The sequence below is a fragment of the Vigna umbellata genome, chromosome 5, assembly GCF_029865625.1.
Source record: "Vigna umbellata cultivar VRB3 chromosome 5, Vumbellata_1.0, whole genome shotgun sequence".
NCBI classification, from domain to species: domain Eukaryota; kingdom Viridiplantae; phylum Streptophyta; class Magnoliopsida; order Fabales; family Fabaceae; genus Vigna; species Vigna umbellata.
The window spans coordinates 13,669,073-13,741,161 of NC_142169.1; the positions used below are offsets into that span (position 1 = coordinate 13,669,073).

At 37.3% G+C, this 72,089-nt stretch overlaps 4 protein-coding genes across 4 annotated transcripts; all 4 read right to left on the reverse strand.

The window, feature by feature from the left end:
* Positions 1-15,069: 15,069 nt before the first annotated feature.
* LOC124823962 (histone-lysine N-methyltransferase trithorax-like protein) lies at positions 15,070-15,894 on the reverse strand. Its single transcript, XM_047296303.2, has one exon. It carries the CDS (start codon positions 15,857-15,859, stop codon positions 15,365-15,367), a length of 495 nt encoding a protein of 164 aa, XP_047152259.1. The 5' UTR covers positions 15,860-15,894; the 3' UTR covers positions 15,070-15,364.
* A 15,195-nt stretch (positions 15,895-31,089) lies between these two features.
* Positions 31,090-32,442, reverse strand: LOC148197739 (uncharacterized). Its single transcript, XM_088115621.1, has 2 exons — positions 31,816-32,442; positions 31,090-31,656 (listed from the first exon to the last, which is right to left on the reverse strand). The coding sequence occupies exons 1-2, from the start codon at positions 32,440-32,442 to the stop codon at positions 31,090-31,092; spliced, it is 1,194 nt and encodes a 397-aa protein (XP_087971747.1).
* Positions 32,443-32,627: 185 nt separating this feature from the next.
* On the reverse strand, positions 32,628-36,824 carry LOC148197740 (uncharacterized). The gene is made up of 5 exons (XM_088115622.1): positions 34,796-36,824; positions 33,833-34,460; positions 33,481-33,727; positions 33,241-33,381; positions 32,628-32,687 (listed from the first exon to the last, which is right to left on the reverse strand). The coding sequence occupies exons 1-5, from the start codon at positions 36,822-36,824 to the stop codon at positions 32,628-32,630; spliced, it is 3,105 nt and encodes a 1,034-aa protein (XP_087971748.1).
* Positions 36,825-36,953: 129 nt separating this feature from the next.
* LOC148197741 (uncharacterized) lies at positions 36,954-38,240 on the reverse strand. Its single transcript, XM_088115623.1, has one exon. The coding sequence runs from the start codon at positions 38,238-38,240 to the stop codon at positions 36,954-36,956; it is 1,287 nt and encodes a 428-aa protein (XP_087971749.1).
* Positions 38,241-72,089: the final 33,849 nt, after the last annotated feature.

Here is a 72,089-nt window from a genome sequence, read left to right on the forward strand (position 1 = left end):
CTCCAATTTCTTGAAGATTTCCATAAAGCACTTAAATTTCTTTTCCTTCCTATGATTCTTCTTTAGATGAGGATGTGATTTTTCATGTGATTTCTTCTTCTTTCCTCTCATCTTCTTTTTCTTCCTTTTTCTCTCCCTAAATTTTCTCTTTTTCTCTTCTTTTATTTTTTTCTTCCTTTCTCTTTTTCTCCTCAACTTCTTTATCTTCACACAAATTTTCTTTCTCTCTTTTCTCTCAACCAATTCTTTTTCTTTTTCTTCATCTTTATCTTTCTCACTCAACTCTTCTTTCTCTTTTCTCTCTACCCTTTCCTCATCTCCCTCTAATTTTTCCTCATCAAGAATCTTGTCACTTTCAGTGATAATGACTTGCCCTTCCTCCTTAAGGTTAACATCAGTATTAACATCATCATTTAATATCTGACTAATGTGACGAAGTTGCATCTCCATTCTTTTACATGATTCTTCAATGCTTTTCTGAGTAGAGTCGGAATTTTTCAAAAATCGTTGAAGGGTGTCCTCCAACCTATCCAAACTTCCTGATAGAAAGGGTTGTTGCTGCCATTGTTGTTGTGGTTGGTTCTCAAATTGTCCAGCAGCTTGCCAAAATTGGCTTTGATCCATGCTTGAGTGAGGTTCCCACCATTGGTTGAGATTACTTTGGTAGAATTGAGTGCCCCTATAATTAAACTCTTGACCAAATTGCATTCTGCAGACATTAGGCACAAAACCCTAAAAACAATTGTTAGCACAAAAAGATAGAGAAAAGAAAATAAAGATTGAAAAGATATAAGAAGATAAGAGATTTAGAAGATAGAATCAAATAAAATAAAATAAAACCTAATCTAAAAAATAAAATCTAATCTAAAAGATAAAATAAAATAAAATCTAACCTAACCTAAAAGATAGAATAAGAATAAAATAAAATCTAATCTAAAAAAATAAAAATAAAATCTAACCTAAAAAAAAATCTAATCTAATCTAACCTAAAATAAAATCAAATCAAATAAAAACCGAAAAATAAAAAACAGAAAATAAAAATAGAAAACAGAAAAACAGAAAACAGAAAAATAAAATAAAATCAAATAAAATACAAACTGAAAAATATAAACAGAAAAATAAAATAAAATTAAAAAAAATTCGAAATTTAAATTAAAAATAAAAAAATAAGTCAAAGATAATCAATAATCACACAAATTAACCAGTTAAACCACGAGTCCCCGGCAACGGCGCCAAAAACTTGATGGACAAATTTGTAAGCACCAAAATATGATGTCACAAACTTGTTTCACAATCGGCAAGTATGACCGAATCGTTCAAGTAATAAAACTTGGTAAGACCAAGTATCGTTCTTCCCAAAGGACTCACGGCCTAGTTTAGTTATGTGATTTCTTGATTAGCTAAGACTTAAGAAAACAATGATTGAAATTTTAATATGCAAGACGAAAATAAACATGTATGCATGAATTGATCAATGGCAAAGACATAAGATAAACACTTTCAATGGATTAAATGAATGAATATGTTGTTGGGGGTCAATTTCATCTCATCCACTCTCATATATTTTAGGAATTCAACATTCAAATCATCATTGTTAATGCCACTCTCTAATGTACCATTCTAGATGGCTTCTCCCTAATCAAATAGTTCATACAATTCCTAGCATTCCTAATGATTAGTTCATGAGTGCAGGAGCTTAAGGCAACCAATATAATGTTGTCAGTAAAATATTGGGAGAAATTCCCCGGATCTAGATTTCCCCGTACGTGTCCGTATCAACAAAACCAATAATCATGCATTAGAATGAGTTAAACAATGCAAGCATTGAGCAAAGAGGAAAAACCCTAACTAATGATGAAAAGAAAGCATATGTCTTAATTCAAAGATGTATTCAACAAATCCATATATGAGAGCTTCAAGAGATTACATTGATTCCCCAACAAACATACAAGGTTTAGTTCACCATATTCATGGTGAACCTAGATGAATAACAATGAAAGTATGAAAGAATAAACCCAATAAAGGTGAAGAGGTAGCCTGAGCATCCAAGATCCTCCTTCAAAGGGGTGAAAGAGAGAGTGTTTGCCTCGTTTCTGCCAAAGATACCTAACTATAGGACGTGCAAGCCCTTATATACTAATCTAGAGTTACAAAAGATTACAAAAGCCCAAGCCCAAAAAGTGCCGCTCAGCGCCATTTACCGCTCAGCGGTGGTTACGCGTCTTCTTTCTTCCCCTCAGCGGCCATTTGCCCCTCAGCGGTTCCAACGCCACCTCTTGAGTGCCGCTCAGCGGTAGTTTGCCGCTGAGCGGTGCCTTCGACTTCTCTTTTTGCACTCTTTCTTGTCTTTTCTAATGTCCTCTCTCGCATTCTTCACTTCTTTCACCAAATTCACCTCAAAACCTGCACAAAAACACTCAAATCAAGCATAAACCTGTCCAGCTCTCTTATTTCTGAAAATATAAACAAAAGTCATGATTTCAAGCTAGTTTCTAAGTCTAAAGGTTGCTTTTAGTATCACTTTTAAGCATGAAAATAACAGTTTTTCAACTGTTATCAGGAAGATCACAGCTGGTGCTGGATGCACGTCAGGCTTCATATGGTGCAAAATTATGCCTTTTACTCCTTTGCTTCTCTTGGCTAAACAACTCCTTGGCTGGTTGTTTCATGATCTCCTAGCTTTATTAGACCCTACAAAACACATATAAACATATTAAAGAGAATTCTACTAAGACTTAGAGAATGAAAATTAAGAAAGAGTCTTTAACAATCCTTCTTCACTTCCCTTTCTTAGCCTTAGCTTAAGTTGATACTTCTTTGAATGGAATGCCCTAAATGGGTTTCCATCATACCCTCCCTCTTGAAAAACGATTTGTCCTCAAATCGGGAAGATATAAAGAAGCACAACTTTGGTTTGTCACTTTCCTCCTGGATCAAAAAGATATCTGCAATAAGCATCAAATATATCTCCAATTAGTATCAATCTAAGAAAGAATTTTTTTATGGAAGTAACTTTAGAATAAGGACTTTCTATATTTTGTTTTATAGTTTTAAGGAAATTTAAAAGTCCTAATTCACAAGTCACTTTTCTTTTGTCTTGAGTTGCTTGTTTCCTTAAGGGTAACAATAACTCAAGATTTAAATTGCCATATTTTGAAGAGGGTAGTATAATGATAATTTGTGTGGCAATTGGTTTAAAAGAGAAGTTATCATGCAAAGACTTAAAGATAATTGAAGAAGAATTAAAGGATTGGAAACCTTCCCTTTTTGGTTTCCTTTGAATTGTAGGAGTAGAATTTGCCATCAGTAGCAAATGCTCCTTTTCTCTCTTTTCTTTTTCTCTTCTCTCATCTTTTGCTCTCTTCTCTTCTTCTCTCTTTCTCTTTTCTTCTTCTATCTTTTCTCTCAATTCCTCTTCTCTCCTTCTAGTCTCTCTCTTTCTTCTCTTATCCAAGAGTTTCTCAAGTTTTTCTTTAAATTCAATTTCCCTTCTAGAGAAACCATCTAGACCTTTCATAAATGCTTTTCCTTCTTGAATGAGGTGTCCCATTAATTCTAGGTCTCTCTTGGCTGAAGGAGGAACAAAGTTTCTTCTCATGCAAGCTCTTAGCTCATACCAATCATGAATGGAGGATTTTCTACCTTTCTTGACACTATATTGCCTATGATTCCACCACTCACTTGCATGTTCTTCTAATCTAGAAAGATATATGTTAAGAGCAAAGGATTCACTATTTCTAGCAAGAAAAGGATGTATTATATCAATTTTTCTTTCCCAAGCTAAATATGTTAAAGCACTAATGTCCCTACCAAAGAATGGAATATCTTTCCTAGCTTGGTTGTACCTTTCATCCTTCCTTCTTTCTTTTTGTTCACCTTCATTTTGATTTTTCATGTATTGGGCAAACAAGTTCCTAAGCTCACTCATTTCTATTTCTCTCTTGGTGATCATGATTTCCTCATTCATCTTTTTAATTTCAAAAGTGGATTCTTAGTTTGAAAAGGTTTAAGATTTTACCTAGAGACAATTCCCAGGTAAGAGAGGTGAGCCAAAGGCCGCTTAAATACCAAGTCTTACCTAGCCAGAATGTCTAAGGTTACTTACTTGACCATTTTCAAAGTAAAATTCACTATTGAATTTAAAAAATTGGACTCAAACAATCAAAATGAAAGAGTTAAAACACCTTGACTCCTAATGTAGCAAAAGCTTAAAGCGTGGAAATAAGGAAATAAAGCAAAAGAAAATCCTAGGTGAGGCTTGTCGCTTTAGCTAACAAGACACACTCACCGTCTACTATCAATGCAAGCAAATGAAAAATTGCCAAGATTGGATAGAGCACCAAGGACCCTTCCAAGTACTTGGTCTTAATTGGCCTTTTACAATGAAAGTTGAAAGAGATCTAAAATAGGAACATTACAAATCAAATGACTCAAAGTAACTACAAAAAAAAATAAAAGTGTTGCTGCCACTATGCTAATTTAGTCCACTTCTGCAGAAAATGATTAACGTGATCACATTGAGGCTTCTGGACAACTGTATTATGCTACTGGAAGGCACCCAAAGGGAGGCTTGATGACCTGGACATTGCCTAGTTCAATGGTCATATGAAACTGCACTTTAAGCAGACGCTGTTCAACTGTTCCAGGTGCTGAAGGTTCAATCTGTTCTGCTTTCTCCTTTCAGTTCAAAGAAACCTGCACTGTTACACACCATAACCAGCAAATATACTACAGCTTTCCAAAATCAAGTTTACTCAAGCAGCAAAAGACTCAGTTCATTAGTGTCAATCAACTTGAAATGAAAAAAATTGTTTGTTCTAATTGATCACCAATAATGAACCAAGCTGGTCAAAATATATAGCAGCACCAGTAAAACCAAAAAAAACCCAATTGGTCAAGTGTGATGAAATCTGTTTTGAGCAGTTTGGATAGACTGGAATTTGCACCTTCAATTGGAAAAACCAGTTCAAAAGTGTTTCAAAAATCTTTTTGATCATTGGCATTGCCTTTCCAAAACAAAAACTGTGTAGACATATTGAATAGCACAAATCAGATTTAAGAAATTGGACTTTTCAGCATTGGAAGCTAAAACAGGATTTTCCTCTCGGCCAAGTATTTTGGCTTCATATGCATCCACTCAAATCTTACTTTCTAAACTGTTTCAGGGTATTTTCATTCCACTGACAAATTGCTTTTGGATGATATACACTCAATCTCACTATCACTCAACTGTTTGGCTTGTGTCTCAAAATTTGGCTAGTGGAGTTGCCAAATTTTTACTCTTTTTCTCACTGCAGAATGGTGTTTCAGGAAGCTATTTTTTTCTTGCTGTGGAGGCACTTGGATCAAGAGCTATATAAGTTTCCACCCCTCAAAATGCTACCACTAGCATGAGCAATCACCCTAGCACAAAATCTGCACCAATAAGCATCTAAACAGCACCAAAAATCAGAAAGTAAAGCTGGAACAGAACTGACTTATTATGGACAAAACCAGATTTTCAATTTAAAGACAAACAAGAAATTAAGGCTATTAATAAAGGAGGGACTGCAAATAGAACCTAACAAAGCTCTAGAGTAGATCAATAAAGCAAGAAAAGCCAAAATGCAGGTTGAAATCAAGGTGAAACCAAACTGTTTGATATTTTCCGAAACTGTTTGATGAAATGCCCCAAAGAGAATCAGATTTTGTGTTTTTGATTTTTCAGGGCCTGTAATCTGGATTGGTTGGTTCTAACAGCTTTTTAACACTTGATACTTCTTCTTTTGATCATGTATTTTCATTTTTAAACATTGAACCAGCTCTTACTACAATCCAGAAATGAATTTGAACAAGAATGACCAAAACAGTTGCTGGAAAATGATTTCTGCATCAGAAAAAGTGGACTGAAATGGTAGTTTTAAACCCAAAATTGATTGGAAGTGATTCAGCAGTTCAATTGATGCATCAAACAACTTTGTATCATCATTTTAAAGATGTTTAAACATTGAAACAGCTGGAAAACAGATTGCAATGTGAATTCACTGGTGCACTTCCATTTTAAAGTCAATTTTAAGGTTTAAAAAAAAACAAATCTGCATATAGGCTAGAAAATGACCAAATGAACAGTGCAAACAACTTTGGAATGACAATTTAAACTTGCTCAAATGTTGTAAATGCACAGAAATAGCAAAATTCAACAATTCACCCTTGCTATAGCCTATTTATGCAGAAAATTCCCACCAAAACTGCACCAGATTTAAGAAACTTGTGGAGATAAGGCTGGACAGCACACACAATGACTCCAGAGAATGTTATTACACTGAACTAAGCTAGAATTAAAGTGCTTAGTATGAATAAACTCAGACTGGACTAAGCAAAGAATGATAGCACGGTGAAAAGCTAGAATAAAGCTGAAACAGTGACATGCTAGTGTTTATGCACAACCAAGCTATGCAAATTGCATTTCATTGCTTGTAATGGTTTGCTACACTTTTAGCCATGTCCAACAACATCAAACAAAGTTGTACAATGCTTCAGAATCAAATGAAATTAACTGAAAACAGGTTTAAAGATTTAAAACCAGAAACAGAATTCTGCATCAGAATTCAAAACTGAAATGAAACCAGATTTGAATTTCTTGAGCAGATTTGAAATCAGAATTAGTTTCTAGTGCTTTTGCTTCTCTCACCAAGGCTAGAACATGTTCTCATTGCCTTATTTGGTTGATTTAAAGCTTTTCTAGCACTTGAACTCAAGCAAAACGAATTATACCAGCACAAAAAAAAAAAACCAAAGCAGTGATAGAAATTAAAACTGCAATATTCACTTGCACATGACCAAGACAACACTGAAATTGAAAATTAAAGTTGGAAATGACTCAAACAAAGAAAATTCACCGTTTAAAATAAAGGATAAACATGATAACAGAATGGAAGCACACCGAACAATGATTAAACACACCAAATTAAGAAGAATAGAACCAAAACAGAATGGAAACAGTGCTGGAACAAAAACTGGACAGAATCCAAAAAAAACAGGACATAATGCAAAAACAGAAAACAGAATTGGAATAAAAATGGATGAAATAGCTTAGCTCTTGGTGCGTGGACGACCTAAGCTCATGATACCACTTGATGGAAGAGGATCCAGCTGATTCTGGTGCAAGATGGAATCAACAGAAGTTCTCCTAGGAACTTCTGGAATCTGAACTGGAAAGGAGGATGAACATCATTTTGTTGCAGCGGAAGAAGATGAATTAAGATTATTATGACCGGAGGAAGCATAAACTCTGGAACCCACTCTTCAAACAGTGTTCAGTGACTGGATGGAAGGAGAGTGGATGATTCAGTGATGAAGATAAGGTTGAGGCAAAGGAGGATTGAATCAAACAGTGATGCAGTGAAGAAAATAGATGAATCAGTGATGGAGAAAAATGGAATGAGGGAAGTGGTTTAGGTGCTGAAATGTGATGCGGATGGGTGGAGATGTGCTAGTAATGGAGCCTAGCTAGGGAGAGAGGCTAGAGGAAACTCTCAAGCTCTCTCTCTGTGACCTTCAATAAGAAGAAAATTCTGGACAACATCAACAGAAAACTATTCTTCATTCAAATCAAAGGTGGGTTACAACCAATGGAGTAATGTATTTAAAGGAGAAACAAAGCTCCTGGTTCACGCCTTCAACGTTAGCTATGATGCAAGGAAGCAAGTGCTAGCTATGCAAGGGTGAATAAACGTGAAGAGCCACGTGGAGATCTCTTGAATCTGCTGAAACGTTTATGAAGCTGCTGGTTGCACATGAAAGGTGCTGGATGCACGTGGAAGATCACAGCTGGTGCTGGATGCACGTCAGGCTTCATATGGTGCAAAATTATGCCTTTTACTCCTTTGCTTCTCTTGGCTAAACAACTCCTTGGCTGGTTGTTTCATGATCTCCTAGCTTTATTAGACCCTACAAAACACATATAAACATATTAAAGAGAATTCTACTAAGACTTAGAGAATGAAAATTAAGAAAGAGTCTTTAACAATCCTTCTTCACTTCCCTTTCTTAGCCTTAGCTTAAGTTGATACTTCTTTGAATGGAATGCCCTAAATGGGTTTCCATCATCATATCTGATATCTTTGATCTGAGAAATTTTTTTAGATTGCTTAAACGCTCCAAGAATCAAGACTTGAAGAATTTGAAGAAACTTGAAGGATTCTTGAGAGGAACTTTGTGGACGTGACTGATTAATCTTGTATGCACTATTGAGGTGTATCTGCATTGATCAGAAAATTATTCTACAATCGTTGATTGTGCTGTTTCCCGGTTCGAGCGTGAGAGGAATAAGAGTGAGGAGCTCTTGGACTTTGAGAGGTGTTTCTCAAAGGGGTTTTGCAACAAAAACATGTGGTTTTGCGCGTGCAAGTGTTTTCTTTCTATATTTGATTGTGAGTGGGAGATGTGATTTGATAACTCTCCAAATTTACATATTTTTTTGTGTTTAGGAGTCTTTCTTAGCTTCTCTTTGTTCTTAATTGTCTAGAATTAAGATAGTTTTAGGTTTTTCTTTAAATTCTATATTTTTGTATATTTCTAGTTAAAAATAGGTTTTTAGGAGTAATTTTTTAGTTGTTGTTAAATATTAGAGATTTTATATTTATTTTAGAAAATTTTTCTTTTTAATTGTTAGATTTCCTTTTCTTTTCTTTAATTTGGTATTGACATTTTTTCCTTGATGCAGATATGAAATAGAATGGGTTGTTGCACTTAGATTGGGCCTTGACCTTTTTAGGCTGTTTGAAGTAGAAAGTTGTTAGCATGGATATTAGGCTTGGACCTGAACAAAATGGGCTGATCTACAGCTGCCACACTGATAACGATTGAAAATACCATTATCTGTGATTCAATTTTGATATTAAATCAACCCTTTTTGACTTAGAAGCTTGCTTGAACTCATGTTTTTAGTATAGTTTTGTGAATAAGTGAGTAGAAGGTATACTTGATGATTTTATCACTAAATTACCTTGATTTTGTAGGTTATTGGAATGATTTAAAAGAGGAGTTAAAGTACCAAGGAGTTGGAATGCAGAAAAAGAGAAAAAGACGCAGTGCAGAAAAGGCAAGCTAAAGCTGAGCGCCAAAAAGGGGCCCTGAGCGCCAGCCAGCAGGGCTGAGCGCTAGAAAGGGGGGCTGAGCGCCAGTTTTTGTGCTGTTGGGCGCCTAGGTGCCCTACTTAGGGCTCTGAGCGCCAACAACATTGGCCCATGATCCAATTTTGATCTATTTAAGGACTTGCATGACCTAGGGTTGGTATCTCTTGATGGCTTGAGCACAAAAACACACGTTTTGCTCCTTTGGAGGCAGATTTGGGGATGTGGGAGCTCTCCTCTTCAGTTTCAAGGGTTTGTCTATCTCTTCCATTCCATTGTACACCTAGTTTCTCCATGATGATGGGGAACTAAACTCTTTTGTTGTTGGGGAAGATGTAACCTCTAAACTCTAATGTATTTGAATTTGTTCTGAGTTATAATATGCTTCATTCATTAATTGTTAGGGATTTTCTCCTTTGCTCTATGCTTGTTATGTTTCGATCATTCATAGCATGATTTTATGATTTGTTTGAGTATCGAGAGATGATATCTTACGAATCATGATCTAGAGAATTTCTTCCAAAAGCAGTATTGCTCAAGGATGGGGATATGAGTTTTGGTTGTCTTAAGCTCCTAATCGTAATGCAAAATTAATTATTAGGGATGCAAGGGATTGTGGTCTAGTAATTAAGGATAAGCTTTCTTCGTCGAGGGATCGAGTTTTGAGTAATTTAGAGAGTGACGTTAACAGTTTAATGAAGAAGAAGAATTCATATATGCATGAGAGTGATTAGGTGAAATCTAAACCCCAACAATATTATCATCTCATATTATGAACTTCATCCATTCATTCTAGTGTTTAGCCTCAATTGATCAAATTGCATTCATGTTTATTTTTATTGCATTTGCATTCAAAACCCCAAAAAATGTTCTTAAGTCTTAATTAGTTAAGCGGTTACACAACTGTTTAGTGACGTGAGTCATCGGGGATACGATACTTGGTCTTACCATTTTATATTACTTGATACGATTCGGTACACTTGCCGACATCTTAACACACACTTGGGATATGTTGTTGATTGGAAGCAATTTGGGCCAACATTTTTGGCTACAACATTGGATCATTTTGGCCAGCAGAAACTCGTTTTGCTTGGCTTATTCTTCTTTGAAATGGCTCCTGGGTTGAATTGTTCAGAATGTGGTTGATGGGTGTCACACCCGCACCAAATTTGATGTGCAATAAGAATGCAGTATAGACTAGGAAGTGACTCCTAGATCTTCTCTCAAGGACCAAATGTGGTTCAGGAATTAGGTCAAACACGTAGTGGGGGGGGGGGGAGGGGGTTTGAAAGTGTTTTTGCAAGGAAAATTAAACTATATTAAAACTAGAAGTTAAACATAATTAAACAAAACCAAAAGCATTGAATTAAATATGGAAAACATGAAGACTGAACGATTCTTCACAAGGCCGAACGGTTCTACTAACCAGGCTGATCGACTCTAACAACAAGCGTGTTGGAGATCGAACGGTTCTGTTCATAGACCGAACGGTCCTGGAGAGGACACCATCAATATTAAAAAAGTAAAATGGAAATGCAGACTAAAGCCGAACGGTCATAAGGATGGACCAAACGATAAACATAAGCAAGGATGAAGGACTCGTTCGGTCATGACAGACCGAACGGTAACAATGAAAAACCAAACGGTAATTCGGTAAATGCAGAAACAGTAAACGTGCAGAATTCAAAACGCAGCAAAAATGAAAGTAGAAAACACAACAGTACAGCAAAACAAAACTTAAACAGCTGAACGTGAATTTGCAAATGGAAAATGCACCAGAAACAGAAAACACCAGTGAAAAGTAAAATGACAAACTACAACAGTAAAGAGGACGAAATGAACAGTGGAACGCAACAATGCACAGTAAAAGACCAAATGCAAAGAAGAAATGACGAAATGAACAGTAGAAAACCGATTGGCAGCAGCAAATGAATAGTAAAAACATAAAATGAAGATGAAGCTTGAGGGTAGAAACAGATTAAACTATGAAATTGCAAAGAGAATGAGTTCAATACATGAAAATAAAAGAAAGTCAAAACCTAAACCTCCCCCAAGGGGAGGAAGAAGAAGACGCTCCTAACAATGTAAGTGGCGACTGGGAGACTTGTAGAGAAATATGCTTTTAGGGTTTTTATATAACCCTAAAGACCAAAAATACCCTCCTAATGAGCCTGTCCTACAAAGTAACCTACAAAGTAACCTACAATTGGGCCAAAAGTCCTAAGGTTTGACCAAATCACCTTCTAAAATGAAATTAAACTACACCATTGATGTGGCCACCCTCTTGAAGTCAAAGAATGTGCTTCCAAAACTGCAGCTTAGTTTCTCTGGTCACATCAACTGACCGTTCGGTCATGAAGGGCTTAGACAAGTTGTATGTCGTTCGGTTCATCACTACATCAGACCGTTCCGTTAGTAAGCTCTGCATGTTTTTCTGACCATTCGGTGCAACACTGCTCAGACCGTTCGGCCCAGCCTTCAGTGCAGGCTTACAACAGGCCATTCGGTCAAAGCTTCCAAGACCGTTCGGTTGTGAATTTGGAAAACCATTCCGTCCCAACTTCGTCAGACCGCTCGATCAAGACATTTGTCAGACCACTCGATTAAACAGTCTCTAGCCGTTCAGTCCTAACAGTGTTAGATCGTATGGCTCTGTGCAGTACGTTCAAACCTTTTGTCAACCTTTCAAACAGTGACTGTCCTGCAAATAGTAATTGAAATAATTAAGTCCAAATAATTCAAATTAATGAAAATAAGAATTAGTCTTGAAATTAAGCCCAAATAGTGAAAATGCAATAATAATTTAGAATTAAGCACAATTCACTAACAAAGTATGGTGCGAAAAGCTAAGTGTATAGTGAAAAATGGTGACTCATGAATGGTGAATGGGCTGAAGACTTAAGTGGATTGCAGAAAAGCCCAAGTTAAAACGCACAACTTTGACTTAGTGATACGGTGCGTTTTGTTGCTTGGAAATATCTGCCACTTTGAGGGGTCTATCTCTCGAGACTTCATTTAGAGGAGAAAGCACTCTCTCGAGCATAGTTAAAAATGAGAGAAGAAACCCAAAGCTAGGGTTCGCAAGGAGAAAGGGCGAAGTGAGAAGACGAAGTCGTGCCCAAGTGCCACTTACCCAGATGATCGAGGCAACAAAGCATACGTGTCAGAGGCTGACCGGTGAAAATGGAGAACACAATCGGAGAGTCCTTTTGCACTTTTTTATGTCTTTTCTGATTCCATCTCTGTCCTCCTTCACTTCTTTCACCAAATTCACCTTAAAACCTGCACAAAAACACTGAAATCAAGCATAAACCTGTCCAACTCTCTTATTTCTAAAAATATATCCAAAAGCATGATTTCAAGCTAGTTTCTAAGTGTTAAAGGTTGCTTTTAGTATCAATTTTAAGCATGAAAATAACAGTTTTTCAACTGTTATCAGAGATTAAGCAAGTTTCTAAGTCAAAAAGGGTTGATTTAGTGTCAAAATTGCTTCACAGATAATAGTAAATTCAACCGTTATCACTAAGCTCCCTAAAGTGTTTCCAAGGTCTCTTTATATAGAAATTGGATTGGGCTTTGTTTTAGGCTTTTTTATTGTTGTAATCTGTTGATAGGGGGAGCTATCTTAAAGCTAAACCCACATATCCCATATGTGTTTTTGATGATGACAACAACAGAAATGTTTTAATAGTTTCTTGCACACATTAAGAAAAGCTGATGTTTTATATATTTGTTTGTTCTTGAACTATATGTTATGCGTATTCATTGTGTGTATATCTATGATATGTGATTATATCTATGATATGCATATTCATTGGTTAGATTGATAAAACTCTATGCACATTGCATATCTGTATGAATTAATTGATTACAGTCAGTATGTAATCTATTAGATTCATCAGATATCAACATTTGTTTAACAGTGGCAAACTGCAAGTTTTAACCGATTACATTATGTGAATAATCGATTAAAACTCGTGAATTATATTTTCTTTTGGTTTGAAAAAGTTTTCAAATTTATTTAAGTGTTGTACTTAATCGATTACACTTTTTTCTTAATCAGTTAAAATGTTCATTGATTGAAAACGATTTTCTTGATGAGTCATAATTTCCTTACCGGTCATATTTTTGAATGCTATGACTTGCATTAATTGCTTAATCGATTACATGTTGTGCTTAATCTATTAAATACGTTAAATGTACTTCTGTTACACCAGTGTTAATTTCTTAAACAATTACATTAATAACGTAATCGATTAATTTGCATCAGAGTTGTTATTTCTTTAAATTAACGCATAACTCTCTGCATAACTCTCTGCATAACAGAACTTTTGGATATTATCTTTCAAATCTAACAAAGTTTGTTGAGTCTTAAATTGCAGGAACATTCATTCTCCAAGAATTAAGAAGCATTTCATTTGAAAGAAATCAAAGTTGTTGATGAAATTGTTGTGCTTTCATAGTCTGATCAATCTCCACTGAGGTGTTCTACTGGAAGATGAGTTTCGTCTACAATCATCTGTCATTGGTGTTGCCTTGTTGTCGCTGGCCAGGAAGAGAATGTTGGAGTTCTGGTTACTTTGGGAGGGGTCTCAAAGGGGTTTTGCAAAAAGAGGAGTGTTCTTTTTGTGTGTTTGACTATAGCAGATTTGGAGTTAGATAGGAGGATACATTGAGAGGGTGTCTATGTATTGCTTGTTGTAAAACTCGATCTATATAGTGCATTTGCTTTCAATCTCATGTTGATTGAAAGAGACTGGATGTAAGCATTGAGGCCGAACCAGTATAAACCTTAGTGTGCTTCTTTCTATCCTTTATCTCTTTCATTTCATTACATTCTTTATTTTCTTGCATTTCAAGAGAGGCTCAAAGATTTTCAAAAAGGTTTTAAAACGATCAATTTTGATAATACACAACAAATTCACCCCCCTCTTGGTTGGGAAACAAGGTCAATCCTTTTCTACATAATCTTCTTTATGATAATGTAATCTCCTCCAATTATCTTCTAAATAATTCAATATCTTCAAAATATATTTGACAGTTGTGGAGATCTAAAAATATTTGAGAAGATATTTGCTAGACTAAAAACCATTTGACAAATATTACCTTTTGATATTTATTGATATAGTTAAATAAGGTAATTATTTAACAATATCAAATAAAATATCTTAAGATATGTTTTTTCCCAAATTATTTTTAATCATAAACATTTATCAATTATCAAAGATCTTTTAGTAGAAAAAATAGACAAAACCGCAAGATCCAAGTTTTGTTGTCTGTTCCCTCCTCTTAGGTTAACCAACTTCTTCGCTTTTTCATGTTATGCTTGAATTAACATCTTATGGTCTTGATTATTTGCTATTCTTGGATTTATCTTTAAGGTGTCATGAAACTTTATTTCCACACCTCAATGAGCTCAACTTAGCTACAGTTGCACTAACATATGTCAAAATATCCAAAAAAATATTTATGCAACTGAAAAGTTATTTTTAATATGTTTTTGTATCTCATGCTAAATAAACCCAATTATAACAAATTCTAATTCAAATATTCTATTAAAGTACAAAAATCAATTAAAAATTCAATATTAAAGGCTAAATGAGAACATAAATATGCACTCATCAATCATGTAAACAAAACTCATTGATGATATTTATATATACATCATTTCCATAGCTTTATAAAGGTTATAAATATGTATCCCTAAGTACAATCCATCTCATTGTTACCTTTTCTCAAAAATACTTAATAAAAATCTTTTATTATAGTTTAAACAATAAAAAGTCTTTATAAGTAGACTTTCCTCTCTCATTTATTCATAACTCAGTTAAATGTTAGATAGCCTAGTCGTCCAAAGACTATTCAGCTAAACTCGATAAAAGACAAATCAATTTGTTTTAGTATATATTAATTGAAATCAGTTGAATTAAGATTGAATGTTTACAAATCTAATTCATGTCCAACTTCTCTAAATCTTCTATCATTACTAAACTTTGATCTATTATTTTCTAATAACAAACTCGTTCGCATCGAGACACAGCCAAGAACTTACTTAAAAGTAGAACTTGGATCCTTGAGATATTAAACACTTGTCCATAAATGCCACTCATAAACATAAATTGTAAGTGTTCAATAAATTGGATGTTTATTCAATCATTCAATTCAAACTCAATTACCCCCGTCAATGATTCTTTCATTCAAGTAACTGTAAATAAACTAAAGAACAACGTCAACATAAACAACATCATCAATCAAAAACAAGGTTCCACCAAAAGCCAATCTTCATCTTTTTCTTCTTCTTGAACTTGATCCTTCCAAAATGAAACCCCCTTTTCAGAAGAAGTGCATTTGTTATCATCCTTCTTCTTCCAATCACAATCATCTTCGCTGCCTTCATCTTCCGCGTAATCATTAGAAATATGGTCAAGTGTCAGCGTTGCCGACAAACCAAAGAAATCGGAATCGGGTTGTCCTATGACCCGCCAATTTTTGTGCTTTTGAGAACCTTTGGTTTTACCCTTGGACTTGCAAGCTGGGTGAAGGTGGCACCCGGTGCAACGTGATGTGCCACACTTTCCGGTGAATTTGGAGTGATTGGTTGGCTTAGATGACACCTTAACGAATAATCCAGCAGTGGGAGGAGTATCAAACCGGGTGATTATTCGGGTATCGGGTCTCGGGTTAAGTGGACTTGGTAGGATCGGATAAGACCTCACCATTCCATGTTGACGACCCTCTCTCTTCATCTTTATTCGTGCAGGTGTGGGCTAAGCAAATTATGAAAGATGATGAATTCATTTTCATATACCTATATATAGTATATATTTGATTTGGCACGGAGTTGAACTTGGGGCACAAGTACCATTTGGAAAAACTTGTACACCAAGTACTTAAAAGTGTTGAAAGGAATACAACTCATTCGCAATAAATATACTATACAATGCTTTTTGAATCATTTAAAATCATTCTCTTTCTTTGTTTCTTTCACGTTCATTTATTTTATGGACATATTTTATAATGTATTAATTTTTTAAGGTTCTGAATAAGTTGAAGTTAATTCATCACATTAATCACTTATATTTAAGAGTTTGCTTTCTTATATACATTTATTGTTTGATTGTTTTCTTGTTAGACTTTTGTTCTGTTAACCGCAATTTATAGAAATCATTTATGTACACAGAAATCATTTAGACCACCGACGGTGGAACAAAATAGAAATTACCTAAGTGTGTAATTACAATTCAAGTATAGAGTTCTGGAAATAAAAGCAAATAAAATGAAAAATGTCTGTAATATCAACAATGCTACCTATTCATCTTTTTTTTTTGTAATATCACATAAATTTAAGTATTTTATGAAAAGAATTATGCTACTAATAAATCTATTAAAGTCAGTGTTTAATTGTAGGGATCTTACATGTGTATATTACCACGTAATTACCGCACTAGTGTATATAATTATTTAATTAAATATCGACAACTTATTTACGTTGAATAAAAAAGTAAGTATATATATGAACTCAAGAGTCATTATTAAAATTTTGTACTTCATTTATCATTTGTGTCATACAATTTAATTATAAAAGTTCATTTCTGTCAGGTCACTGATATTCATCATATTCCTTACCGAGAATACATTCCTATGACGTCTTCACCGACCTCATTCAAACGGTAGAGAAAAGTTGTAAGAAGCAAAAGGGGCTTCCCTAACACAGTTTTTGTAAAGTTTATAGTTCCCTACTTTTTACATTCTTTAGCTTGGATGCACCCTCATAATTTGTTTATAGCATTAAGACTCAACGGGAGACCTCTTTAGAGAAAGAGTATATGAGCGTCTTACAACTTAATTATCATCTTTTGTTTTAATTATATCTATACGCTAAAATTTTTTTGTAATTATCAATATATTTTTACTGATGAAAATAAATTCATCAATAAAATCAAATTATAAATAGATCTTATTATAATAAATTTTAAAATTTAGATTACAGGTAGAGATGTTTTTGTTAGTAATATATGTAATGTATCTTATGGTCAATTTCGTCAATAACATAATTTCTATTAGCGCCGGATTTTTCATCAATAAATTTATGAAAACAATGAGCGATAAATTTTGAGTTAAGTATGATGACATTTTTTTATATATTAAGGAAAGATGGATAAGAGAAGAAGAGAAATAAAAGAAGAAGGAAGAGGAAGAGGAGTCTCTGAGAGCTTTTTCTTTACATATTTGTTGTTAGTTCATCAACAAATTCATAGTTAGGTTCCATACATGTCATTTTGAGTTCTTGCCAAAATTTTGATTATAGTAGGATTTCTTTACCCTTATGTGTTTGTGACCTTATACATCATTAAAGCCATCTTTAAAATCAGATATAAGGTGTTTGTTTGTGTGATTTATGTTTTAAAAAGTTACAAGAAAAACAAAAGACAAAATAGTAAAAAGAAAAAGTAACAAAGAAGGTACAAAAAGCAAAAGTAAAAAAAAAAACAAAAAGCAAGGTACAGTTCACACTACCCTACTATTTTTAGGTGTGCATTTGTATGATGATTTGGCGGCTGTTTTGCATCTCAAATTCACATCCCAAGCCTCTGTCCCACCAGCTGGTCCATGTCAGTTGATGCTACAAAGTTGGTCTAATGCCACATGTGCTCAAAAATTGGCTAAAGGACAAAAAACACATTTTCTACTATAGTAATTTTTGAGTTTTTGTAATCTTTTCTAAAGCTTTTCCTTAGGAATTTCTTTTTGAGTGTTGAAATTTTATTCTTAACCATTTATTTGCTTTCTTGTCTCCTTGCTAATCTTGGTTTTGTAACATAAAAATTCTATTTGAGATTGTCTTATTCATTTTGAACTTTTCTTGCTTTTCTTCTTGGCTCTTTTTTCGATTTTTGGTGGTGTTTATCTCTTTTGGTGTAGGTTTTTCATCCTAGAGGTGTCCAACATCTTGGAGGTAAGATCTTAGGTGAAGAAGGCTTTCTTGAGAGCTTAAAGTCTTGGTTGAAAACAAGAAGACAAGAGAGTACACACTTAGTGAGGAAGACAAATTTCACTGTATTTTCTTTGCATTGTAAAATTGTCTTTGCTTTCTCTTTGGTTTGTAATATTTGGCTTGTTAGGGGATTGTCCTAAAAGGAACATTGGACAATTATTATTTAAGCGTTATTTGTAGTTGGTGGGTGATAACAGTCGAATTTACCATTATTTGTGATGCTATTTTGATACTAAAATAACCCCTTTTGACTTTAGGGCTTGCTTAAACTCTTGTTTTAGTTGAATTTGGTAAATAAGTGAAGAGAGGTTATACTTTACGAATTTGATCACTAATTCCCTCAATTTTGTAGATTATTGGTATGATTGGAAGTGGAGCAAAAGTGTCAAGCAGCTCGAACCTAGGAGGGACAACATAAGCACTAGGAAAGAAGGATGAAAGAAGGCTGAAGAAGGACCGTAGGGCGCCTGATTGCCCTTTTTAAGGACCGTAGGACCGTAGGTAGGGATGGCAACGGATCGGATCGGGCACGGGTAGTGTCTACCCGCAACCTGACCCACCGGATAAAATTGTACCCGCTACCCACCGGATACCCGTTTAAAAATTACCTGCGGGTATTTTAAAACCCGCGGGTACCCACGGATACCCGCAAAAAATAAAAAAGAAATATTTAATACATATTTAAAATAAAATTTAAATAAAATTACAAAAAACATATATATATATATATATATATATATATATATATATATATATAAAATATAATATAATATAAATTAAATATAAATTAAAATTTAATTTTAATTAAATTTAACCTAATAAAATATAATTTTATTTTATTTTTAATTAATTTAATTAAAAAATATATAAATTATTTTTTTTTAATTTTTCGCGGGTAGGGGGTACCCGCGGGGCGGGTAGTATACTACCTGTACCCGACCCGTTTAGAAGCGGGTATTAAAATACCCGCGGATAGTTACTACCCGCCGCGGATTTTACTTGCGGATACCCGTGCCCGCGTATAAAATTGCCATCCCTAATCATAGGGCCATTAACAACATCATCATTAAGTATAGGCACCCAATTCCAAGACTAGATGACATGTTAGATGAGTTGCATGGATCCACCATGTTTTCTAAGACTGATCTTCAGAGTGGTTATCACCAAATAAGGATAAGAGGAGGTGATGAGTGGAAAACCGCATTTAAGACCAAATTTGGATTATATGAGTGGTTGGTGATGGTTTTTGGCTTAACCAATGCGACTAGCACGTACACAAGGTTTATGAACCATGTCTTAAGGGATTGTATTGGCAAGTTTGTGGTTGTGTATTTTAATGATATCCTATTCTATAACAAAGGTCTTCATGACCATCTAGAATATTTCCATGTAGTATATATGCGATTTTATACATGAATGGATGAAACATGTTTTTGGTTGAGAAAAACCACAAGCACTAATGTAGAATTTTAATTGTGTGGCAAAACAACAGTTTTAAGTCGATTTCATTATGGGATGAGTCGATTAAAACTCGTGTCTTTGCACAAACCTTTTTCAAAGTGTGCTGTGAGATTTTTCAAAGAGAAAGTTTTTCAAAACTTGATTTACACTGTTACATAGCCGATTATATGTGTGTTGCATTCGACTAAGTATGTTACTGTTTTGAAATTCTATTAATTCTTGATATACCTGTCTAACAGTCATACTTTTAAATATGTTGACCAAGCATTAAATGAAATTCGACTGCATCAATTGTGAATTCAATTAATTGCTTTGACTGCTTCTAACTGCTATAACAAAATTGTTATATTCGACTACATTAGTAGTTTAGTCGATTAAAATCCGTCAGACATGTGTTATCCTATAAATTGACGCGAATTTGATTTTTGTAAGAACTTTTGTGAATCTAACAATTTTTGTGATATTCTTTCAGAAAGTGCAATCTTCCAAAAAGAGCAAAAGAGCTCCAAGAATCAAGAAGTGACCGTGGTGATCATCTCCTTGGGATTTCTTGAAAGAGAAAGTTTGCTGTGTATTTAAAGGGTTGATCAATTCTGCACACTTGGGTGTAATTGTGAGTTCAGATTTTACAATCTTGTGAAGATTGGATTAAGGTTCCTTGTTGTGACTACAGGAAGAAGAGCGTGCGACGTTCTTGACTTTGAGAGGTGTCTCAAAGGGTTTAGACAATAGGAGATGAGATTCTTGCTACTAGTCTAGTTGTTGTACTGCCTATATTTGATTAGAGGGTTAAAGAGGTGTTTTATATTTTTGGCCTGAGGTCTCTATAAAAGTTTTGTTGTAAAAACCTTGATCATTATAGTGCATTTGCTGCGTGTGGTTGGAAGGACACTGGATGTAGGCAGGATGGCCGAACCAGTATAAAAAGCTTAGAAAGTCTTTTACCTTGCGTTTCAAGAAAGCTTTAAAGGCATCACCTTTTGCTAAAAAGATTTTAAAATACTTTGTTTTTACGTTTCACCAATTCACCCTCCCTCTTCGTGTGAGAAATTGAGTCATTCTATTTTAACAATTGACACCAGAGTTGGTTTTCATAAAAGATTTGAAAAACTAGTCGATTACTATTTTTGGTTAATCGACTGATCCTGGAAAATGACTTCTTTTTCTCAAACAGGAAGGACAAGTGAATCTACTTTTGAATGTGTATCTATTACTTGCAATACCAAGCAAAATTCTATTACTAACGACTTCTATGAATCTTTTGAAACAGGGTTCTTGCAAAACAAAAATATTTGTGCTGATAAATCGGAATCCAAATCAGAGAGAGTCAATCCGCATGCTGAAAGATTTATGAAATTTCTCAATAAGAAGAAAAGTCATGGGCATCAAAGTGATAACAAAAAGAACGTGTCTGAAAGTGATCTAATCATGATGGAAAAATCTGAAACGGCAGAGGAATGTTTGAAACAAGAAGCAAAACACTCCATGTGGTATCTGGATAGTGGATGTTCAAGACACATGACAGGAGATCCAACAAAATTCACAAGCATCTCTTACAAGACTACTGGCCATGTCACATAGGTTGATAACAACAAGGGAAAGATCATCGGTATTGGCAAAATCCAAACTCCCTCTACTTACGAAATTGAGAATGTGCTTCTTGTTGAAGGATTAAAAGACAATATGCTCAGCATTAGTCAATTGTGTGATAAAGGACTGAAGATAACGTTTGAACCTAAGTATTGTTTGATTAGAAATGGTTCAACTGATGAGTTATTACTAATAGGGAAGAGATATAACAACATCTACATAATCGACTTTAGAAAAACCTCTTTCAAATCTGTTGTTTGGCTGATGACTAGAGAAGATGATGTATGACTTTGGCACAAGAGACTAACTCACATTAACATGTGTCAACTGAACAAGCTAGTGTCTAAGGATCTTGTCATTGGACTTCCGAACATTCGTTATGCCTCTAAGAGACTATGTGATGCATGTCAAAAGAGAAAACAAACAAGACACTCATTCAAGAATAAAAGAGAAATGTCAACCACCAGACCTCTACAACTCTTAAACATGGATTTATTTGGTCCTTCAAGAGTAAAAAGTCTAGGAGGAAATTTATATGGCCTGGTAATTAATGATGACTACTCTCGTTTCACTTGGACTTTCTTCATCTCTGCAAAGAGTGATACATTCAAAGTGTTCGAGAAGTTTGCTGCTGTCATTCAGAATGAAAAGGAACTCATGATTAAATCAATTGGAAGTTACCACGACAAGGAATTCTAGAATGAAGCATTTGATGAATACTGTGCGGAAATGGGGATCTCTCACAAATTTTCTGCACCAAGAACACCTCAGCAAAATGGAGCAGTTGAAAGAAAGAACAGGGCACTAGAAGAATTAGCAAGAACTATGCTAAACGAGAGAGATTTACCGAAGTACTTTTGGGAAGATGCAGTAAGTACAACCTATTATGAGCTGAGCAGAATTGTGATAAGATCAATGTAGAAATTAACTACATATGAGCTATTCAAGGGAAGAAAGCCTAACATCTCTGTCGCAACCGGGATCGCGACGGGACGACGATCCATGGAAAAATAAAAACGGTTTTTGAAAAAAAAAGATTTGGAGTCGCCACCATAGTTTATTCTGGAAAACTACGGAAAAACCATAAAATGATAAAGCATGGTCCGCGAAAATGAGATTCTTGGTTCGGGAGTCGGTTACGTGTAGGGAAGGTATTAGCACCCTACAACGCCTGCCCTAAGGCAGTACCTTTAACTAAATATGCGAATATGATGTGGTTTTCAAAATGTTTAACTATCCCCTAAAATAAGATTCTAAAGAAACAACATGTATTTTTTAGTTTTTTGAGCCCGACAAGGATTCACCTTGCTCCTACGTATTCTCATTAAGAATGAGAAATCAGGGTTCCGTAGTTCTTTTCTGAAATTGTTTGAGGAATTTGTTTGGAAATTGTTTGAGAATTTTGTTTGTAAAATGATTTTGGATTTTTGGGAAAGTGAACCTGACAAGGACTGGCCTTGCTCCTACGTATCTCCACTTTTGATGGAGAATCAAGGATCACGTAGTTCTGGCTAGGAAAACTGTTTGTTGTTTAAAAATGTTGATGTTTTTGGTTTTTTTGAAGATTTTATATTTTTTGGTATTTTTTGATGTAATATTTAGATTTTTTTGCGTAATGAGCACTAGGCTGATGCGTACGATCGCACGAGCACTCACACGGCTTTTTCCTTGTTTTTTATTATTTTGCGTAATGAGCACTAGGCTGATGCGTACGATCGCACGAGTACTCACACGGCTTTTTCCTTATTTTTTACTGTTTTGCGTAACGAGCACTAGGCTGATGCGTACGATCGCACGAGCACTCACACAGCTTTTTGATTATTTTAGATTTTGGGTAATGAATACTAGGCTGATGCGTACGATCGCACGAGTACTCATACCGATATTTATATTATTACATGTTTTTAAAGTTTTATATTTTTTATTAATTTTTTCTTTTAAAATAAAACAAATCACAAATCCACTAAAACAAAGGGGTGGGGTTATCTTGCAGGGGAATTACATGTAATAATAATAAAAAAAACAATGCAAAGAAAAAACATAAAAATAAAACAAAAGAAAAAAACTCAACAAAATTAAGAGTACAAGAGATAAAAACCAGTGTTGCGTGTGGAGAAAAATTGAAATTCCTTGGTTTGGGCCAATACTCTCTTCTTCAACTTGGTGTCTGTCAGGGTGTAATGATGAAATTTGGAGGTGCATGGTGAATGTTGGTCCAATACCGAGGTCCATTGCTTCTTCTCTTTTATTACTCTTTATTTTTTCTTTTTCTTTTTGTTTGCAGAGGCTTAAACCCGAATAAAAGGAGATGCGCGGGTGAAAACCGGGGGTGCGTGAAGGAGGATAAAATCTTGTTTTTTTTTTTTAGTTTGGCCCAATTGTTTTTTTAGAAATCCCTAGGGGTTCAGGATTTCCCCCTTCATTCCAAAATCTCAATTCAACGCAGAGAGCATAATCTTCGAACACGAACCAGGGAGAGGTTAACCCTGCACATGCGTACTGCTTCCTCCACCAAGCCCGCCGCCGCGAGTCGCGATGCAAGGTTCTGCCGCGTGAAGTAGTAATCCTAGAGAAGCATCGGTCTCCTCTCAGACGCGTCGCCGCCTCCGCTTACACGGTCGCGATTTGGAGCAACAGAGATACACAGCAGATGGTTCCTTGGTGTTTTCGGAGAAAGGGCTGTGGCACGGAGAAGATGATGGTGGTTCGGACTGAGAGCGAGGGCGACGGGGAAGAGGCTGAGGCAAAGCCTCGGATGGCAAAAAAAAAAAAAAGTGTTTTGGGTGGAGAGGTTCTCGCGGAATCGACGGAGGTAGAGTCGAGGAGGATGGCGACTACGGAGCAGTGGTAGCGGCGTTCTCCATAACTGATAGTTGCCGACGAAGATGGTAGAGGCGGAGAACGACGGTGACCGGATCTGAAGTGTGCTGGTGATGAGGGTCGCGATAGAGATACGCGGAGGTAGAGGATTGGGGGTTGCGTACTGGATGTCACGGAGATGGGAGGTAAGGAATTGGGAGAAAAAGGGAAGTGTGGTTGGTGGGTGAAGTTAAAATGGATATAGGTTGATGATTGGGTGATGAAGAATGGATGTTTGAGGTTAGGCTGTGGTTGAGAATCTAAGCACGGTGGCTTTTGAAGATGATAGGTGTAGTGAGTGAGTGGGTTTGGAGTGATGAGCCGAAAGGTTATTTATCACGAAGGGATGAAAATGATGGGCTGTTATGAGGTGTTGGTAGTCGTGTTGGGGATGATGATGCTGGAGGTGAGGTGATGCGTGATTGGGTTACGGTGGAGGCAAGATGATGATGGGCGTGTTGGGGATGATGATGCTGGAGGTGAGGTGATGCGTGATTGGGTTACGGTGGAGGCAAGATGATGATGGGGTTTGATGAAAAAAAAAAAAATGGTGTTGGCCGTGAGGTAGAGGGGAGGATGATGGTGTTGGAAATGGTATATGGATAAAGATGATGAATGTAATGGAAGTCTGTCGGGAGTGGTGAGCCGAGGGGTGGAAGATGGTGTGTTGGAGGCCGTGAAGTAAGGTGAAGATGATGGAGTTGGCCGTGTATAAGGTGTTGGCCGTGAGGTGTGTTCCAGAGTAAGGCGAAGATGATGTGATGAAGATTATAGGTGTTGGAGGTAAAAAAAAAAAGGAAATATGGTTGGGATGTTACGGATGAGAGGGAGCTAGTGCCCCTATGCCGTGGTCATGAGTTGTTGGGCTTGATGTTTGGGTGATGGAAGTCAAGTTGGGATAGTTATGGGTGAGTGAAAAAGGGAGCCTCCGTATGCGCTGTGAGAGTTGAAGATTTTGAATTTTAATTTGAAGTTGGATGATGAAAATGGAGGAAATGGATGAAGATTAAGGTGCTGCCATGAAATGGTATAAGGGTGAAGAAAGGTGGCCGTGAGGCGTGTTAGAGATGAAGGTGATGAGGTTGGCTGTGTATGAATATGGAGGGTTTGGGATCAAGTGTTGGGGTTGAAAATGAAGAAGAAAAGGTTGAAGATGATGGAAAATGTTCACGGGTGATGGGAGAATTGGTTTTGGAGGGTGTGATTTTGTTGAGTGAATAGGGAAGAGAGTGAGAGTGAATGGAGAATAGGAAAATGATGGGTTCTGCTTGTCTGATGATGCTTGCTTTTATTCACGTGTTTTCTGGGTATAAATGACTGAACACTCAAATTTTATGTTGATGGAAAACGTCTATATTCTATTGTTACCTTGTGCAGTTTTAATTAACAGGTGAAGTTACAAATGAGGCAAACAATTAGGTAGTGATCAAACATCCTTCATACATATCCAGAGAGCATCATTCATTCATATCCAACATCATTCATTCATATCTAAACACGTAACAGAGGGCATATGTTCACATCAGACAAGGAAGAGCTTAGATAGAAAAACTTACCTTTGCAGCTTCAAACAAAACTTTTCTCTCTTTTTTATTTTCTTGGATTGAATTTCCTTCCTCTGTCTCTTCTGTAAGGTCTCTTCTTTTTTCAGAAAATTGATACCTCCCTTCCCTAAGTTCTATGATGAAACATATTTAAAGAACACCAAACTTGCTGCACTGTTTTTTTTCAGGAGCCCGACACATCCCCTCAGACATCTTCCTTAATCTGGGATTCTTGTTTTGTCTTTTTTGCTTTTTTTTTTTTTTTTTTTTTTTTTTTTTTTTTTTTTTTAGACAACTTTCCAGGAATTCAGAGACACATCCCTGATTCCGGATTTTTGTTGTCTTTTTTTTGCTTTTTATTAGACAACTTTCCAGGAATTCAGAGACACATCCCTGATTCCGGATTTTTGTTTTGGCGCATACCATATGAACATTTATCTTTATTTATTTTTAATTATTTTATCATTTTTTTAACATAGCGAAACAACCACAAAATAAAAAAACGAATGACCCACTGTTTGGCCGAACGCCTGAACAAGACCGGACGCCTATGACGAACGGCTGTTCAAAATGAACGATAAAAAAAAACACACCAAGAGCGAACGTTTAATTGAAAAATAACCCATCAAGACCGAACGCTTAACTAACATAAGAAAAAGACCGAACGCTATTTGTAGAACAGTTGATTTATATTTTTACGAACGCTAGAAGATCATGAACTATTAGGCCGATCGTTCCAAAACGAACGCTAGTCATCACCAGGACACCAAGACCGAACGTTCAAACACATCACGACCGAACGTTCAACAATAAGCACCAGACCGAACGTTCGACAATAAGCACAAGACCGAACGTTCAAACAAATCAAGACCGAAAGTTCAAACAATCAAGACCGAACGTTCAATAATAAGCATTTCAAGAACGAACGTTCAACAATAAACAAAGGACCGAACGTTCAAACACATCAAGACCGAACGTTTAAACAATCAAGAACGAACGTTCAGTAATAACCAAAGGACCGAACGTTCAAACACATCAAGGCCGAACGTTTAAACAATCAAGAACGAACGTTCAATAATAAGCATTTCAAGAACGAACGTTCAGTAATAAGCACCAGACCGAACGTTCAACAAAAAACAAAGGAACGAACGTTCAAACACATCAAGACCGAACGTTCAAACAATAAGCAACAGACCGAACGTTCAAACACATCAAGACCGAACGCTTAAACAATCAAGACCGAACGTGGATGAAAATGACCGAACGTTCAACAATAAAGACAAGACGTTCAAGAGCATTAGGACCGAACGTCCAAGCGTTCAACAGCATTAGGACCGAACGTCCAACAATAAACATATCCAACCGAACGTTCAACTTCAACAAGGACGAACGTTCAATTCTTCAAGGACGAACGTTCAATTCATCAAGGACGAACGTTCAATTAATCAAGGACGAACGTTGAACACGGATCAAACCGAACGTTCAATTAACAATTACACATGACCGACCGTTCACAAATAGTAGAACGAACGTTCAACAACCACTTGAAGACCGAACGATCAACTCATCAAGGACGATCGTTTCAAGACATGACGATCGTTCAACATTAATCAAACCGAACGTTCAATTATCATTTAAACATGACCGAACGTTCAATAACATCACATAAGACCGAGCGTTCAAAACCGAACATTCACTAACGACGTTCAAAATCGAACGTTCATTAACAATTAAAGCTGACCGAACGTTTACTAACAAAAAGATCGAACGTTCAAACAATCATGACCGACGGTTGAGGCTGAGAATTGACGAACGTCCTAGATGTATGGATGGACGAACGGTTGAATAAGGCCAAGGACGAACGGTCGCGAAAGCACAGGACGAACGGTCGCTCAGTGAAAGGACGAATGGTCGCTCAGTGAAAGGACGAACGATCGCGAAGGTCTACGGATGAACGGTGTGGGACGAACGCTCACATCAATGTTCAATACCAAGGTTCATCTCCAAGGACGAGCGCTCTGTTTTTTTTTTTTTTTTTTTTTTTTTTTTTATTTTTATATTTGTTTTTTTTTTCTTTTTACATATATATTATTTTATTTTTATTTTTGTATTTTTATGGGAAAATGCAATAAACTAAATTTATTTGTCAATCCGGACGAAATTGGGTGTTGACAGATGCCCCTCTTTAGTTAGATTTTACTAGATAATATGAAAATTTGACATTTTCGTATTATTAGAGTAACAGCTAAGTAAAGAAAAAGACACTAATTTCGTCTGGATTTCAAAATGAGCGAGAAATAAACAGGGAAATCTAAACAAAATGAAAAAGGCTAGAAGAAATGGGGCACGTAGACATTGTGGAGGGTATACCAACCCTGTGGATGAAGTGGGTGAGGTGTAACAACCTCGTGGAGGGTGTACCAACCCTATGGAAGTAAATGAGGTGTAATAACCTCGTGGAGGGTGCACCAACCCTATGGATGAAGTTGATGAGGTGTAGAAACCTCGTGGAGGGTGTACCAACCCTATGGATGAAGTTGATGAGGTGTAGAAACCTCGTGGAGGGTGTACCAACCCTATGGAAGTGAATGAGGTGTACCAACCTCGTGGAGGGTGTACCAACCCTATGGATGAAGTGAATGAGGTGTACCAACCTCGTGGAGGGCGTACCAACCCTATGGATGAAGTGAATGAGGTGTACCAACCTCGTGGAGGGCGTACCAACCCTATGGATGAAGTGAATGAGGTGTACCAACCTCGTGGAGGGTGTACCAACCCTATGGATGAAGTGAATGAGGTGTACCAACCTCGTGGAGGGTGTACCAACCCTATGGATGAAGTGAATGAGGTGTACCAACCTCGTGGAGGGTGTACCAACCCTATGGATGAAGTGAATGATTTGATTTTGATTATTTGGGTTCGACCATTGCCTTGCAGAGGGTCGTTTGACAATCTGGACTTGACCATTGCCTTGCAGAGGGCTAAGATCGCAGAGCAAAACTTAAATTCGACCATTGCCATGCAGAGGGCCGTTTGACAACCTCGACTTGACCATTTCCTTGTAGAGTGCCAAGATCGCAGAGGACAAAAAGTAAAATTTGTGTGATCGTTTTGAATTGGAAACTTTTGAATTTGTTCATTTGTCTTGAAATTTTGAGATGTTGGATTTTTTTTATTTTTGATTTTTGATTGATCTTGAGATAGGAATGAGTGTCTATTTTTTTTTTAAATGAGAAGCATGGTTGATGTAAATTTGGAAATTACAGGAGAAAGCTTTGATGCATGTTGATTTTTTTTGTCTTTTATGTAATTTTAAAATTGGAAGAGAAAACTTTGATGCATGTTGATTTTTTTTTTTTGCCTTTTTGCAAGGAAGAAGATTTGATAAACATTCATGAAATTTAATTCAAAGTTTATGAAAATATGTACATGATGTTGACTTGTGTTTTTTTTTTTTTTTTTTTTTTTTTTTTTCATAATGCAAAATTATGGCTGAGTCAAATTGTTTTCTTTGAAATCATCAAAATTATGAAGACATTCATCTTTTTTTTATGGACGTCAAATTCCAAAGTCAAATGTTCAAAATGAAGCTTCTGTGCTAGACATTTCTTGACGAAATATTAGTGCGTACACGCTTGATATCAAGGGTTGGGACAAATGTGTGGAAGGATTTGGAGAGTACCATGTTGGCTACTTTGGGCCTCTTACTCCTTAAAACAATTACAAATGCCAATGTGAAGTCGTAGATACTCAGAAGTTGCCCCAGTTTGGGGGCATGGTAAAAAGATAGGTATGTACAAATGTATCTATGAATTGTGAGGGTATAACTTTCACAAAATTGCCCCTAGTTTCGGGTATGAGTCAATTAAACGAGGCTCAAAAAAGAGGTTGCCCCCATTTCGGGTTTACGAATGATAAGATGGACTCAAAGTCATACAAAATGCCTACCCCTGTTTTGAGGGTGGATTCATGAATTTCAGTGCGGACAAATCTGAGAGGTCCAACAAGGGATGCCCTGGTCTTGGTACGAATTTTGAATATACACATGAAACAAATGCGAGATTAACAAAGTTGCCCCAGGTTCTGAATGGGCCAAAACATATGAAACTCACAAGGTTGCCCTAGTTTTAGAGAACGGGCGAAAAGGTTATGTAAAACCTGCAAAGTTGCCCCTATTTTGGGAATCGGGGGAAGAGTTTGAATGGGATATGAATTTGTTCAAAAATTTGTGATGGATACGGAAATGATTGGCTTGAAAGGATTGCCCCAATTGGCTTGATTTTCCTTGAATCATTAGGGAGTTCCCTTCTTCCGAGGACATTTATTTTTTCCATCATCTTCCCTTTTTTATTTTTTTATTTTTTTTTATTTTTTAAAACTGCATTGTTAGTCATTTTGTCTTGTCTCAAAAATTAAGCTTTATGAAAGTTTAAGCAACCATCATTCAATCTGTATGGACTTTTATTGAGTTTGTAATGTGGCTTGGGCTGAAGGGTATTGAAAGAAAAGGTATAAAGGTTCAAATATTTTTTTTTTGTTTTTTTTTGTTTTTGAAACAAGAGTTACCATCTATACCTTGTATCAACTATTCATCAAATTTGTTTTTGACTATTTTGCTCATTCTTTCTTCGTCATCACTTTGTGATCCGTTCTATTTTTGCTTCACTTTTGATGAATTTTCTTCATTTGATCACTAAATGTGTTCTTTTGCAATTTGAGTTGACGTCTTCTGTGATGGTAACCCTTATTTAGGTGAATATTTTTTTTAAAAGAAATTTCTTATTGGCTCAACTTTGGTATCAATGGATATATCTTTTTTGGATGAAGAAAGAGGGCCACACATCATTTCAAATTTTGGTTGTTTCATTTTCATAAGATTAAGTAAGAGACAAAACTAAATGATCCCAACAAGAGTCATTTTTTGTTGTTTTTTTTTGTTTTGTCCTAACGGATTCAAGGATCTCCCAAATGAAAGCCAATGAAGGTAATCTTAACATGGAAAATCCGTTCCAATGTAAAACTTTGTGTATATTTGGACTCAAGAACATGCTTGGGGTCAATTTTTGGTTTAGTGAAGGCTGAAGGATAACGTTTTCACGCAATGCGCACACAAATACTTCTTAAGAATATGTGATTTGATCATTTGACTATAGGAGATTAGGACATCCATTACATTTTTATGAATTGTCATAAAACGGATGACTTGCGTCGAAAATAATTGACTCAACTTTTGATATGCCCTTTTTTATTTTATTTTTTATTTTTTATTTTTATATTTTTTATTTATTTTATTATTTTATTTTTTATTATTTATTTTTTTTACGACATCCTTCAGGACTGAGCTTGTGCCGGCCGAATATACCCGTGATGCTTTCATTTTCCATTATTTTCCTAAAAGCTCAGCGTGATATGCAGTAATTCAACGAGTACAGGATTATAAACGAGGTATTTATTGAATGATACGAAATGCAACAAGTTTTACAGACAACATCAATATCCTTTATTGGCATCTCTTATCACGGAATCATCATGCATAAAACTTTCTGACCGCATCAGAATTAACCGGTAGCGGTAGCTCCTCTCCATCCATTCTTGTGAGAATTAGTGCCCCACCAGAGAATGCCCTTTTGACCACAAATGGTCCTTCATAGTTTGGGGTCCACTTGCCTCTATGATCCTTTTGTGTGGGCAAAATCTTTTTCAACACCAACTCGCCTTCATGAAACTCTCTTGGGCGCACCTTTTTGTCAAACGCCTTTTTCATTCTTCTTTGGTACAATTGCCCATGGCACACTGCCGTTAACCTTTTTTCTTCGATGAGATTGAGCTGATCAAATCGAGCTTGAACCCACTCAGCTTCCTCTAGTTGGGTTTCCATTAACACTCGCAAGGACGGAATTTCCACCTCGAATGGAAGTACTGCTTCCATCCCATACACAAGCGAGAAAGGTGTTGCTCCGGTTGATGTTCGTACCGATGTGCGATATCCATGTAGAGCAAAAGGAAGCATTTCGTGCCAATCTTTATAGGTGACCACCATCTTTTGCACAATTTTCTTGATATTCTTATTGGCAGCCTCTACCGCCCCATTCGTCTTTGGACGATAAGGAGAAGAATTATGATGATGAATCTTAAATTCCTCACATAACTCCGCCATCATCTGGTTGTTTAGATTAGTGGCGTTATCAGTGATGATTCTGTTAGGGAGCCCGTATCTACAGATCAACTCCCTTTTTATGAATCTGGTCACCACCTTTCTAGTCACATTGGCGTAAGAAGCAGCCTCTACCCATTTGGTGAAGTAATCAATTGCGAATAGTATGAAACGATGTCCGTTTGACGCCTTTGGCTCTATAGCTCCAATGACATCTATCCCCCACATCGAAAATGGCCACGGTGCAGACAACACGCTTAGAGTCGTAGGTGGCATATTGATATTATCTGCATACTTTTGACATTTCTCACACTTTCTCACATGTGTGCAACAATCACTTTCCATGGTCAGCCAAAAATAACCAGCTCTCAATATCTTCCTGGCCATCGAGTGCCCATTCATGTGCGTGCCAAAGGTACCCCCATGCACTTCTTTCAAGATCAGCTCGGCCTCCTTTGCATCCACGCATCTGAGGAGGACCATGTCGTGATTTCTCTTGTATAAAATATTCCCACTCAAAATAAAATTACCCGCCAATCTCCTTAGCGACCTTTTATCATTTTCGGATGCTTTCTCAGGGTATTCTCGGGTCTTAAGATAATGCTTGATATCAAAATACCAAGGCTTACCGTCTAATTCTTCCTCGACGAAATGACAATATGCTGGCTCCGCATGACTCTTCATTTTAATCATTGGTAATTTTGCATCTTGGTCAACTTCAAACATTGACGACAAGGTAGCCAGCGCGTCTGCCAATTGATTTTCTTCTCGCGGTATGTGGTTAAATGTGATGGAATCGAAATACTCCATTAATCCCCTGATGTAAGCCTGGTAGGGAATTAATTTTGTATCTCTAGTCTCCCATTCTCCCTTCAACTGGTGGATGACTAAAGCAGAATCTCCATATACATCTAGAACTCTTGCCTTAGATTCGATTGCCGCTCGAATACCCATAACACAAGCCTCATATTCTGCGATGTTATTTGTACAATTAAAACACAACCTTGCTGTCATTGGTATGTACTGCTTCCCTGGAGAAACAAGCACTGCCCCTATTCCATGTCCCATCACATTCGAAGCTCCGTCGAATAATACTGTCCACGCTTTTTTATCTCGGCCTTCTCTATTCTCTTCGAGTAAAGCCATGATGTCTTCATCGGGAAATTCAGGTTGCATTGGTTGATAATCGCTAATGGGTTGATGAGCCAGGTATTCCGCTAGAGCACTACCCATAACGGATTTTTGAGTAACATATACGATGTCATATTCTGACAATAGCATCTGCCACCGAGCTATCCTTCCAGTGAGAGCAGGCTTTTCAAAAATAAACTTGATAGGATCCATCTTTGATATCAACCAGGTAGAGTGACTCAACATGTATTGCCTTAAGCGATGAGCAGCCCATGCCAATGCACAACAGGTTCGCTCTAACGACGAATATCGTTGTTCGCAGTCTGTGAATTTCTTGCTCAAGTAATATATTGCATGCTCTCGTTTCCCAGCTTCATCATGTTGACCCAGTACACATCCCATTGACTTCTCCAATACAGTTAAATACAAAATAAGTGGTCTTCCTGGCTCAGGTGGACGCAATACAGGTGGGTCTTGCAGGTATTGTTTGATTTTTTCAAAAGCGGCTTGACAATCCTCGTTCCAAACCACAACCTGATTTTTTCGTAACAACTTAAACATTGGTTCACAGGTAGCGGTTAATTGGGAGATGAATCTAGCAATGTAGTTCAATCTGCCCAGAAAACCACGAACCTCCTTTTCTGTTCTGGGTGTAGGCATTTCTGATATTGCTCGCACTTTGTCAGGATCCACTTCTATCCCCTTTTGGCTAACCATAAAACCCAACAACTTCCCGGATTTCACTCCAAATGTGCATTTGGCGGGGTTTAACCTGAGTTTATACTTTCTCAATCTCTCAAATAATTTCTTCAAGTTGAGGATGTGTTGTTCTTCCGATTCAGACTTCGCAATCATGTCATCCACATAGACTTCGATCTCCCTGTGCATCATATCATGAAAAAGTGTCACCATCGCCCTTTGATATGTTGCCCCGGCATTTTTGAGCCCAAATGACATTACCTTATAACAAAAGGTTCCCCACAACGTGATAAAGGTTGTCTTTTCCATATCTTCTGGCGCCATCTTGATCTGGTTATATCCTGAGAAACCATCCATGAATGAAAATAGCGAAAACTTGGCCGTGTTATCAACTAAAGTGTCGATGTGTGGTAAAGGGAAATTATCTTTTGGACTTGCACGGTTCAAATCACGATAATCAACACACATTCGAACTTTTCCATCTTTCTTAAGCACTGGTACAATGTTTGCTACCCATTGGGGATATCTTGCCACAGCCAGAAACCCCGCATCGAATTGTTTCCGCACCTCTTCCTTGATTTTCAAGGACATTTCTGGTTTCATTCTTCTTAATTTTTGCTGGACTGGGAGGTATTCCGGCTTAAGCGGGAGCTTGTGTTGCACAATATCAGTATCCAGACCAGGCATATCATTATACGACCAAGCAAATACATCCTTAAACTCCTTCAATAAGACACGCAACTCTTCTCTCACTTCTGCCTTCAGGATAGTACCAATTTTCACTTCTTTTATCTCATCTTCATCTCCCAAGTTGAATATTTCAACCTCCTCTTGATGGGGTTTTATCTCTTTAGATTCTTGCTCCACTAATCTCAAAAATTCTGGAGAGGTTTCCGGTTCATCTTCACAGTCATCTTCCGTATTATCGATAGGGTGCTCAAAATTAGGAATATCGATATTGTTATTTTCAAAACAATCATGGTCATATCTGCATTATTTGAATTTGTGGAATAAGAATAAACAGGAAAAATGATGAAGAACACCAAATAATGATAAAACATAAACAAACACGATTCGATTATCACGCTGAGCACTAGAGGTCAACCCGTAAATTCTGAATCCTAAAGCCCCGGGTAAAGCTATAGGGTTAATTAAAATTATTACATTTTATTCAAATTAAGCATCACGGGTAAATCCAGGGTTTCCCAATTGTTGAGCGGTGCATCCGAGGAGCATGCCCACACGAAACTTGAGCTTTCAGATCTTTCTTCATCTACCACGGCTGCTATTTGGCCAGTATTGAACCATCCAGCACTATGAAAGCTCTCCTTGATGTTACAAATACGAATCTTTTCCATCTTGGGTTCCCGTCTTTCTGCATGAGCTAAACTGCGCTCTCTTCTTTCTCTTATCAGCCTTTTCCTGTCCTCTTTGGTGGGCTTGTACCCTAGGCCATATCTGTTCTTATTCTCCACGACCTCTAGAGGGAAGACTTGCCCCTGCCCATGATTGCCTAAACCTTTACCATGCTTATAGCCTTCTTTCAGCAAGACCTTGGCCATCATAATAGAAGCACGTGACGGATGCGGATTTACTGGGAACAGCTCCACGTAAGCATTTCCTACAATCTCCAATGACTGAAAAGCTGTCTCGAGAGCTTCCTCAGCTGCCTCAATATAGCGTGTGGGTGATGGGCCACTAACAAGGAGATCTTCCTCTCCTAATACTATCACCAATTTATCTCCCATGACGTATTTCAGCTTCTGGTGAAGTGTGGAAGGCACAACTCCTGCAGAATGGATCCATGGGCGACCCAATAGACAACTATAGGCTGGGAGGATGTCCATGACTTGGAATGTCACTTGAAAGACGCACGGACCGACTTGGATCGGCAGTTCCACTTCTCCCATTACTTCTCTCTTACTGCCATCGAACGCCCTCATGATCATAGAGCTTGGCTTCATATGCATTCCATCACAGGGTAGCTTCTCCAATGTTACTTTTGGCATGACGTTTAAAGAGGAGCCATTATCCACCAAAACACGTGCTATAACATGGTCCAAGCATTTCACAGAGACATGAAGAGCCTTGTTATGCCCTCTCCCTTCAGTAGGTATCTCCTCATCGGTAAAGGTGAGGTAATTATTAGCAACGATGTTGCCAACAATGCTTTCAAACTTATTCAGAGAAATACCTTGCTCCACATGGGCCTCACTAAGTATCTTCATTAACAACTTTCTGTGTGATGCAGAATGCATGAGCAACTCTAGCAAGGAGATTCGAGCAGGCATGCGGTTTAGCTGTTCCACCACCTTGTATTCGCTTTGTTGTATGAACTTTAAAAACTCGCAGGCTTCTTCTTCGGAAATTCCTTTCTCCTCCCCTTTGGCAGAGGTCTCCTTTCCTTGTACACCCTTCCCTTTCAAGAACTCCTTAGTTTTACCGGCTATTGTTACTTCCTCATCGTTGGCTCCTTCTCTTGCCAGTCCCGGTGACGTAAAGATTCGACCACTTCTCGTCATTCCCCCAATGCCCGATATATTGTCAATGGCTATGTTTGCACCTTTCCCTTCTTCTAACGCAAATGCCCCATATCTCCAAGGGACAGCTTTCTCATTTTTGTAAGGGAAGGGGGATGGCACACAGATAACAACGGTCGGTTTTTCTTCAGTCACAGGTGCAGGGGTAGTTCTAGTGAAATGGATCACCAACGGCTCCGGCAGAGTTACATCAGATTCCCCACCAGTTTGTGCAAACACTTCCTCCTCTTTATTTTCGCGGCATACTTGCATTAAACTTCTGTCAAGCATGTCTTGCAGAATACCTTCTAATTCAAAACACTCTTCAATAGAGTGCTCAGCATCTGGATGAAGTGCACATGATGTACCCATGTCATAATCACCTTTCACTAGGCCCACTTTTAACAATGCCTCGAAAATAAACCTCCTAGAACTCCGGATTTCACTCACGTCTCTTATCAACTCATGTTTGTCGGCTATGATGGCGTTTGTTGAGGTACTCCCGTGCCCGGATAATGGGTTATCCTCGATGCTAGGCTTATCTTCTTGAAACTTTAACCACCCAGAGTCGATTAGAGCCTGTACCTTATACTTGAAAGCGATACACCGCTCAATTGAGTGACCAATGCCTCCTCCATGGTAAATACACTTAGCATCTGCATCATAATCCCTTGGGTATGGAGGTTGTACAGGCTTCATCGGGCAAATAGCAACCAGACCCTTTTTTATGAGTTGAGGTAATAACTCCGTGTAAGTCATAGGGACTGGAGTGAATCTGACAAATTGATTCCTTCTCGGGTTGGTGTTTTGACCCGCATTTGGATTCAGACCAGCATTTGCTCCAGTCCTCCATGCTTCAGTTGGGATTCGCTGTGGTTGATAATACCCTTATTGTTGTTGGGGTCTAGTTTGATGGTCGAACGATGCATTAGCTGCATAGGGGAGTTGGCCCAAGTATGGTCGATAATTATGGGCGGGAGCTTGACCCCTCCACACAGGCATCATCGAGGTTGCATGCACTTCTCCTTCCTTCTTCTTTCCCGGATTGAAACCGGATTTTTTTAAGTTTGCAGCTGCGGGCGGGCCATGCACGATTTTCCCATTTTTCAACCCAATTTCTATTCTTTCGCCAATTATGATGACATCAGCAAAATTGACGGACACATTCCCCACCATATGTTCATAAAACGGCGGCTGGAGAGTATTTACAAACATTGCCACCATCTCTCTATCAAACAAAGGCGGCTCAACTTGCGCGGCTAATTCTCTCCATCGTTGAGCATACTCCTTGAAAGTTTCATTGTCTTTCTTCCCCATATTTTGCAATTGCAGACGGTCCGGTGCAACATGCGTGTTGTATATGTATTGTTTCACAAAGGCGTCAGCCAGATCTGCCCAACAGCGGATTCGAGATGGCTCTAAATGGGTATACCAGTTTAGGGCTACCCCAGCCAAACTATCTTGGAAGACATGGATAAGTAGCTGGTTATCGTAGGCATGTGCAGCCATCTTTCTGCAATACATGGTCAGATGACTTTTAGGGCATGTACTACCCTTATATTTCTCGAAATCTGGCACCTTGAACTTATACGGTATCTTCACACCAGGAGCTAAGCTTAGTCTTGCAACATCTCCAAACCCATAGCTTTCCACCCCTTCAATAGCCCTTAATCTTTCCTCCAAAGTCTCCAGCCTGCCTTTAGCTCCGTCAACGTCACTGATTACCCCATGCATCGCGGCATGCGAAGTGGGCCTGGCTGAAGAGTCATGATGAACAACCGTATGTGGCACTGTAGTTACTCGTGTTCCTTCAACTGTAATTGCTTCATTCATGTGTGTATTTACCAAGGGGGTCGTCATAGAGACAGGTCCCTGAGTGACGACTAGCGGTACATCAACAGTTGTGGGCATGGGTAACGACGCATGTTCTCCTTCCAAGTACTCTCCTACGGGAGGAGTGTACCCCGGAGGTAACCCATACAACGGGAAAGGAACTGATGGGCCCACAGCATTGAACGACGGAGGATAAAAATGGGCATTCCCCCCAGCCGGTGCAGATGAAGACTCTCCAGTAGTCTTCAGGGATTCAAGGGCCGCCAAGATTTGGCCAACCTGGTCTTTCAACTCACTCACATCAGCTTTGATGGATTCTTGTGACTCTTCCCAGCTTTCCATGACCCTTGAATTGGCTCGAGTCCTGTAGGGATGTCGCGGAGGATTGGCCGTTGTTTTTCTTACTTGTATTCTGTTATTATTTTTTGAATTTAGATAAGAATAAAAGAAAACATGATGCATGCTAGTAATAGGTGGAAATCACAGGATCACGATGACGTTAATGATGGAAATTAACACAAATCGATATCATACAAACATCCCAGGTCCTTCATATAGAGAAGTTCAATGCATTACATTGGAGGAAGAGAACAAACATAAATAACTTATCACTCTCTAGCTTGAGCGATAAAGGCCTTCATTTCGCCTACTAACCATTTACAATGGTTAATAAAAAGTTTTATCTCTTCAGGCGGGTTACAGAAGTGGGTACTGGCTTCGGCGTCCAACACCATCTTGGGGATATCTTCAATTGCTCTGTTTGCCAACATAGCCAATTGGGAAAAACTTCCCCTCCAATGCTTCACAGCCTCTTCTTGCACTGCGATGTGATCTTTCATTTGCTTTATCAAGGCGTGATGTCTCTCTTCAAACTCCATCGACCTCCACCGTTCCTCTTGCTCCTCAATGTATTCCTCCATTTGTTTTATCACGGTTCGATGCTCTTCCTCTGCCTCTGCTAGCTTCCAACGCTCTTGGTTCATATCTGTCTCAAAAGACAAGGCCATTTCCTTCATCTCGTGCCCCGCTTTTTCTACTTGAACCTGCGCCTCTCTTAGTTTTTTCAGGGCCTCTCGCTTATCTCTTTTAGCTTCTTCGTAGAGATCCCTCCACTGTTTTCCCTCTTCTAATGCTGCATTCTTCTCCTTTACTCTCATGGCCAGCTCTTTGTTTGCGGCTGCAAGATCTTGCTTTAATCGGAATGTACGATCTCTTTCGGCCTTTTTCATTTCCTCGTAGGCTCGCGATTTATCCTCTTTATCATTCCTCATATTCACAAAATCGTTGCGCGTTCTTTGTAGTTCAATTTCCAACCCGGCATTTCTCTCTCTTAGTTCTTCCATCTCTGCTCTTAATTGCCTCACCTCTTCATTTTCTATGTCCTGAGGTTGCCCTTCCTTGGCCAGATGATTATTGATTGTCTTGAAAGGGAGTTTGACTTCCTTTACCCTTTCTAAAATCCAAGTTTGGTAACTGACCTTGCTATCTACAACTCCAACTCTAACATCCTTTTCAGCTCGCACCACGCTTTCCCAAGCACCTCTGACCTTCCTTAATATTTCAGCGAAACACCCGTCCTCATAGTAGATGAACAGTGTAGTGAGATAATCCGGTGAAGGCGCCCCTCTCATGGGATGCCCGAATTGCCTTTGGATTAGAACGGGATTGTAATTGACACAATATCGGGCACCTATGAGGGGTACATTGGGAAAGCTGCCACAATGATGGATTGAGGGTTTAAACTCGAGCCAAGGAAGACGCCACTTTACATTTTCCCCATTCAAGCCAGCAAAGAAATGGGCCCACTCATTTCCTCCTCTGTCTTTGAGCTTTTGGTGCGACAGGCCTTTCGACGGACAACTAGCATCAACCACCCCCTTACATACACGTGCAGTCATCCACGCATACAGCACCGGCAAACAACAAAGAATTTTCTTCCCGTTTCTTTCATGACAAAAACTCATGGTCCCATAAACATCTGCAAGAACTGCTGTTACAGGATTCTCTGATCTTGTCTTCTTTGCTACGAAGACGTCTATTGCGGAATAATCCACAAAATCCTCTACTTTGGGAAATAAAACGACGCCATACACAGTAAGGGCTAACACATCCATGAAAGTCTCCCACTCTTCTCTATCAGCTAAATGATGCAAGTACCCCTCTAAATATTTTTGCGTCAGTCCACGCACTTGATTCTTCATTACCAACCTGTCTTCAAGTTCTTTAGGATGTACTTTCATTATGGCGGCAATGGTAGGGATAGAGGCGTGAGACTCCAAGTGCTGATACGGAGTGGTACCCTCTAGTGGCAATCCGAGTATGTACTCGAATTCTTCTATAGTTGGCGCCAGCTGAAAATCCTGAAAGGTGAAGCATCTTAGTGGAGAGTCGTAATATTGTGCAAGGGCTGTGATAGCAGGCAATTGTACTTCCACCTCCATTAGACTCAACAAATTTCCATACTTCTTCTTGAAGGTTTCTCTCTTTATAGACTTTAACCTTTTGCCTAATTTTATCAGACTTGTCAAGTTTCCGCGATGAGCCCTCAGGCGAGATTTATTTCTTAACATGACGGAATTGGTATGTTGTGTAGCACCAGATCTTGTATCGACTTCCATCTTTGTACGATACCAAGTGAACACTAGTGATTTCCCCTAAAACCAACGTATTACCGAAATGATGCATGATGCATAACAACATGACAACAAAAAAATGCATGTATAGTATGAAAAATCATTATTTTCGAAGAAGAATAACAGCGTGAGAGTTACAAGAACATACATTCTCCCTTTTGTGCCTTATCAAAGGTTGAATGACTAAAGTTCTAAGGCCAAATATATGCACTCACAAGGATAGCTTCCTAATGCTTAAATCAAGGCCACCAGAGCTATGGCTCTTTTCACTATAGTGCATTTGCTGCGTGTGGTTGGAAGGACACTGGATGTAGGCAGGATGGCCGAACCAGTATAAAAAGCTTAGAAAGTCTTTTACCTTGCGTTTCAAGAAAGCTTTAAAGGCATCACCTTTTGCTAAAAAGATTTTAAAATACTTTGTTTTTACGTTTCACCAATTCACCCTCCCTCTTCGTGTGAGAAATTGAGTCATTCTATTTTAACAATTGACACCAGAGTTGGTTTTCATAAAAGATTTGAAAAACTAGTCGATTACTATTTTTGGTTAATCGACTGATCCTGGAAAATGACTTCTTTTTCTCAAACAGGAAGGACAAGTGAATCTACTTTTGAATGTGTATCTATTACTTGCAATACCAAGCAAAATTCTATTACTAACGACTTCTATGAATCTTTTGAAACAGGGTTCTTGCAAAACAAAAATATTTGTGCTGATAAATCGGAATCCAAATCAGAGAGAGTCAATCCGCATGCTGAAAGATTTATGAAATTTCTCAATAAGAAGAAAAGTCATGGGCATCAAAGTGATAACAAAAAGAACGTGTCTGAAAGTGATCTAATCATGATGGAAAAATCTGAAACGGCAGAGGAATGTTTGAAACAAGAAGCAAAACACTCCATGTGGTATCTGGATAGTGGATGTTCAAGACACATGACAGGAGATCCAACAAAATTCACAAGCATCTCTTACAAGACTACTGGCCATGTCACATAGGTTGATAACAACAAGGGAAAGATCATCGGTATTGGCAAAATCCAAACTCCCTCTACTTACGAAATTGAGAATGTGCTTCTTGTTGAAGGATTAAAAGACAATATGCTCAGCATTAGTCAATTGTGTGATAAAGGACTGAAGATAACGTTTGAACCTAAGTATTGTTTGATTAGAAATGGTTCAACTGATGAGTTATTACTAATAGGGAAGAGATATAACAACATCTACATAATCGACTTTAGAAAAACCTCTTTCAAATCTGTTGTTTGGCTGATGACTAGAGAAGATGATGTATGACTTTGGCACAAGAGACTAACTCACATTAACATGTGTCAACTGAACAAGCTAGTGTCTAAGGATCTTGTCATTGGACTTCCGAACATTCGTTATGCCTCTAAGAGACTATGTGATGCATGTCAAAAGAGAAAACAAACAAGACACTCATTCAAGAATAAAAGAGAAATGTCAACCACCAGACCTCTACAACTCTTAAACATGGATTTATTTGGTCCTTCAAGAGTAAAAAGTCTAGGAGGAAATTTATATGGCCTGGTAATTAATGATGACTACTCTCGTTTCACTTGGACTTTCTTCATCTCTGCAAAGAGTGATACATTCAAAGTGTTCGAGAAGTTTGCTGCTGTCATTCAGAATGAAAAGGAACTCATGATTAAATCAATTGGAAGTTACCACGACAAGGAATTCTAGAATGAAGCATTTGATGAATACTGTGCGGAAATGGGGATCTCTCACAAATTTTCTGCACCAAGAACACCTCAGCAAAATGGAGCAGTTGAAAGAAAGAACAGGGCACTAGAAGAATTAGCAAGAACTATGCTAAACGAGAGAGATTTACCGAAGTACTTTTGGGAAGATGCAGTAAGTACAACCTATTATGAGCTGAGCAGAATTGTGATAAGATCAATGTAGAAATTAACTACATATGAGCTATTCAAGGGAAGAAAGCCTAACATCTCTGTCGCAACCGGGATCGCGACGGGACGACGATCCATGGAAAAATAAAAACGGTTTTTGAAAAAAAAAGATTTGGAGTCGCCACCATAGTTTATTCTGGAAAACTACGGAAAAACCATAAAATGATAAAGCATGGTCCGCGAAAATGAGATTCTTGGTTCGGGAGTCGGTTACGTGTAGGGAAGGTATTAGCACCCTACAACGCCTGCCCTAAGGCAGTACCTTTAACTAAATATGCGAATATGATGTGGTTTTCAAAATGTTTAACTATCCCCTAAAATAAGATTCTAAAGAAACAACATGTATTTTTTAGTTTTTTGAGCCCGACAAGGATTCACCTTGCTCCTACGTATTCTCATTAAGAATGAGAAATCAGGGTTCCGTAGTTCTTTTCTGAAATTGTTTGAGGAATTTGTTTGGAAATTGTTTGAGAATTTTGTTTGTAAAATGATTTTGGATTTTTGGGAAAGTGAACCTGACAAGGACTGGCCTTGCTCCTACGTATCTCCACTTTTGATGGAGAATCAAGGATCACGTAGTTCTGGCTAGGAAAACTGTTTGTTGTTTAAAAATGTTGATGTTTTTGGTTTTTTTGAAGATTTTATATTTTTTGGTATTTTTTGATGTAATATTTAGATTTTTTTGCGTAATGAGCACTAGGCTGATGCGTACGATCGCACGAGCACTCACACGGCTTTTTCCTTGTTTTTTATTATTTTGCGTAATGAGCACTAGGCTGATGCGTACGATCGCACGAGTACTCACACGGCTTTTTCCTTATTTTTTACTGTTTTGCGTAACGAGCACTAGGCTGATGCGTACGATCGCACGAGCACTCACACGGCTTTTTGATTATTTTAGATTTTGGGTAATGAATACTAGGCTGATGCGTACGATCGCACGAGTACTCATACCGATATTTATATTATTACATGTTTTTAAAGTTTATATTTTTTATTAATTTTTTCTTTTAAAATAAAACAAATCACAAATCCACTAAAACAAAGGGGTGGGGTTATCTTGCAGGGGAATTACATGTAATAATAATAAAAAAAACAATGCAAAGAAAAAACATAAAAATAAAACAAAAGAAAAAAACTCAACAAAATTAAGAGTACAAGAGATAAAAACCAGTGTTGCGTGTGGAGAAAAATTGAAATTCCTTGGTTTGGGCCAATACTCTCTTCTTCAACTTGGTGTCTGTCAGGGTGTAATGATGAAATTTGGAGGTGCATGGTGAATGTTGGTCCAATACCGAGGTCCATTGCTTCTTCTCTTTTATTACTCTTTATTTTTTCTTTTTCTTTTTGTTTGCAGAGGCTTAAACCCGAATAAAAGGAGATGCGCGGGTGAAAACCGGGGGTGCGTGAAGGAGGATAAAATCTTGTTTTTTTTTTTTAGTTTGGCCCAATTGTTTTTTTAGAAATCCCTAGGGGTTCAGGATTTCCCCCTTCATTCCAAAATCTCAATTCAACGCAGAGAGCATAATCTTCGAACACGAACCAGGGAGAGGTTAACCCTGCACATGCGTACTGCTTCCTCCACCAAGCCCGCCGCCGCGGGTCGCGATGCAAGGTCCTGCCGCGTGAAGTAGTAATCCTAGAGAAGCATCGGTCTCCTCTCAGACGCGTCGCCGCCTCCGCTTACACGGTCGCGATTTGGAGCAACAGAGATACACAGCAGATGGTTCCTTGGTGTTTTCGGAGAAAGGGCTGTGGCACGGAGAAGATGATGGTGGTTCGGACTGAGAGCGAGGGCGACGGGGAAGAGGCTGAGGCAAAGCCTCGGATGGCAAAAAAAAAAAAAAGTGTTTTGGGTGGAGAGGTTCTCGCGGAATCGACGGAGGTAGAGTCGAGGAGGATGGCGACTACGGAGCAGTGGTAGCGGCGTTCTCCATAACTGATAGTTGCCGACGAAGATGGTAGAGGCGGAGAACGACGGTGACCGGATCTGAAGTGTGCTGGTGATGAGGGTCGCGATAGAGATACGCGGAGGTAGAGGATTGGGGGTTGCGTACTGGATGTCACGGAGATGGGAGGTAAGGAATTGGGAGAAAAAGGGAAGTGTGGTTGGTGGGTGAAGTTAAAATGGATATAGGTTGATGATTGGGTGATGAAGAATGGATGTTTGAGGTTAGGCTGTGGTTGAGAATCTAAGCACGGTGGCTTTTGAAGATGATAGGTGTAGTGAGTGAGTGGGTTTGGAGTGATGAGCCGAAAGGTTATTTATCACGAAGGGATGAAAATGATGGGCTGTTATGAGGTGTTGGTAGTCGTGTTGGGGATGATGATGCTGGAGGTGAGGTGATGCGTGATTGGGTTACGGTGGAGGCAAGATGATGATGGGCGTGTTGGGGATGATGATGCTGGAGGTGAGGTGATGCGTGATTGGGTTACGGTGGAGGCAAGATGATGATGGGGTTTGATGAAAAAAAAAAAATGGTGTTGGCCGTGAGGTAGAGGGGAGGATGATGGTGTTGGAAATGGTATATGGATAAAGATGATGAATGTAATGGAAGTCTGTCGGGAGTGGTGAGCCGAGGGGTGGAAGATGGTGTGTTGGAGGCCGTGAAGTAAGGTGAAGATGATGGAGTTGGCCGTGTATAAGGTGTTGGCCGTGAGGTGTGTTCCAGAGTAAGGCGAAGATGATGTGATGAAGATTATAGGTGTTGGAGGTAAAAAAAAAAAGGAAATATGGTTGGGATGTTACGGATGAGAGGGAGCTAGTGCCCCTATGCCGTGGTCATGAGTTGTTGGGCTTGATGTTTGGGTGATGGAAGTCAAGTTGGGATAGTTATGGGTGAGTGAAAAAGGGAGCCTCCGTATGCGCTGTGAGAGTTGAAGATTTTGAATTTTAATTTGAAGTTGGATGATGAAAATGGAGGAAATGGATGAAGATTAAGGTGCTGCCATGAAATGGTATAAGGGTGAAGAAAGGTGGCCGTGAGGCGTGTTAGAGATGAAGGTGATGAGGTTGGCTGTGTATGAATATGGAGGGTTTGGGATCAAGTGTTGGGGTTGAAAATGAAGAAGAAAAGGTTGAAGATGATGGAAAATGTTCACGGGTGATGGGAGAATTGGTTTTGGAGGGTGTGATTTTGTTGAGTGAATAGGGAAGAGAGTGAGAGTGAATGGAGAATAGGAAAATGATGGGTTCTGCTTGTCTGATGATGCTTGCTTTTATTCACGTGTTTTCTGGGTATAAATGACTGAACACTCAAATTTTATGTTGATGGAAAACGTCTATATTCTATTGTTACCTTGTGCAGTTTTAATTAACAGGTGAAGTTACAAATGAGGCAAACAATTAGGTAGTGATCAAACATCCTTCATACATATCCAGAGAGCATCATTCATTCATATCCAACATCATTCATTCATATCTAAACACGTAACAGAGGGCATATGTTCACATCAGACAAGGAAGAGCTTAGATAGAAAAACTTACCTTTGCAGCTTCAAACAAAACTTTTCTCTCTTTTTTATTTTCTTGGATTGAATTTCCTTCCTCTGTCTCTTCTGTAAGGTCTCTTCTTTTTTCAGAAAATTGATACCTCCCTTCCCTAAGTTCTATGATGAAACATATTTAAAGAACACCAAACTTGCTGCACTGTTTTTTTTCAGGAGCCCGACACATCCCCTCAGACATCTTCCTTAATCTGGGATTCTTGTTTTGTCTTTTTTGCTTTTTTTTTTTTTTTTTTTTTTTTTTTTAGACAACTTTCCAGGAATTCAGAGACACATCCCTGATTCCGGATTTTTGTTGTCTTTTTTTTGCTTTTTATTAGACAACTTTCCAGGAATTCAGAGACACATCCCTGATTCCGGATTTTTGTTTTGGCGCATACCATATGAACATTTATCTTTATTTATTTTTAATTATTTTATCATTTTTTTAACATAGCGAAACAACCACAAAATAAAAAAACGAATGACCCACTGTTTGGCCGAACGCCTGAACAAGACCGGACGCCTATGACGAACGGCTGTTCAAAATGAACGATAAAAAAAAACACACCAAGAGCGAACGTTTAATTGAAAAATAACCCATCAAGACCGAACGCTTAACTAACATAAGAAAAAGACCGAACGCTATTTGTAGAACAGTTGATTTATATTTTTACGAACGCTAGAAGATCATGAACTATTAGGCCGATCGTTCCAAAACGAACGCTAGTCATCACCAGGACACCAAGACCGAACGTTCAAACACATCACGACCGAACGTTCAACAATAAGCACCAGACCGAACGTTCGACAATAAGCACAAGACCGAACGTTCAAACAAATCAAGACCGAAAGTTCAAACAATCAAGACCGAACGTTCAATAATAAGCATTTCAAGAACGAACGTTCAACAATAAACAAAGGACCGAACGTTCAAACACATCAAGACCGAACGTTTAAACAATCAAGAACGAACGTTCAGTAATAACCAAAGGACCGAACGTTCAAACACATCAAGGCCGAACGTTTAAACAATCAAGAACGAACGTTCAATAATAAGCATTTCAAGAACGAACGTTCAGTAATAAGCACCAGACCGAACGTTCAACAAAAAACAAAGGAACGAACGTTCAAACACATCAAGACCGAACGTTCAAACAATAAGCAACAGACCGAACGTTCAAACACATCAAGACCGAACGCTTAAACAATCAAGACCGAACGTGGATGAAAATGACCGAACGTTCAACAATAAAGACAAGACGTTCAAGAGCATTAGGACCGAACGTCCAAGCGTTCAACAGCATTAGGACCGAACGTCCAACAATAAACATATCCAACCGAACGTTCAACTTCAACAAGGACGAACGTTCAATTCTTCAAGGACGAACGTTCAATTCATCAAGGACGAACGTTCAATTAATCAAGGACGAACGTTGAACACGGATCAAACCGAACGTTCAATTAACAATTACACATGACCGACCGTTCACAAATAGTAGAACGAACGTTCAACAACCACTTGAAGACCGAACGATCAACTCATCAAGGACGATCGTTTCAAGACATGACGATCGTTCAACATTAATCAAACCGAACGTTCAATTATCATTTAAACATGACCGAACGTTCAATAACATCACATAAGACCGAGCGTTCAAAACCGAACATTCACTAACGACGTTCAAAATCGAACGTTCATTAACAATTAAAGCTGACCGAACGTTTACTAACAAAAAGATCGAACGTTCAAACAATCATGACCGACGGTTGAGGCTGAGAATTGACGAACGTCCTAGATGTATGGATGGACGAACGGTTGAATAAGGCCAAGGACGAACGGTCGCGAAAGCACAGGACGAACGGTCGCTCAGTGAAAGGACGAATGGTCGCTCAGTGAAAGGACGAACGATCGCGAAGGTCTACGGACGAACGGTGTGGGACGAACGCTCACATCAATGTTCAATACCAAGGTTCATCTCCAAGGACGAGCGCTCTGTTTTTTTTTTTTTTTTTTTTTTTATTTTTATTTTTATATTTGTTTTTTTTTTCTTTTTACATATATATTATTTTATTTTTATTTTTGTATTTTTATGGGAAAATGCAATAAACTAAATTTATTTGTCAATCCGGACGAAATTGGGTGTTGACAATCTCACATCTAAGAATCTTCGGATGCAAACGTTTTGTGCTAAACAATTGTAAGGAAAGCCTTGGTAAGTTTGATTCCAAGGCTGATGAAGCTATTTTCATTGGCTACTCTCTTACAAGAAAAGCTTATCAGGTATATAACAAGAGAACAATGCATGTTGAAGAATAAGTTCATGTAGCTTTTGATGAGTTTATTGAAACTACCATCAATCCTGGACAAACTAGAAAGTCTACATAAGCTGATGATTCCACTGGAGAGGAAGAAGAAAATGAAGAGAACCCAGAAGAAGGAAACTCTGAAAATGTAATCGATTCTCCCAGAGCTGAACCGAATAAGGAATGGAAAACACCAAGGAATGTCTCGACAAGCAACATTATTGGTGATATCTCGAGAGGAGTTTCCACTACACGTCAACTTAATCAATTATGTATGAATGTGGCTTATGTTTCCAAGATTGAGCCTAAAAATATTGAAGATGCTATTGCGGATTAAAATTGGATGATGGTCATGCACGAAGAATTGAATCAGTTTAAAAGAAACAATGTATGGGAGCTGGTTCCGAGAACGAAAAATTTGCAAGTCATAGGCACTAAATGGGTTTTCAGAAATAAGATGGATGATTCAAGGGAAATCACAAAGAAAAAGGCAAGGTTGGTTGCTAGAGGTTACAGTCAAAAGGAAGGAATCAATTATGATGAAACCTATGCACCAATGGTCAGACTGGAAGCAATATGAATTCTTCTTGCTGTCGCCTCCATGATGAAATTCAAATTGTACCAAATGGATGTCAAGAGTGATTCCTTAAATGGCTACATTAAGGAAGAAGTCCATGTGGAACAACCACCAGGTTTTCAAGATTTTGCACATCCAAATTATGTCTTCAAACTCAAAAAGGCTTTGTATGGGTTGAAACAAGCTCCTCGATCATGGTATGAGCGATTAAGTGAGTTTCTGGAAAAGAAAGGATTCTCTAGGAGTAAAGTTGATTCAACTCTTTTTATTAAGAACTCAAATAAAAATAAACTTTTTATTCAGATTTATGTTGATGATATTATTTTTAGATCAACTAATCCTACTTTGTGCAAAGATTTTTCTAAGACCATGCAGGATGAGTTTGAGATGTCCATGACGAGAGAACTCACTTACTTCCTAGGTCTTCAAGTCAAGCAGGCTAAAAATGGCATCTTCATCAGTCAAAATATTGCACTGATATGTTAAAGAAATATAAAATATTGGACTGCAAGGAGGCTGCAACTCCCATGGCAACAAACTGATATATGGATCTTGATGAAGCAGGCAAAGTAGTTGATAAAAAAATGTATAGAGGTATGATTGGATCTCTATTTTACTTAACTGCCAGTAGACCAAACATCATGCATAGTGTGTGTCTTTGTGCTAGGTTTCAGTCTTTACCAAAAGAATCACATCTAAATGTTGTAAAAAGAATTTTAAAATACCTTAAAGGAACCAAGAATCTTGGACTATGGTATCCCAGTGGTTCAAATATTTTTCTTGAAGGTTATAGTGATTCTGATTTTGTTGACTGCAAGCTAGACAGAAAGAGCACTAGTGGCACATGTCATCTACTTGGATATTCACTAGTCTCTTGGCATTCAAAGAAACAAGCTTATGTGGCATTATCCACCACAAAAGCTGAATACATAGCAGTTGGAAGCTATTGTGCTCAGTCTTTTTGGATCAAGAGTCAACTAGAACATTATGACATATCCTTAGATCATATTCGCTTAAAATGTGATCATACAAGTGCAATTAATTTAACTAAAAATCATGTTCTCCATTCTAAAACTAAGCATATTGAAATAAGGCATCATTTCATACGAGACCACATCCTCAAGGGTGAAATTAAGGTCGAATATGTAGATACCTTACATCAATGGGCATATATTTTTACAAAACTTTTGAACAAAGAAAGATTTTATACTATTCGAAATGAACTAGGAATTTTGGATGACAATAGTATAAAATAAATTAATTCTTGTTGATTAATGTTACATTCATACATTTGCATACTTATATTATACCTGTGTTAATTCCTGTATCATATTGATTGTAAAATGCTTGATCTAGAAAGATCTTGAAAGGTTTTGCAGGAACATTGCTTACCGGATGGATAAAACTGGGAAATCAACTCACGGGAAAGCAATGAAGTCAATTATGACTGTGGGCAAATCGACTGTATACCAACAGGGGTTCAAGATTCCAATATTTGGATATATGATATCTTTAACTATTGACATATGAGCAATTAACTGTTTACTTTCAATATATCTCTTTTCTATAGTTGACTTGAGATGATTAAGAGATTATATTGCTTTTGATGAATGATATTGTATCATTTGTTGCATTGATATTTTTGTAATGTTTCTTATTTGATACAATTTTGACATATGCTGATATATGCTCTAATATATACTGTGAATACTATATTGTGCATTTGTGTTTTGAGATTAAAACATGCATAATGACAGGGCGAGCATTTCATGTACATTGAGATGTTTCACATGCCTACATTCAAGGGGGAGAGTATATATTAAATCACGTGAATATATTTGACAGGAGGAGCATCATTACTTGTTTTTTGATGATTATTTGGTGCATCTCTGTATGCTTGATTATCTGTATATCAATACCATTGTGCTTATCTTTTTTGCTAATGCCCAAAGGGGGAAAATTATGTTGATTGGTAATTGATTGATAATCTATATTGAGTTGTGCATCATAAAAAAAGGGGGAGATTGTTGAGATTGTTGATAGGGGGAACATGTTTAGTTGAACCCACAATCTCAGTAATATCTGAGTTTTTGATGATGAACGCATAATTAATAACACATGTGTATTATGTGTTACATGTTCTATGCTTACATGTTATATGCATATATGAGAACATGATTGTGTTGTTGATGTGTTGTTCATTGAATTCCACTGCATTTCACTGTGTTATATATGTGATTTTATTCATGAATGCATGACACATGTTTCTGCTTGAGAAAAACCACAAGCACTAATATTGAATTTTAATTGTGTGGCAAAACAACAGTTTTAAGTCAATTTCATTATGGGGTGAGTCGATTAAAACTCATGTCTTTGCACAAACCTTTTTCAAAGTGTGCTGTGAGATTTTTCAAAGAGAAAGTTTTTCAAAACTTGATTTACATTGTTACATAGTCAATTATATGTGTGTTGCATTCGACTAAGTATGTTACTGTTTTGAAATTCTGTTAATGCTTGATATAATTGTCTAAAGGTCATATTTTTAAATACGTTGACCAAGCATTAAATGAAATTCGACTGCATTATTTGCAAATTCAATTAATTGCTTTGACTACTTCTAACTGCTATAAGAGAATTGTTATATTCGACTGCATTAGTAGCTTAGTCGATTAAAATGCGTTAGAGATGTATTATACTATAAATTGAAGCGAATTTGATTTATGTCAAAACTTTTTTGAATCTAATAGTTTTTGTGATATTCTTTCAGAAAGTGCTATCCTGTAGAAAGAGCAAAAGAGCTCCAAGAATCAAGAAGTGACCGTGGTGATCATCTCCTTGTGATTTCTTGAAAGAGAAAGTTTGTTGTGTATTCAAAGGGCTGATCAATTCTGCACACTTGGGTGTAACTGTGAGATCAGAGTTTACAATCTTGTGAAGATTGGACTGAGGTTCCCTGTTGTGACTATAGGAAGAAGAGTGTGAGGTGTCTCAAAGGGTTTAGACAGCAGGAGATGGGATTCTTGCTACTAGTCTAGTTGTTGTACTACCTATATTTGATTAGAGGGTTAGAGATTGGTTTTATAATTTTTGACATGAGGTCTCTATAAAAGCCTTGTTGTGAAAACCTTGATCATTATAGTGCATTTGCTTCTTGTGGTTGGAAGGACACTGGATGTAGGAAGGTTGGCCGAACCAGCATAAAAAGCAGTGTTTGAATTTTCTGATCCCTACTCTTTTACTGTTAATCGACTTTACTCTGTACTTATTCAATTAAGTTTTCGCTGCATTAGAAAGTCTTTTACCTTGCGTTTCAAGAAAGCTTTAAAGGCATCACCTTTTGCAAAAAAGATTTTAAAAGACTTTGTTTTTACGTTTCACCAATTCAACCCCCTTCTTGTTGTGAGAAATTAAGCCATTCTATTTTAAGAAACTTAAATTTTTAAAGGGACAACACAAGTTGAATAAGAAGCATGGTAGCTGGATGGAATACCTTGAGAAATTATGTGTGCCCCAAGGATCACATAGGAAACTCCTCATCAAGGAGTCACATGAGGGAGGTCTCATATGCCATTTTGGAGTTGATAAAACTCTAAATATTCTTCAAGAAAGATTTTATTAGGTCCATATGAGAAAAGAGATAAAAAGGTTTTTTCACCAATGCATCACATGCTTGCAAGTCAAGGCTGAATCTATACCTTATGGCTTGTACACTCCTCTCCCCACTGCCTCCTCCCCATGGGAAGACATTAGTATGGATTCATCCTTGGTATTCCAAGAACTCAAAGGGGATTTAACTCTATTTTTGTGGTTGTGGATAGGTTTAGCAAAATGACACATTTCATTCCATGCCATAAAGTAGATGATGCAAGCTATATAGACAAACTATTCTTTAGAGATGTGGTAAAACTTAATGCTTGCCTAAGACCATCGTGTCTGATAAAGACACCAAATTTCTTAGCCACTTTTCGAAAACTCTTTGGTCTAGGTTAGGAACTAAGCTCATTTTCTCAACCTTTAGCCACCCCTAAACGGATGCCCAAATTAAGGTTGTAAATAGGATTTTAGGAACTATGTTGAGGGCTCTTTACAGTGCTCTAAAACAAAGGAAATCCAAACTCAACTCCCATGGTGATGGACCCTTTAGAGTGCTCCAAAGGATTAATAAGAATGCATATAGGTTAGAGTTGTCAAATGAGTATGATGTGAGTGTTACTTTCAATATTTGTTACCTAACCCCTTTTGTAAATGATTTGGAGTTGTCAGAGCGGTGCAGCATAATTGTTAACGCGTTCAACAAACCAAGAGGAGGGTGAATTGGTTTCTTATCGCAAATCGTTCTTTTAATAATTTTCATGTAAATATAAATTCCTTAAAAATAATTTAACCAAATTTAAAGAGTAAGCAAGAGAAAAAATTGCATAGGAAATTTTATCCTGGTTCAGATCACAAAGATCCTACATCCAGTTGATAATCTCAATCGAGAATTAACGCTTCATTAACACAAACCAACAAACTCTTACAATCACAAAGAAAATAAACAAGTTGAAGGTTAGAACACCTCTCCTGTTACCCTAAGAGATGAAACTCACTTCCCCTATAGCCCACAAGGGATGAACACCTCCTCCGAATGCTTCATGAAGGATGAACACTTCCTCTGAATCTTCACAAAGGAATGCAGGCTTTCAACTAAGCAACAACAACAACATTCAATCACACTACTCGTGAAAGTTCTCGCTCTATGCCAAAACGCCAAGTTCTCAAAGCCACAACACAAGGGTTCAACAAACCCTAGAACTACGAATAAGAATTTCAAAACATAAACTTTACTTTGTATGTTTCGTTTCGTATTTTAGAATGAGAGCCCCAATCCAATTTATAGGTATCTCACTCAAGGATACCTCCAAAAACTCATTGTAAGGTTTTTAACATGTAATACTTGATTATCCTAATATGGTAATAGATTATGCATCATTGAATGCACAACTTGCATGAAAATTCTCATAATTGCTCGTGATAATCGGTTATCATAAGTGATAATCAATTATCTTGAGTATAAAATGAGATTTTCTAATTCAAAACGATCTTTAAAGCACCCTAAGGTAAACAAATCATAGAATTAAATATAAACCACATCCTATACACCAATCTACTAAAATGAAAAAGCTTTAATATAAAAACAAGTCTTCACGAAGATCTACCCTTAATAAGAACACTTGAGACTTGACTTTAAGACATCATCAAAACTTCTTCTCTTCAGCTTTATGCTAACAAGAGTCTTATGAAGAAGAAGAACCTCTTGAATTCAGGTCAAATCCTTCTCAAGAGGGAGACGATGATGGAAAGCTCATAACCAAGGTGTTGAGATTGTTGATAGGAAGAGCATTGATTTAGCTGAACCTACAATCTCAGAGCTTCTAGTTTTTGTTGATGACAACATAATTAATAAAACATGTGATGTTTATGTGTTACATGTTCTATTGCTTACATGCTTGATAATGGTTGAAAAACCGTTATTTTTATACTTAATTTTGATATTAAAAACACCCTTTTTGACTTAGAAGCTAGCTTGAACTCATGTTTTTGCTTTAGTTTTGTGAATAAGAGAGTTTAAGGTGAATTTAATGGTTTTGTGCTAGATTCCCTTGATTTTGTAGCCTATTGGAATGATTTGAAAGAAGAGTTAAAGTACCGAATGGTTGGAATGTAGAAAAGTCAACCAGAATGCAGAAAAGTCAACCAGAGTGTAGAAAAATCAACCAGAATGCAGAAAAGTCAACAGTCATCCAAAGTGCAGAAAAGTCAACCAGAGTGAAGAAAAAGTTGCGTTGAGCGCCAGTTTTGTGGGCTCGGACCTGTTTTCTGTTATTTTTATGTTCTATTTAAGGACTTGCACGTCCTAGGGATTGGATCTTTTGATGGCTTGAGCATAAAAACACATTTTTCACCCCTTGGGGTTAAATTTGGAGATGGTGATGGCTCTCCTCTTCTCTTTCTAGGGTTTTTCTATCTCTTCCATTCTTTCATTCTATTGTTCATCTAGTTCTTCCATGACGATGGAGAACTAAACCTTATTCGTTGTTGGGAAAGATGTAACCTCTTAAACTCTCATGTATTGTATTGATTCTTGATTATATATGCTTTACTTCATTAATTGTTAGGGTTTCTCTACACTCTATGCTTGCTTTGTTTAACTCATTCAATTTCATGATTATTGATTTTGTCGATATGGAGACATACGGGGAAATCTAGAACTGGGGAAATTCTCCCAGAAGCAATATTACCTAGACATAGGAATAAGAGGATCAGTTGCCTTTAAGCTTCTGTGCGAATGTAATGCATGATTAATTGCTAGGGAGACAAGACATTGTGAACTAGTAATTATGAGTAGGCTTTCTTCACTGAGACATCGGGTTTAAGGTAAATTAGAAAGTAGCATTAACATTAATGAAGAAGATTAATTCATATATGCATGAAAGTAAATTAGGTGAAATTTAAACCCAACAACAATATAATCAACTTCATCCATTCATTCTTGTGTTTAGCCTTAATTGATCAAATTGCATTCATGTTTATTTTATTGCATTTGCATTCAAAAACCCCAAAATTTGTTCTTTAGAGCCTTAATTAGTTGAGTAATCACATAACTGTTTAGTGTCGTGAGTCTCTTGGGAAACAATACTTGGTCTTACCATTTATTATTACTTTATATGATTCGGTACACTTACCGAGGTCTTAACAAGTTTTTGACTCCGTTTTCAAGGATTAAAAATTTGTTTATCAATGGTACATGTTTTAATCAATGTATAAATCTGTTTAAAGCATGGAGAACATGATTGTGTTGATACATTGGATTTCACTATGCTATATAATTGATTTTATTCGTGAATGCATGTTTGATGTTTTACAGAATGAAAACCATAAGCACTTATATTGAACTTTTTATTGTGTGGCAAAACAACAGTTTTAAGTCGACTTCATTATAGGGTGAATCAATTAAAACTCATGGCTTTGCACAAACTTGTTAAAAGTGTGCTGTGAGGTTTTTCAAAGAAGAAATTTTTCAAAACTCTGTTTAACTGTGTTACATAGTCGATTATATGCAACTTGCATTCGACTAAGTCTATTATAGTTTTGAAATTTTGTTAATGCTTATGTTAAATGTTAGGTTTAATGTCTCGGTAGGTCCCTATTTTTGGCGTGAATCTCAAATAGGTCCCTTTTCTTTTCGGCGTCTCAATTGGGTCCCTTTTTGTGTAAAATTGTGGCAATCAGGGGTCTGCCGTCAAATTGAATAAACGGCCGTTTAAGTTTGGCCTACGTGGATAAATTCTTTTATTTTAAATTTTGAATTAAAAAATTAAATTAAAGTAGGGGAAATTCAATTAAGGCAAAGTTGGCAATTCAATTACAGAACCCCATTCTCTCTGGAAGTTATGATAATGTATTCCGGCAACGTCTCCTCTTTGGACCCCATGTTTTCCGGCACCAGTCTACAGCAGTCCCTAAAACCGAATCCTCTCAACCTTTCAAATTCTTCCCCCAATACCATCCTTCCCCCCTTTCTCCGCCTCCCGCAGCTCCGCTCCCCGACGGTGGTCGTCGACGGAGTCTAACTCTGATGTGGAGGCAGAGCTCTTACCTTTTTCCATGGCAACTTTAATGGCATCCGAGAGATCGGGCGAGACGTCATGCTAGTGATCTTCGTCTCCAAGGAAGAGGAAACATTTGGTCAGCGCACTGGATTTTGAGACCGCCGAAGCCGGCAAGGGAAGTGCCGACGCGGAGGTTGCTGTCGCGCTTCCAGATTTTGTAGGTGTCGGAGGGGGCGATCTTTCATGCGCTTAGTGTTTGCAAATTTGGGGCTTTTGTTTGCAGGGTTGCATGATAGTGGAGACGAAGGAGGCGAACTCCGGTGCTCCAGTGATAGCGGCGCCTGGTGACGCAAAGAAGGCTGATGGACAAACCCGATTTGGGGGTTCTCTCTGCTTCGAATGCACACTGGATTTGAACCAGTCAAAGAAAGGGTACAAAATGATGGTTCCAGTGAAAAATCTAATTCTAGTTCTCCTAGAGATGTTTTAGGTCTTGGAAATTATGGTTCTGATGCTGATGATGAAGACAATGATATATCTGTTAATGGCATTTCACAACTTCATGAGCATAGTACATATGAAACTAATTTTGTGAATGCTCATATCAAAACCATGTCTTTACCATCCAATGTTAGAGGACTGAGGTTTGGAAGAGGGAATAGAATAATAGGAAGGGGTAGGGGGAGGATGATTCAGAAAGAAGACCTGCAGAATTCAACACAGTTTAAGTTTATGTATTTTTTTTTCCTTTATATTCTCTCCTTCACTCCCTTCCACGGCAACCCTTGCCTCCACCGAACTAGTCCAACTGTGGCTCTCTCCGGCCGGCCAAAATCATCACCGGCAACGCCCTCCGCCCTGGAAGTGCCACCACACACCATCGTTCCAACTTCTTTCTTTCCCACGCGAGCGAGCAAGAATGTTCCAGCTTCTTTCTTTGCCCTTAATTTTATTTTATTTCCAACTTTGCCCTTTCAGCCCTATTTATCCTTCATTTTTTAATTCAAAAAATAAAAAAAAAAACACAGTTTAGTCACGTCAGCATGCCACGTAACACCCTATTTAACGGTGTTTGATCAATTTGACAGAAAGTCTTTATTTGATCAAATTTTACACAAAAAAGGACCCAATTGAGACGCCGAAAAGAAAAGGGACCTATTTGAGATTCAGCCAAAAATAGGGACCTACCGAGACATTAAACCTAAATGTTACAACGGCTATACTTTTATATATGTTGACCAAGCATTTGTTATGGACCGATTGCTTTAATTGCACATTCAATTAATTGCATTAATTACGGCTAACTGCTTTGACTGAATTGTTTCATTCGACTGCATTAGTAGCTAAGTCGATTAAAATGCGTCTGAACTGTGAATATCTATAAATTGACGCAAACTTGATCTTTGTAAGAACTTTTGTGATTCTAAAAGTTTTGTGATATTTTGCAGAAAGTGCATTCTTACAGAGAAAGGGAAAAGCTCCAAGAAACAAGAAGTGATCATGGTGTTCATCTACTTGTGGATTCTTGAAGAGCAAGTTAACTGCATTTACAAAGGCTGATCATATATGCACATTTTGGGTGTTACTGAAAGATCAGAGGCTTCAATCTTGTAAAGATTGGTTTGTTGTTTCCTTGTTGTGATTACAGGAAGAAGAGTGTGCTACGTTCTTGACTTTGAGGGTGACTCAAAGGGTTGAACTGCAGGAGAGGAGATTCTTGCTGCTAGTCTGTTTTGTATATGCCTATATTTTGATTAGAGGGTTAAAGAGGTGTTTTATATTTTTGACGTGAGGTCGCTATAAAAACCTTGTTGTGAAAACCTTGATCATTATATTGCATTGGCTTCTTCTGGTTGGAAGGACACTTGATGTAGGCTTGGCCGAACCAGTATAAAAATCAAGTGTTTGATCTTTCTATCCCTGCACTTTTATTTAGTCAGCTGCATACTGCATAAAATAGATTAGATTTCCGCTACCTAAACAAATCTTTTTCCTTGTGTTTTAAGAAAGCTTTTAAGGGCATCCACTTTACGAAAAAGATTTAAAGAAAACTTTGTTTTTACATTTCACCAATTCACCCTCCTCTCCCTCTTGGTGTGAGAAATCAAGCCATTTTATTTTCAACTATTGGCACCAGAGCTGGTTTTCATAAGATATTTGAAAAACAAGTCGATTATTTTTTTTCCTGAAATCGACTGATCTTGAGAAATGGCTTTAAATTTTCAAACTTTTGGTGAAGGTGCATCCACAAATAGACCACCACTATTTGCTGGAGAAAATTATGCTTTCTGGAAAATAAGGATGCAAATCTTTCTTGAATCCGTGGATAAAGGAAATTGGGATGCAACTCTAAATGGTCCATTTGATCCAACTCATGTTGTTAACAAAAAAATTGTTTTGAAAAACTTTTCTGAGTGGACTCAAGATGAGAACCGAAGAGCTCAATATGATGTTAAGGCTAGACATGTTATTTCTTCTACACTAACCATGGATGAATTTTTCAGGATATCACAATGCAAGACTACCAAAGAAATGTGGGAGGTACTTGAAGTGACATCTAAAGGAACGGATGAGTAAAAAGGGCCAGAAAGAATTGTCTTATTCAAGAATGATTTATTCAGAATGAAGGCTGGTGAGATGATCTATGAGGTACAAAAATGATTCACACAGATAGTCAATCACCTCATGGCTCTCGGGAAAGTGTTTGATAAAGAAGATATCAACATAAAGATCTTGAAAAGCCTCGACAGAAGCTGGCAACCAAAAGTCACTGTTATATCTGAATCAAGAGACCTCACAAGCATGAACATGGCAACCCTGTTTGGCAAAGTGAGAGAATATGAATTGGAGCTTGGAAGGCTAAAGAAGGAGGAAGAAATTGAAGAAAAGAAATATATTGCTCTAAAAGCCACAAGCAAGAAAGCTGCAAAAGTTCATGAGCCTAAATCAGAGGCTGATATATCTGAAAAAGAAATGATGAATATGATGGTAAGAAAATTTGGCAGATTCATGAAAAGTAATAATTCTGCAACTAACAATGCAGGTTTCTCTAGAGGAGGAAAAAGGAATTCAAGAAATAATGTTGTTCAATGTTATGAAAGTGGAAAGGATGGTCATATAGCCTGACTGTCCAACTTTAAGAACAACCAGAAAGAATCCTCCAAGTATCCTCAAGATAAGAAGAGGAAACAAAGGAAAGCCTATATTGCATGGGAAGACAATGATGAAGATTCTTTAAGTGATGAAGATTGTGATCGCGAAGAAGAGTGAAATATGTGCTTCATGGCTGGCTCGGTACAATCTGGTGATGAATACAAAGGCCATGCGACTTCAGTACTGGACGCATTTCAGAAAGTTCATATCCTACTGGACGCATTTCAGGAAGTTCATGCAAAGGCCATGCGACTTCAGTACAAGGTCAATCGATTATTATCCGAGATAAGAGATTATGAATACAGGATTAACAATCTTGAAAAGGACAATGAAAAGCTTGAGAAAGAACTTGAAGAAGCTCTTAAATCTGTAAAGACAGTAGAGACTGAAGTACAAATTATTCTAGTTGTTCTCAACATGTTGAGAAAATTCTATACTTAACCAGCACATTGGCAAAATGCACTCAAGGAAAAGAAAATCTTGATGTTGTGCTGAGATCTTCTGGAAGAGCTATTTACAGACAAGGTATTGGTTACAAAGCCAAAAGTAATAGGATAAACTCAAAGAAATTTATTGATCTGAGTAAGTCTAATACTAATGCATTCTTTTATTGTAATACACTTGGTCATACAGTTAGAAACTGCTATATTAAAAATGTTGGTATTCCAAAGGGAAAGTACAAATGGACTCCCAAGGAACACCTTCCTGCTACTAACAAGACAGGACCCAAATTCAAATGGGTACCAGTGTAAAAAACTTTTAATTGTTGTACAAGAAAGGAGCAGTAGTTGTTGTAGCAGTACAAAACGCAAGGATGAGCTGATTTGATGATATAAAACTTCTTGAGTATCTACAAGCGGTAACAATCATTTTTACATTGCATCATGCATGTTGTATGCTTGAATGAATGTGTGATGATTGATTGTTTGCTGGTTGATTGTTTGAGATTGTTTGCTGTGAAAATATTTTTTTACTACTTTTAATCGATTGAATTATATGTATAGTCGATTATGTTATTGTATGATTGTTTCTGTTTTTTGAAAACCTTTGTCATTCAGTAGTCAACTTCGAATATAATAAAATCGATTAAGTTGTTGCTGTGCTGATTAATTTTTCAACTTTATTTGAATCGATTAGGAAATTTTTTTGTTGCGAAAATGAATACAAACTATTCCCTCCAAAATTTTGTTTGGCTTATTAAAACTTAGAACGGGATAACATGTCATCTACACTTTTTGCTGCATTCAAATTCTCTATTGCAAAATTCTCTACAAGTACTTGCAACCATTGTCCACAAATGGCTTCTAGCTCATCACAGAGAAAAAGGGTGAAAACCGTGGGTATCAAGAACATGAAAAGATCTTCACAGCTTGATGGGTGGATAAGCGATATCGACACTCAATCAAAATTCATTGACTACTGGAAAATTAGGAGTCTTACTACACACATATTTATGAAGAAAAGCTTCTTCAGAAAAGAAGTTTTCAGTTCCAAAACTAGCTAAAATGCCAAGGTATAAAGAAGTTTGTGGAATTGGTTGATCCATGGTATCTTGAATTGGTGAAAGTATTTTACTACAATTTGAAAATAAGTGAAGGAACATTGTGCTCTAGAGTCAAGGGAGTTGATATTAAACTTACTGAAGAAGTTTGGACAGAGATAGCCGGACTCAAAATGGAAGGTGAAAGATGCCATCTTGGTATGGATGGTTTTCACAAATTTTATGTATATCAGGATAGCCTGAGAAATCCTGAAGATATTAGAGACTATTCTTATTACAAAACTGGTGGTATGATGAAGGACGATAGACTAGAAGTCTTCGTAATTTCGTGGATTTTAATGCCAAGAGAAAGCAATCATGCTCAGGCTATACAGAAGACTTATATTTGCTGAAGGCTTTCAAAGAGAACATTCAAGTTAATTGGCCTGCTGCAATTTCTGATAACATGCTAAAAGTTACCTGTCTTGAATTAGCAAAATTGTCGTACTATGTATTCATTTCCAAGATTCTTGTTCATTTTGGAGTTGATTGCATTGATGAATCAAGTGAGTCCTACAACCGAACGAGCTTGATCAACAAAGCTGCTCTACACAAGATGGGAATGCAACATACACCAGAAGGTTGGAGGTTCAAGGATGAAGTTATCAAAGATGATGATGAAGTAGGACAACCGTCTTCTATTCCATACAGAGCACGCTCTGAATTTGAAAGGACTCTATTGAGAGAAATGAAATCTCAAGATAATGTGTCAAGAGAGCAGGAATGATGTTTTAGAAATAAAAGAGCATCTCAAGTTGAACACTCCTGATGAGGATGACAACGAAAATGAGTCAGGTGAAGAGCGAAGTACACCTGATGATAGTGATGAAATGGAAGAGAATGAGAATGTTGCTGAAGAGAGCAATAGTGACATGCTCCTTGGAACTTTTTTGAAAAAGAATAAGAAGAAAATTTAAGTTTGCTTGTTTAATGTTTGTGTGTGCATTTTTAGTACTTGTTTTGTAAATGGCCTTGTATGCGGTTTCGTTTTGATATCATCTGATTGTAATCATATTTCACATCAATGAAATCAGAGTTTGTTTTAAGTTAAGTAATTGTTTATATCTGATTGAAATCGATTATGTGATGTATGAAGTTAATTAATTGACTATTTATCATTGCACTCATACATTTACACACACAGATTATATCTGTAATATTTCTTGCATTACAATAATTCTAAAATGCTTGATCTAGAAAGATCTTGGAAGGTTTTGCAGGAATATTGCTTCTAGAATAGCTACTGGAGATAAAACTCAAATGGAAAGCAATGAAATCGATTACAACAGTGGATCAATCGATTACCATTTTAACAGGGGTTATAAATTCCTTGATTTGGAATTTGGTTATTCTGTTTATTGATCATATATTGTTGTTTGTTTCTTTTTAAATATATCTCTGATCTTTTATTTGATTGAAATTACTTGAGATATTATTCAAATTGTTGATTGATATTGTCATGCTACATTGATATGGTTGCACAATTTCTGATCTGATACAATATTGTCACATGTTTATATTTGCTATTAAATGTTCTGTGAAAACTGCATTGTGCATTTAGATTTTGATTATAAAACATGCATAATAGCAAGGGGAGCATTGCATACGATCTTAGATAATTTCACATGCCTACACTTTGGGGGGAGATTATATCTTTATCATGTGATGATCTGTGACAGGGGGAGCATCATTGCTTGATTAATATGATTTACTGATGCATCTCTCAATAAATATCTGTCAGCATATCATTATCATATGGCATACCTTTTTTGCTAATGCGTAAAGGGGGAGAATGCTGGGAAAAAGAGTTTTCTGTGTTAATCTTTCTGATAAGGTTGGGAGAATCCTTTGCTAGTGTCTCTGATATTCATATTATGATGATATTCTGTTTATGCTCTGATATGAATTGACTTTTTTGAGCTGAATCAAATGAGAAATCAAATGAGAATATCTCAAAATGTTTGCAATGTTTTGCTCTGATACATGATCTGATATATTTTATAATCATTTGCACTGATACATTTTGACATATGATTGGATTTGTACAATATGGTTGTTTATTAATCATGGTTTTGCATCATAAAAAAGGGGGAGATTGTTGATAGGAAGAGCACAGGTTTAGCTGAACCTATAATCTCAGAGCTTCTGGTTTTTTATGATGACAACATAATTAATAAATCATGTGATGTTTATGTGTTACATGTTTTATTGCTTACATTCTACATGTTTTAATCAATGTATAAATCTGTGTAAAGCATGGAGATCATGATTGTGTTGATACATTGCATTTCACTATGCTATATAATTGATTTTATTCGTGAATGCATGTTTGATGTTTTACATAATGAAAACCACAAGCACTTATATTGAACTTTTTATTGTGTGGCAAAACAACAGTTTTAAGTCGACTTCACTATGGGCTGAATCGATTAAATTTCGTGGCTTTGAACAAACTTGTTAAAAGTGTGTTGTGAGGTTTTTCAAAGAAGAAGTTTTTGAAAACTCTATTTAACTGTGTTACATAGTCGATTATATGCAACTTGCATTCGACTAAGTCTGTTACAGTTTTGAAATTCTGTTAATGCTTGTATTAAATGTTACAACGACTATATTTTTATATATTTTGACCAAGCATTTGTTATGGATCGATTGCATTAATTTCACATTTAATTAATTGCATTAATTGCTACTAATTACTTTGACTGAATTGTTACATTCGACTGCATTAGTAGCTAAGTCGATTAAAATGCGTATGAACTATGAATATCTATAAATTGACGCAAACTTGATCTTTGTTAGAAATTTTGTGATTCTAACAGTTTTGTGATATTTTTCTGAAAGTGCATTCTTACAGAGAAAGGCAAAAGATCTAAGAAACAAGAAGTGACTGTGGTGTTCGTCTACATGTGGATTCTTGTCGATGAATCGGCAAGTGTACCGAATTGCACAAGTAATATAAAATGGTAACACCAAGTATCGCATCCCAAGACTCTCACGGCACTAAATAGTTATGTGATTACTCAACTAATTAAGACTCTAAAGAACATATTTTTGGGGTTTTTGAATACAAATGCAATAAAATAAACATGAATGCAATTTGATTAATTAAGGCTAAACACAAGGATGAATGGATGAAGTTGATAATATGTGATGAAGCTATTGTTCGGGTTTAGACTTCACCTAATTTACTCTCATGTATATAAGAATTCTTCTTCTTTCATTAATGTTAACGTCACTCACTAAATTACTTAAACCCGATCCCTCAGCAAAATAAGCATGTCCTTAATCACCAGTTCATGCAATTCCCAGCATTCCTAGTAATTAAATATGAAGATCAAGAGGTTTAAGACGACCAAGACTCATACCCTCATCCCTGAGAAATATTACTCTTGAAAGTAATTCAACAAGAACCTGAATTTTAAGGAACCTCCCGACACTCATGCAATTCATAAATCATGCTAATGAATGAGTTAAACAAAGCAAGCGTTGTAATAGATGAATCACTCTAACAATTAATGGAAAAAACATATATTATTAAGAATCAATTCAAATACATGAGAGTTCACAAGGTTACATCATCCCCAAACAACAAATAGAATTCACTACTGGAAAAACGCGATTTACAGACGGCATATTACCGAAGGCTTTGAAGCCCTCTGTATTGAGATGATTACCGAAGGCTTTTAAGCCGTCGGTAACGTTCTCGCTAATTTAAGTCTCAAATTGGGGTTTTCGTTCCCAATTTCATTTTCTTCACGCTTCGTTGATTTCTCCAAATTTTCTAATTTCCCTCCCCTTTGTTCTCTTCTTTGAAGCTTCCCCTTCCCTTCCTACTGGTGCCCTCCAATGTGCCCTCCAATATTGAGCGATTCTGGGACAAGTGAGGGTTGGTTGGTTGACACTGGTTTGGGGATTCTTTGGCTGGGATTGAAGATGGCAGTTTGGGGGTTCTACGCCTAGGTTCGCTGAGCCCGGTTCTGCGGTTGGGTTGGTTGACGCTGATTTGGGGGTTTTGCGGCTGGGTTCGTTGACGCGGGTTTCAGGGTTCGTGGGAGATGTCCGGAATGCGGCGGCAACGATGGTCTCACTGTCTAATGAAGGTTGGTAGATCTAGAGCGAATAGCATTGCGATGGTGATGGAGGTAGCAAGACGCGCTACGACTGTTTTCGTGGTGGCACTGCCGGTCTGCGAAGGGGATAAGATCGCGATTAGGTGACTCTCGCGATTATCATGTTTCTCGGCTCTACCGCCGATGGGGCTTTAGATCTGGACCAACGCGTCCCTTTGTAATCACTCTTCTTCTCGAAGTCGTTCATGGAGGAGATCGGTGCTCTGCTATCATAGAAGGCCTTCCCTATATGTGAGGAGATCTCTTCATCTTGCCCTGGATGTCAAAGGCCCTCACGTTGAAGTAAATTTGGGTTTTCAATTTTACTTTTTATTCTTGCATCTTTTAGGTTAGTTTCTGCTTCTACTGGGGATTTCTTGTTTTGTTAATCTTAGGTTCAATTGACATTGTCCTGGTAGAGGAAATTGACAAGTAGTGTAACTCTTTGAATTTAACCTATTATCTTATTTGCCTACAACTTATTCGATGAAATGTCTGAACTACTGTCACTATTTAAATAGTTTATTATCATGTTCACATATATGAATTTCGGTGGAAAAGGCTTTTCCAAAGGACTGGTTATCTTTCCTTCACTACTTCATTTGATACTTATAGATTATCTTAATAAATGTCTGAGAAGGTTGGTGATGGGTCATGGTCCTGGTTTATGCGACTGCTTCTCAAACTGTGGTTCTTGTATCAACTCATTTTCCCTCTTCCATTATCTTTAACCATATCATATACTCTTAGTTTATTTGCTTCATAATTATCAAATTCATGTTGATGGAGCTATTAAAAATTAACATGAAATTTAGTTAGCATCTGTTATATGGCTTAGTTATGGAATGATACATTTCAACTAATATCAACGTCACATGGTCTTTTTATACTTTTAAAATTAAATTGGAGTAAAGCTTTTTCATAGGTCAAGGTGCTAAGTTTGGATACATTTCCTTCAATTCTTACAACTTCTCCTTTACCATAATGGTTCTAACTTGCTTATGTTTTATGATGCAGGTGTTGCTGGGAATAATAATTATAAGTCCTCTTGATTAAGTTTATTTAATTTTTCTACTATGACTGATTTGATTTTGAATGGTTCTGTGCCTGTGAGATTTTTGTTACATGAAACAAGCTTTTGCTTTATGTGTGGTGGTCACCTAGCTTCTAGGGGAGAGGGGGATGAGAGGCACAAAAACTAATGTTTTTTTAAATATTTTCAAGGACATTAAGTGTGTTGTAATTCATCCTTTTTATTCATAATACTTTTCATAATTATGTCTTTCATAACTGTTGTTTATGTTATATTCTTATTTAATTGGTTAATCTATGCTTTGATAGGCATTAGGGGAGCTCAAATAGTCCATGCATCTGAACCAATCCATGGTTATTTAAGGTACAACATGGTAGAATACTGCACACAGAAGAATAAATTAGGATACATTGCTCTATAAGATTCGTTGTCTACTTATTATGAAGACCTCTGCACTGGTCTGGAAACGGTTGGCGGTTTCATTGGCGAAGAAGAAAACACAATCCCACGTTGGTCATTATCCCTTTTGGTTGTCACTTTTTCTCTTCCATGAATCATGTCATTCCACAAATATGATTATTGAGTCATTACTTTTGTACAGAGCCTGAGTTGGAGGCCGAGAGTAAAAGGGCTTCTTCAGTTGTTAAACCCAACCGCCAATTTCAGGTTATACGTTAAACCCAACCGCCAATTTCAGGTTATACATATTTTTTTGTTTGTCTAAAAGTGTTGCACTTGCATGACTCTAATGAAGGTTTGGGGCACAAATAAAGAGAATAAAAAAGATGACATTGAATGATCTGAGAGGTGTGTTCCATTTAACGATTAAGGATGCTGCTGTAGAAATAGGTGTATCAATATCTGTGATAAAGGGAATTTGCCGCAGGGAAAGAATATCTTACTGGCCATAAAGGAAGGTACAATGCATGGAATGCAATTTTTGTTTGAGGAGAAATATGTCCAGGGACTGAGGAGGAAGTTGAATTGAGGGCTTGCTCTGTACATGCGGTGGAGAATTATGATAATTTTTGTTTTAAAGAAATCGATGGAAATGTTTTGTAAATAAAAAAACTCAATCAATATGTGAAACATGCATGATTATTTAATTTAATAATCATGGTTACAACAATTAAGTGCTTGTGATTCAGGAGAGGTGTTGTGGTATAGTTTTACTGAGCCCCAAAATCATGTAAACTTTTTTGTTATTTTATATTGTTTGGCAATGATATAAAGTATTATATATATAAATGTTTTTATATTTTATTTTTTTTACTAAGTTTCATCATCTCAGTTTTTATATTTATTTTATTTATTTTAATTAATTGCGATATATATATATATATATATATATATATATATATATTACATTTATAATTTTAATTGACATTTAATGTATATAATCATTAGGTAGATTAAGTAGAAAACGAAAAAATTTCTTATGAAATTCTTGTATTGGATAATGAAGATAAACGTGCACTGCACTAGGGCCATTTGCTACAATTTCTTTACGTTGGTGTTACCGAAGGCCTTTGCTCCTCGGTAATTACCGAAGGCCTTTGCCCCTCGGTAATTACCGAAGGCCTTTGCCCCTCGGTAATTACCGAAGGCTTATGCCCCTCGGTAATTACCGAAGGGCAAAAGCCCTCGGTAAATGTTAGCGACAAGAGATTTACCGACGGTGTTTTGGCCGTCGATAAGCCGTCTGTAAAAGGTCATCACCGACGGCTTACGACTGTTTCCGAGGGATTGTGGCCTTCGGTAATGCCCTTCTTTTTTGTAGTGATTACAATGGAATGAAAGAATGAAAGAGATAGAAAAACCCTAGAAAGAGAAGAGGAGAGCTGTCACCATCCCCAAATCTACCCCCAAGTGGTGAAAAGTGTGTTTCTGTGCTCAAACCATCAAAAGATACAAGACATAGGAGGTGCAAGTCCTTAAATAGAACATAAAAACAATAGAAAACAGGTCCAAGCCCACGAAACTGGCGCTCAAGCGCACTAAATGGGACGCTTGAGCGGTGTTCGGCACCTTGTAGCGCTCAAACACCCCTGGAAGGGCGCCCGGGCGGTGTGCGGTGCACTTCTGGCGCTCAAGCACCCCTGAGGGGCGCCCGGGCGCAATGCGGGACGAAAATTCTACACTCTGGTTGACTTTTCTGCACTCTAGTTGACTTTTCTTCATTCCAACTATTTGGTACTTTAACTCTTCTTTCAAATCATTCCATTAGCCTACAAAACCAAGAAAATTTAGTAATAAAATCATCAAGTATAACCTCAACTCTCTTATTCACAAAACTAAAGCAAAAACATGATTCCAAGCAAGTTTCTAAGCAGAAAAGGGTGCATTTAGTGTCAAAATTACAACATAGATAACAGTATTTTCGACCGTTATCAATTCTTGAAGAGCAAGTTAACTGCATTTACAAAGGCTGATCATATCTGCACATTTGGGTGTTACTGAAAGATCAGAGGCTTCAATCTTGTAAAGATTGGTTTGTTGTTTCGTTGTTGTGATTAAAGGAAGAAGAGTGTGCTGCGTTCTTGACTTTGAGGGTGGCTTAAAGGGTTGGACTGAAGTAGAGGGGATTCTTGCTGCTAGTCTGTTTTGTATATGCCTATATTTTGATTAGAGGATTAGAGAGGTGTTTTATATTTTTGACGTGAGGTCACTATAAAAACCTTGTTGTAAAAATCTTGATCATTATAGTGCATTGGCTTCCTGTGGTTGGAAGGACACTCGATGTAGGCTTGGCCGAACCAGTATAAAAATCAAGTCTTTGATCTTTCTATCCCTGCACTTTTATTTAGTCGACTGCATACTGCATTAAATCGATTACATTTTCGCAGCATGAACAAATCTTTTTCCTTGTGTTTTAAGAAAGCTTTTAAAGGCATCCATTTTGCGAAAAAGATTTAAAGAAAACTTTGTTTTTACATTTCACCAATTCACCCCGCTCTTGGTGTGAGAAATCAAGCCATTATATTTGCAACACAAGTGTTCAAGCATTAGAAGCATGGCCAAACTCCTCCAAGGAGAACCATCTTTAGAAGGAGAAAAAAATATATGCTTTACTTGGGTCATCATGGAAGAACAAGGAGTAATGTAGGATTTAGGCCTTGTATTCGACCATGTAGTGTAGGTTTGTTTAACGCTCATTGATGAAATATCGCCTAAGAACACTTCATCTTTTTTTATTTTTTACATTTTTCAGTGTATTTTACTTTTAGCTTGTCAGAGCAATAGGTCTTATAAATACCCATCTCCACCATTGTATTGTCACTTTTGAGCATAATGAGAATTTGATTTTTCTTGAGAAAACTCCAGATAAAATTTTCCTTGAAAGTCAGGCTAGAGAGTCCAAAGACTTCCTCTAGCCATCTTCCAAGCCCACACCCTGATTCTTTCATTTCTCCATTTCACCTTTGTGCTTTTCTCTCTCCTCCACGATGTTGCTCCCCCACACAGATCATCTCATCTACTGCTTCTGAATGGCTTACTCATCAACTGGCACATCTCACTCCTTGATGCGTCAGCACCTTCCACGCCACATCTTCATTTTCTCACTCTCGAAGCAACATTCGCATCATTCACCATATCTTCGTCTTCTGCGAGAGTGTTCATCTCTCTTAAGATCTCTCACCGTCTCCAACCATTCTTTATCACAGATCCACTTCTTCATCATTGGTAAATTTCATTTTCTTCACAATTTTACATTTTCTTTCCATATTTACGCCTCATTTCTCATCATTTAACCTTTTTCCAATTGATCAGCACTTGCATTCATGTTTATTTTCCGCAATATAAACACAATGATTTCGTTTACAAGTCTTATTTAATCAAGAAATCACATAACTGTTTAGGTTGTGAGTCTCTTGGGAAACGATACTTGGTCTTACCATTTATTATTACTTGATACGAATCGGTACATTTGCCGAAGTGTTAACAAGTTTTTTGCGCCGTTGTTGGGACTCGTGGTTTAACTATTATATTTGTGTGATTATTGATTAGCTTTGACTTGATTTTTATGTTTTTATCTTTTTATTTTATCTTTTTATCTTTTTATCATTTTATCTTTTTTATCTTTTTGTGCTAACAATTGTTTCTAGGGTTTTGTTTTCTTATGTATGCAGGATATAATTCGTACTGGGAGCAAGAAAATTTTGGAACCTCTTCTTGAAGGATTGGACGAGAGTAGAAGGAGGAGGAGAATTCGAACATCTAGAGAATTATTCCCTCCTCCGGAGACACTTTTACTACCCTCACCACAAAGGTCTGAACAAAGCATTGAAGAAATGGCCGGAGAGAACAATGGTAGACGTACTCTGGCGGATTACACCACTGTTGTTGGCCCTCATCACTTAACAACATTGCTAGGTGATAACAGTTGAAAAACTGTTATTTTCATACTTAAAATTGATACTAAAAGCAACCTTTATACTTAGAAACTAGCTTGAAATCATGCTTTTCTTCATATTTTCATAAATAAGAGAGCTGGACAGGTTTATGCTTGATTTCAGTGTTTTTGTGCAGGTTTTAAGGTGAATTTGGTGAAAGAAGTGAAGAAGGAGAGATATGGAATCAGAAAAGACATCAAAAAGTGAAAAAGGAGAAGCCGAAGTCACCGCTCAGCGGCAGTTTACCGCTGAGCGGCACTCAGGAGCTTACGGGAGGTCCGCTGAGGGGCAAAATAGCCGCTGAGGGGAAGAAACGTCTCACGCACTTACCGCTGAGCGGTATTTTACCGCTGAGCGGCACTTTTATGGGCTTGGACCTAATTTTCTGTAATTTACGAATAATATATAAGCTTTAGGGTTTCCTAGGGTTAGGTATCTTTGGCTGGAACGAAGCAAACACTCTCTCTTCCACCCCTTTGAAGGAGGATCTTGGATGCTGAGGCTTCCTCTTCACCTTTTTAGGGTTTTATCTTTCATTCTTTCATTGTAATTCATCTAGGTTCACCATGAATATGGTGAACTAAACTTTGTATGTTTGTTGGGGAATCAATGTAATCTTTTGAAGCTCTCATATATGGAATCTGTTTTTACATCTTTTAATTAAGACTTATGCTTTCTTTCATCATTAGTTAGGGTTTTTCCTCTTTGCGTAATGCTTGCATTGTTTAACTCATTCGATGCATGATTATTGGTTTTGTCGATACGGGCGCGTACGGGGAAGTCTAGATCCGGGGAATTTCTCCCAATATTATATTGGTTGTCGTTAAGCTCCTGTACTTATGAACTGATCATTAGGAATGCTAGGAATTGTATGAACTCGTGATTAGGGAGAAGCCTTCTTGAAAGGTACTTTAGAGAGTGGCATTAACATTGATGATTTGAATGTTGAATTCCTAAAATATATGAGAGTGGATAAGATGAAATTGAACCCCAACAACATATTCATACATAAATTTCATTGAAAGTGTTTAGCTTTTGCTTTTTGCCATTGATCAAAACTTCATGCATACATATTTAATTTTCGTCTTTTGCATATAAAATCCAAATATTTTGTCTTTAAGTCTTAGCTAATCAAGAAACCACACAACTAAACTAGGCCGTGAGTCCTTTGGGAAGAACGATACTTGGTCTTACCAAGTTTATTACTTGAACGATTCGGTCACACTTGCCGATTGAAAAACAAGTTTGTGACATCATATTTTGGTGTTCATAAAATTGTCCATCACTAGGCCTAGGGTCAATGCTGCAAATATGGAGGTGAAACCGGCGTTGATACAATTGGTGAAGAGCAACCAATTTAATGGACTGTGCATGAAAGTCCATATGAACATCTAACCACATTCAACGAGATTTGCAACATAGTGAAAATCAATGATGT

Bases quoted from the DNA above. Each gene is read 5' to 3' on its own strand.
- LOC148197739 (XM_088115621.1), bottom strand. From the start codon at position 32,442: ATGTTTGAAGTTGACCAAGATGCAAAATTACCAATGATTAAAATGAAG. The intron at 31,657-31,815 runs GTGGTGACCAGA...TATCGTCCAAAG, and splicing joins ACGCCAATGTGACTAGAAAG to ACGAATGGGGCGGTAGAGGC.
- LOC148197741 (XM_088115623.1), bottom strand. From the start codon at position 38,240: ATGGAAAGCTGGGAAGAGTCACAAGAATCCATCAAAGCTGATGTGAGT.
- LOC148197740 (XM_088115622.1), bottom strand. From the start codon at position 36,824: ATGACTTACACGGAGTTATTACCTCAACTCATAAAAAAGGGTCTGGTT. The intron at 33,728-33,832 runs GTTGTGGGGAAC...TATGATGCACAG, and splicing joins GAAAAGACAACCTTTATCAC to GGAGATCGAAGTCTATGTGG. The intron at 33,382-33,480 runs GTTCGTGGTTTT...CGAAAAAATCAG, and splicing joins CACCCAGAACAGAAAAGGAG to GTTGTGGTTTGGAACGAGGA.
- LOC124823962 (XM_047296303.2), bottom strand. From the start codon at position 15,859: ATGAAGAGAGAGGGTCGTCAACATGGAATGGTGAGGTCTTATCCGATC.